The sequence below is a fragment of the Vipera berus genome (genome assembly GCF_964194415.1).
Source record: "Vipera berus genome assembly, chromosome: Z".
In the NCBI taxonomy this organism is placed as follows: Eukaryota; Metazoa; Chordata; class Lepidosauria; order Squamata; family Viperidae; genus Vipera; species Vipera berus.
In genome coordinates this window covers 24,015,067-24,087,155 of record NC_138205.1, presented here as the reverse complement: position 1 = coordinate 24,087,155, position 72,089 = coordinate 24,015,067, and the positions used below count along the sequence as shown (strand labels likewise).

General features: G+C 38.5%; 3 protein-coding genes across 4 annotated transcripts in view; all 3 read right to left on the bottom strand.

Moving 5' to 3' along the window:
* The window catches only part of LOC308677204 (putative serine/threonine-protein kinase SBK3), a gene marked incomplete at both ends in the record, with an annotated part of 17,196 nt that extends 6,156 nt beyond the window's left edge, over positions 1-11,040 (bottom strand). Inside the window, one exon of the mRNA XM_081343413.1 lies at positions 10,914-11,040. Within this exon, the coding sequence (XP_081199539.1) occupies positions 10,914-11,040 (127 nt within the window). The remainder of the gene's footprint in view (positions 1-10,913) is intronic.
* A 28,032-nt stretch (positions 11,041-39,072) lies between these two features.
* Positions 39,073-54,653, bottom strand: LOC308677791 (uncharacterized protein; the record flags this gene model as incomplete). The annotated part of the gene is made up of 9 exons (XM_081344487.1): positions 39,073-39,752; positions 40,098-40,199; positions 43,998-45,032; positions 45,174-45,488; positions 48,491-48,679; positions 49,094-49,408; positions 49,833-49,940; positions 51,595-52,010; positions 54,646-54,653. 9 exons carry the CDS (start codon positions 54,651-54,653, stop codon positions 39,373-39,375), a joined length of 2,868 nt encoding a protein of 955 aa, XP_081200613.1. The 3' UTR covers positions 39,073-39,372.
* A 7,703-nt stretch (positions 54,654-62,356) lies between these two features.
* NAT14 (N-acetyltransferase 14 (putative)) overlaps positions 62,357-72,089 on the bottom strand; it is a 19,518-nt gene continuing 9,785 nt past the window's right edge. Inside the window, exons 1-3 of one of the 2 annotated variants that reach the window (XM_081343452.1) lie at positions 66,088-66,168; positions 64,827-64,925; positions 62,357-64,248 (exon numbers count right to left, since the gene is read on the bottom strand). In XM_081343452.1, the coding sequence (XP_081199578.1) occupies positions 63,706-64,248; positions 64,827-64,907 (624 nt within the window). In that variant the 5' untranslated portion in view covers positions 64,908-64,925; positions 66,088-66,168 and the 3' untranslated portion in view covers positions 62,357-63,705. Of the gene's footprint in view, positions 64,249-64,826; positions 64,926-66,087; positions 66,169-72,089 lie in introns of those variants that run through there. The other variant, XM_081343453.1, reaches the window with a different exon arrangement.

Sequence of the window (72,089 nt, the reverse complement as noted above, 5' to 3'; positions counted from 1 at the left end):
CTTGGCGTTTACAAGTTTTCCAAATGGCTCAATGTCCGTGCCTTCCAAAGACCGCCGCTATCTTTCTCCGCGAATTCCTTTCTTGGGGGTTGGAGAGTGTGTGTGTGTGTGTGTGTGTGTGTGTGTGTGTGTGTGTGTGTGTGTGTGTGTGTGTGTGTTTGTAAGCCTGGTAGGTAGGCGTGCGCTTAGCACAAGAGGACACAAGCCGCCAGCGGGAGCAAACAGCCAGCCGCCGGGAAGATGAACCTGAGCCAGCCGAATGGCACCTTTCCACCGTCCCGCACCCGGCGGGGGGTGGGGGGTGGGGAAAAATTCCCTTCGTGCCGCTTGCGTGTGTCTGAGCGACTGACTCTGCAGTTTCGGGTCCCAGGAAGATATTTAGAGAACTCAGTTCAAATAGCGCCGGAAAAGCATTCTGGCATGTAGCGAAAAAACGGAAACCAGCAGCATAGACAAATCCTAGTAGGAGTTCCTTGTCTCTTTCTGCTGGAAAATCAACCTGCTGTTATTTCATGAAATCGTAGAATGACAGATTTGGAAGGTACCCAAAAGGTCATCAAGTCCAACCCCTGCACACTGCAGTATTCACTGAACCATCCCCAATATGACTGTTAATGACTATCCAAGCTTCTGTTTGAAAACCTCAGTGAAGGGCATGATAAACTGCATGTGAGTAACTTATTCCACTGATTGACAGCTCTTACTCTCCAGAAGTTTTTAATATCGAACTTCAATCTACATATTTGAAATTTCATCCAATTAGTTCCAGTGTTAAGCTCTAGAAAAAGTAAAAATAAGTTCAAACCCTGTACTGTGTGACAGTCTTTCAGGAATTTGAAGACAGCTATCAGGTCCTCTCTCAACCTTGTCTTCTGTAAACCATTAAAAAGAAATCAGTTTACGAGAATATAATTTCCTCCCTCCCTCCCTCATTACAGATACTGTTGGAACTATAATATTACCACAATATTAATAAGATATTTTAAACTAGGTTCTTTGAAAAAAAATCCAAATTTTTAAAATTCAGTGTAGAAGACTTTAGCATTTGATTTCAGAAATGAATATGAGTCTTTTCATATATGTGATGCAGCACTTGGAAAAGTTACCTTACTCATATGCCAAAAAAATAATCCTCCGTACTCTTTTCAAGGTTTAGTCATTTGGGAGCTAGAATGAGTCACTTTTTAAATTTGGCATTGTAAAACACAATGGCAAAAACAGGCATCACCGAGGGATTTGATGCTAACCCCACAACAGCCAAAAATCTAAACACGATACAATGTACGGAATTTCACTGAAGTCTACCTTATCTTTTGTAACCAAACTCTCTTGTTTGCGTTCCAATATATAATTCCTTGTTTTAAGCTGAGAAGAAAACTTTCCAGAAATGATTTTGTATAAATGTTGAATAGTCTGAAAGATTCTATTGGAGTCTATTGGAGAAGTATATAAACTGCTTAATCTTGGAGACGGCTGTGTTAATTACAAAAATATGCCTCTATTATGATTCATTTAGTAGATGATTCATAGAAGACATCAGGCATGATTCATAACAGAATTAAAATGCACCACATGTGTGCTATTTTCTTTTACATTTCGTAGGCAAACATCACATTGTAACAGCAAATACCCACAGCAACAATGATCGTCTTTCACTGCACCCTTCCCCTCTTTATTATGATATAGTAACCAAAGAAATGTAAGTTTAAATGTGTGAAACTGATTCAAAGGACTGTGTGGGCTTGAAAAAAATAAAACTTTGTCCCAATTTGACATCTTTTATAGGAATATTTGCTTATTTAAAATATTGTATTGCTTTTAGTCCACTAGAAACAAATAGTATAAAATGCAAATGTAATATATTTTAGAACTTTAAGGTTGACATTATATGGAACAAAGCTGTAAAATCAACCTTGATTTTGTGGAAGAAATATGAGATTCAGAGGTAATCATTAATATCAAAAGAAAAAGTTTGCATCAGCCCATCTTGGTAGCCCAATCAGAAATACAGCGAAGAGTCTCCTGTTTTTGCTATTCACCTGCAATTACAAAAAACTAACAGGAAAGGGAGGGGGCAAGGTAGACCCTTGTTTCATAATACTTTTATGAGCACTCACCACAGGTGCCAAATTTCGGCAGTTTTGGCTTTCCAATGCACGGTAGATGTCTCAATCTTACTTTTTTTAAAGTTTCCAAATTAAACAAAAAATAAAAGTTGTCAGAAGCCTAGGATAGGAATGTATAAAAATAAAAATAAAGAGGAAATTCAACATAAAGTTTAATATATTTAATGCTTGGCAGACATAATTTATTTGCTTGTTTGTATTCCATCTTTATTATACATGTTGATCTCTCACAAAATTGAACCTAAACAGAATATGTCATTTTTCTTCTTTATATCTTTATTTATTCACTTTGTCCTTCCTTCTCTCCTTTTGTTGTCTTCAATATTTTAAGGAGAGAATGACTTATCTCTTTTCCCACCTTTCCAAAATAATGGATTTTAAAATTAGAAACATAACTACTTTCATATTCAATTTCTGTTCAAATTATCTTCCATTGCTGTATGAAGAGCCTTGGTGGAGCAGTGGGCTAATGCCTCCCTAAGTAACACCAGCTGCCTGCAATTAGTGCAGGTTCGAGTCCCACCAGGCTCAAGGTTGACTCAGCCTTCCATCCTTCCGAGGTAGGTAAAATGAGGACCCAGATTGTTGGGGGCAATAAGCTGACTTTGTAATAATGCCGCTTGGGGGGGGGGCGAAAGCCCTAATAAGCAGGCATATACATAGAATGAAGGCTATTGCTAAGCACATTGATTTGTGCTTTAAAATTGTAAGCCGCCCTGAGTCTTCGGAGAAGGGCGGGATATAAATGGGATTAAAAAAAAGAGGGACAGTTCATTACTGTGGACTTTCTAACTATATTATTTCATTTATCCTATTATTCATTCAGTGGCCCTGAATTGAATGTCAAGAATTATGGTATTTTTTCAAAAATATTTCATAGATAATAGTCATACACAAGATACTTCTGTATAGAAACCGATGGGTTATTATCCCAAAGATGCTTTTTTATGAGGCAACTGGACTTCCTTGTTTTTCTTTGAAGACATTTCACGTCTCATCCAAGAAGCTTCTTGGATGAGAAGCGAAATGTCTTCAAAGAAAAACAAGAAAGTCCAGTTGCCTCGTAAAAAAGCATATTTGTGTTAACTATGACCTGGATGACTGAGAACCTCCATAGATGGGTTGCTATGTAAGTGTATCTTCCATTCATTTTTCAGGCTTCCTTCCTTCCTTCCTTCCTTCCTTCCTTCCTTCCTTCCTTCCTTCCTTCCTTCCATCCTCCTAGCCATTTTTTTTCTCTCTCTCTCTTGATTGCAGGAAAATATCTGGAAGAGATGTAGATGTAATTAAGCAGTACAAGTATAATTTTTCTTCAGATTGGAACTACTTTTTTTCTGAAATTAGTCTAAAGGAGAAAAGTCAGTGTCCAGAATTAAAATGAATATATCATTTTAATTAGGCTCATCTTAAAATAATATTACCTCTCAATATGTCACCAAACGTCTGCACTGAAAATTTCAAGCAAAACCCTTGTCACAGAAATATAAAGTTGCATCAAATGTTGCACTGTAAACAATTATATTGAACCTATATGGTTCAATGTAGCTCATATAGTTATGAGCTACAGACATTCAATGTTTATTTATCTCACAGAATTGCTACTAATCTGATCAGTGTCTTTCACTTAAACCTAGCTCTCATAGTTGTTGTGATTATATAAAAACATAGATATTAACTTAAACTCTGTGAAATCAGAGTTTAAATCTATGTATCAGATTAAAATTGAAGAGAGAGAGTCTGAGAAAGGGAAGTTTGAGCATTTGCTGATTGGTTATCTTTTTTCTCCTCTAAGTAACCTTAACTGGTCCATTTACATCTGTGAAAGTAAGAAGACTTTTCAGAGTGCAGAGTTTGGTTTCCAGGCCAGCTTACTTACATAGCACCTCTAGTTTTAGAATGTAACTTGGCTTGGCATTTTTTCTGCCAGAAACCTATGCCTAGGTAAGAATCTGTGGACCATTGATTTCAGTGTTTTGCAGACACCAAGGGATGTGGGAAAAGGTTGTTTGCACTCCAAACTGAGAGTTAAGTTCAGTTTTTCTTTGTGGAAAAAAATGCTGATGTGGCATTGGATGCCACTGTTTGCTCCTGAGCAGCGATACTAGAGCTCCTGCTGAGACAAAATCTCACACTTAGGGGGCCCAGCTCTCAAAAATATAGAAACAGTGTTTAGACCACTTGGAGTCTAAATCACTTGCCCAGTTAATTTGTAAACAACTGTGTAGGATAGCAATGCCCTCATTACGGTGTCCACCAGGTACATCAAGAAAACTGCATGATGTTCCAATCATTAGAACTGATTATTATTATTTTATTAAATTTATTTGCCACCCATATCACCACAAATTGATCATAGATTAATCTTTATCACAATTCATTTGGGCTTAGTCTGGAGTTTGCAAGCTCTCTCCAGCATGAGGAACAATTTAAATTCAGGGGATTAGGAAACTTGGTTTCCCTAGATCTGGACTGAAAACATCTAGCTGACTACTAGATGACAGCAAAGAGATACCTAAAGCTTTCTGATGTCATCCAGACTTTTGCAGCCCAGATCTGGTTACTTAATATAGTTACAATTTCTTCAACTGCTGTATTTATTACTGTGACTCAATGGTGTGTCCTGCTTAAACTACAATATCATGTTAATATTTCCTAAAACATTTTTACATCACAAAAAGCATTATAATTCTAATCTTAAAGTTTGTGAAACAAATCTTATTGATCAGTGAAAGTTAAACTGAATAAAGTGGTATAAAACAACCATACAGACACAGGCATACATGACAGCCTCAAATTGGACAGATACCCTAATATAAGAGGAATAGGTTTAGCTCTTTCTTACAATATGTACAGAAAAGTAGACAGAAGTTTGTATGCTAATTTCCCTTCCTCAAATAATAGCTTTACAACTAGCTAGAATTGGTGTTGTGGTTAAGGACCCAGCCTAGAAATGAGTTCAAGTTGATTTTTGAACTCTAATCCTATCTTAGGCCTGAATTTGGGGCAATCCCTTTCTCTCAACCCAACCCATCTTACAGGATTGTTGTTGTGAGGAAAATAGAAGAAGGAGTATTGGGTATGTCCATTGCCTTATTTATAAAAAATAATAAAGACAGAATATAAATACATTTTTCCTTTGAACAATTTCAGTGCAAAAAAAAGAAAATCAAGAGGGGCTGCAATATATTTAATAGTGGCCATGTTACTGTAATTAAGGTAATGAATAAGTCTTATTTTTCACTTCACTAAATATAATAATTGTCCTAAACAGTGCTTTTTTTGGGGGGGGGGGAAAGGTGCCAGAACTCATACACATCATACAACCTGCCTTGCCTAAACCTACAATGTTTACCTTTGTAGTTGGGGGAAAAAAACCTTCAATTTTTAGTATATCTAAAAGACTAGGATTTTGTTCAAGGTAAGTTAATACTATTAATGTTACCGTGTACTGTGTGGCTTTAAATTACAAGAAGGCATTTTATTAATTTTTTGGGACATTTGCCACTGGCATACCCATTTAGTTTAATGAGTGGAAATGTCAGCTTTCTATGTGGAATAAAATTAGCCCAATAAAACAAAACTTGGTCGCTTGTAAAACATTGAATTATTTTTAAGAAGTTGTCAAACAAGGTGGAAAAAATTACATTTGGAGTTTAATATGGATATTGACTTGAAACAAATTAAAATTGAAACTTTGTCAGTGAACAGATTACTTTTACTTTACTTTTAAGTTAAACCCAATTTAATAAATAGACCTGATTAAACCTCATACTGTAGGTCTACCTTTACATCTGACCAATACATAATTAATATATATTATTATTAATAACAATATCTCCAAATCACAAGACGTTGGCTTTATTCTTACTCTTCCCCTCTGCAGTTTGAATATAAAGTATAACAGACTAAAACAAGATTTTTGTAGACATCCCAGCCTTTGAAATACCCAAGGAACCAAAACAGCAAAGTTTTGCTGTCAGGCAAGCTTCCACGCCAGCCGCCTTCTTTCCTCTCGCTTCACCTCTTTTTAACCTCACATCCCACCTTTTATAAGGGAAGGCAAAAGGCTCACTCACCCTCTCATGAAAGATGGCCTCCATGTTTATGGGTTTCCCACAGCCACCATCGACTTCCACACCACATGGTCTGATCCAGCCAATCCAGCCACACTCTGGCTGTGGTGTTCTGGCGCCTCATGGCTCCTCCTAGAGGTGGCAGACAGTACCGGAGGGGACCCCACTCACACCGTACTGCCAACAGGGTATTTTCAAAAGCAAACGAGGATAGGAAGGGCAACAATAGGAAGAGAATGCAACTCTGGAAAATCCGACAAAAAAAGGTGCTGGAACTCCATTCCAGTGCATTCTATTACAAAAAATGCCCTGGTCCTAAATATATAAATAAATGAAGAGGCAATTCAGGGAAATAAAATTGCAAAAGCAATAGAAATTTTTAAGAGGGAGATTTGTAATTGCCTTTCTCATACATGTTTTTTGATTTGCATAGCCTTTTCTTCCAGAAATTTTGTTCAACATAGGAAAATTCTTACGATTGGGCAAACATAAAATTAAATCTTTATAGACTAGGAGTAATTTAACTAGGTACATCTTGCCTAGAACAAAACCTTCTTTTCCCCTCCTTAGTTAAATATGATGCAAAAGCAGAGCCTACTTAACTTGCTTTTGGCTCAGGTAACAGAAAAAGGCTTATTTGAATCTGCTATCAGAAATTCACTTAGCGTAAATCCTGCGCATTTGTATTAAGAGACATAAGTCAACCAAACAACTATCAGCTTTTACATGTGTTCTTTTCCACTCACTTAAGCTGGAACAAGATATCTTTGTGACGTGAAAGATGGCTTAAGCATTTTTTCTCACGTACCAATTCCAAGATAAACATATCACCTTTTCCTTTATAGTTTCTCATTTTACTATTGTTCCCTCTCAGTTCTCAGCTGTTGCAGGCTAAAGTACCATTTTAATCTCTGTATTACACTGTCTCTAGGAGGTGTTGATAGATAGATCTTCTGTGAATATATCTAATCCATTTCTGGTCCCAATTATCTTTTTAGCTTGGTCAGCATTTCGTAACAACAAGAATTTCCTTTCCCCTCCCCCCCCCCTCTTTTTTGCTCTTAATGATGGACAGTGATGTTCAGGTTTGATTCTTGTTTCTTTTGATTTCCCATATGAGGTTTTTGTTAAAAATGAAACAAAATGATCTTTCCCTGCCCCTGCTTTTGTCTCCTGTAGCTGAACTCCTGTGGAGAGAGGAAAATTACAATCCTAACACAGACCATGGGCTTTGCTCATGCCTCAAAATAAGTCTGACTATGATCAGAAAGTCATAGTTAATTCTCAGGTAGGATTAGATGTGTTCAATAATAAGAGATCTGGGTATTAATCTATGCACAACTGTGAAGTTTACTGAATACCTTGTGTACCATCACTCTTTTTCAGTCTAATCTACCTTATAATATGCTTTATAAAGTTAAAGAAAGGAACTATTAATGCAGCCTTTAATTCTTAAGGAAGAAGCTCATGCTATAAATATATAAATAAGAATATTTAATAATTGTATACAGTAAGATCGGATGATGCAAGGAATTTTTTAGGCAAGACCCTAACTTCACTTAGTGAAGTGATAAAAATATAAAATCTTCTTTTTTCAAACAAAGATATTACAACTGATATTTTGGGGAAGTATTTATGTGATAAAAATGAGGGTCTTGCCTAGAATTTTTTTTCTGATAATTCATTTGGCAATTTATGTACCATTTAAAAAGTGGCAGAGGTTATATTTAAATGTATGTACAAGTGAAAAATCATGAGTTAAATATAAGGTGTTACAAGATGCAAAGAGTAGTACTGAGTTTACCTGATTTAAAACTGTATTTTGAAGTTTGCTGTTTAGGTTTAGATGAAAGAGTGGATGCTTCTGAGAAACAGAACACTTTGGAATTAGAAAGACATGACCTGAGATTTGGGTAGTAAATAACAACAACAACAACAACAACAACAACAACAACAACAACAATAATAATAATAATAATAATAATAATAATAATAATAATAATAATAATAATAATAATAATAATAAATTGGAAGGGATCTTGGGGGTCATCTAGTCCAAACCCTGCTCAGGCAGGAACCCTTATACCATTTCAGACAAATGGCTGTCCAATCTCTTCTTAAAGACTTCCAGTGTTGGAGCATTCACAGCTTCTGGAGGCAGGTTGTTCCACTGATTAATTGTTCCACAAATTGTTCTGACAAAGTCAGAATTAATTTAGATCTTAAAAAAGTATTATTTAAGGCATGCCAAATTGAGAATAGGGAATAGGTATAAACACAAGTTGTGCCCCAAAACACATTTTGGCTGCCAGTATAAGAAGCATACAGTATTATACACCAGAAATAATAGGCACACATAAATGGCTGGTTTTTTTATGAGATATTAGAGTTTTGTTATGGAGAATGTAAAATAAAATCAAGAGAAGAATTGGTGGCTGATGAATATAGTTGCCAATGGCCAATTATTAAATTATTATTAAAAAGACAAAGTAGACAAAAGAATTAATAATTTTGAACATCGTAAGACTGAGTTTGAAACTGAATTGTGTCAAATGATGACTATGTAACTGCTAAAATGTAAACACTTTTACTGAAATTTGAAACAGAAGAAGAACAAATGAATGAATGATATGATAAACCGGGCTAAAAACTTTGGTTGTAATATACAAATCAAACAATGGGAAATTGTGTGGCTGAAAGGATTGAAATTTACATTATGTCTAAACTTAAAGAAGTTTTATAAAATAACCTACAATTATTATATAGCACCATATTGTCTAGGATGTATAAAGGCACTTCAAATTTAACTTGCAAAGTGAACAAGAAGGAACATTTTTTCATGTTTGATGTTAAATAGCTAGAAAGGTTAGATTAAAATGCATACATTGATTGAGAAGATTGAAACCCATGCTTTTTCTTTTGGGATTGTTGGACAAACACTTTTTTTAAGTTATGGAACTTTGTTTTTGTACATGACAACTACAGCAAGAGTGTTGAATGCCCAAAGATAGAAAAGTTCAGCACTACCAACAATGGACTAATGATTGGTAAAATTGCTAAACTTCTTTGATCAGAGAAAACACAGTTATCTACATTTATTGCTGACTGGAACTCTCTTATAGACTTTTTTTTGCAAAACAGAAAAACAGGAAATGATTTACAGTTTTGAGATTAGACAGGATAAATTATAGAAAGATGAGAGTTATGATGTAACTATAAAGTAAGAGGTAAATTTATAGTTGTTGCTATAATTGCTATAAAGAATGGAAGCTACTTTGTACTGTATGTTTTTTTCTCTTTTCTCTTTTCTTTTTTTCTTTTTATTGTTTTTGCATTTTAGCATTCTCTTTTGTTTCTTTATTTTTGGTTTTTTTCTTACATATATACTAGAAAAAGTAAAAAAAATAAGCATTGTGTTGCATCTTGGGCTGCTGTAGGGATTTCTTTACAAAGAAATAATGAATCACAAGAAATTGTAATCTTCATTTTGTACTAAGGTATTCATAAAATAAAATACAGTTTAACAAGAATTTTGCATATTTTCTCTGTTATTTTATGAAAAGTTACAGATAATACTGGCCTTTATATTTTCCCAGTATTTATTTGTTTATTCATTTGTTTCAGGAAAAGTCCATTCAGGAAAAAAGAAAAGAAGTACAATAGATTAGAAGAAATAAATGTGTTTGATTCTTGGCTCAAGTATCAGTAAAAATAATTTTACACTCTCTAATTATTGAATTCTGAAGAATTTTGGTATTCATGGGTACATTTCAGGGACTGGGAATATGTAAATTATGAATAATCACAGTCATTGTGCAATGTAATTTTCATAACATTTTATAAAGCTTTGTTGATGGGAGTTGAGTTTTTAAATTTTCATAGACCATAATATTCACCTAACCACATAATGTTATTATGCACTGATTTTTTTAAAAAAAATTCTAGCATAACATTATGAACTTCAGTGAATTGACAATTCAATGCTTAATGATAGAAAGATGTGCAATTGGTGCATCTAAGATTTAAATCTTATATACTTTTAACTGAAAGTAAATTCCATCAAATGCAGCAGAAGCAAGCAATTCTGATGTGACAATTATCTACATGATGGAGAAATCAGTGGCTCAATGAAATTGGTTATATAGATGGGTTAATCTTACTTTAGGGATGCCCCAAAGTATTATCTCCCAAATTTATTGGCTATCCCTGTTCTGAACAAAATGCATATATATAAGATTTGTGTAGTAATTGCTGAATGAGTTGTAGAATCCATCTATGTTCATGTGTATAAATTTTTTAACAGTTTGCATATAATTTATTACTCTGGTGAAATGCATTATAGAATAAAATAGATCAGTCACAACAAATACAGAATCTTTTTGCAAAATGGGTCCTTCTCACAGAGATAATGGGAAGCAGTTGCATTTACCTCCAACATTTTAACATAAATGGCAAACATTCTTGAAATGTTTTAAGTACCCAAACCTTTCATTTGAAATAAATTATTCAAATAGGTATTAATTTAAGAATATGCAGTTGGCTCAGGTTCATAAAGTAAATTTGTGCTGAATGCAAAATACTACATACTTAAAGCATTTGTATGCTTGCATTGGTTTTAGCTAATAAAATTAAAAAAGCATCCTACGTGTCCTGCAGAAAGACTGAGAAAAACGCGGGAGACTGGCTTCTTTATGCCTGATCTCCCAGATCTTACCTTGATCTGGGAGGCACTTCTGGGCCGGTGCTGGAGTGGAAGGCTCATGTGGAAACATAGCGGCAGACCATTCTCCTGTTGCTGTTTGCTTCTCGTGTACTATGGCATTCATCTGTCCAGGTGTCATTGTTCCTGGTTCAGACTTGGAACTTTTGCTGAGAGCCAAGCTGTGTTTCTAGGATGTGTAAACAATTGTAAAATAAGTTTTCTCTCTCAGGTTTTTCTCTGTGCTCAGTCTGCTGGTTGCTCCTATAAAAGCTGAGGCTGCCCTGGCTGGTTATAATCTCTCCACTGTGAGGAGAAGGGAACATGTGTCACAGCCTCAGACACAAGCCGGGCAAGCATCCAAAGATAGGCTGGGAAGGCTAGAGGAGGGTGGTGAGATAACAGCAACAATGCACAGTGCCAGAGCTGAGTCTAAGCCTTACACCTCTGCCCAGTTGGAGGTCAAGCATTGCATACCTTTAAAGCCTTCAGCCCATTAAGGATGGAAACTCAGATGGAGGGATGAAATCTGGATGCCTCGATATGGAGAAACAGATCCATGCAGTAATAAAAGAAAATACAAACTTTCAGGGATAGCAATATTAATTCTATTTCAGAGACTGGAGTAGTACATATTAACCTCTGAGTTAATTACCACTACAGTTCAGAGTACACAAACAGTTTGGAAGTTCATATGACTTCTTCTACTAAGCAGTTATTTTCAGGTGAAGAAAAATTCATATCTAAAACTATGAATAACACCCAAGTAAAGTGAATCTGCAGATGAACCCACTGAATTAACGTTAGGTGTTTCTGAGAGAATTTGATATAAAAAATAAGGACTTTCTTTAGTAAAGTTAGACTTCTAACTAATTACACATATGCATCCACCTAGTTTTCTTGGCCATGGCATGAAAGTGGTCTGACATTGCCTTTTTCCAGGCTATCTTTTCAATTTGGCAGAATAATCTGCAGCTTAGGATTTCCTGCTCTCTCATCTAACTATTAACCATGTCCAACTCTCCTTAACATTTTAAAGATAAATCAAGGATGGCTATGAGATGCTACTGTTATAGATGATATTTCTGTTACTAAGTCATAATCTTGTTTCTGTGTGTAAATATAATAATTACTGCTTAGGACTGATTCTCAAGATTCTCCCTTTTCTTTTAAAATTAGACTAATCCTGGCTCATCACCACTTCTTTATCAAGATTATGATATGTGACAAGGATATACAGCTAGTCCTTGTTTAGTGACTGCCTTGCACAGTGACATTTCACAATTGTGATAGTGATGAGAAAGTAGTTATGTAACCAATCCTTGCATTTACAGCTTTGCACGTTGGTAAAGCAAAGGACAGCTGAAGCAAGATTGTAAGCACAATTTCAGTTTCACTAAAGTTTTCTTAATTATGAAATTGCCACTCCCAGTTACTGTTGTTAGATGAGGATTACCTGTAATATTTTATCATAATACCTGCCTCAATTCATTATTTAAAAATTATGGATCATAAAAATAATTATTTGTGTAGCAACTATTTTATTTATTTTGCCATTGTTCTTTCATCTTGTGATGTTTTTGTCTATTTTTTCTATTTTTCTTGGTTTTAAAATATTTAACAATTGTAAACTGCCCAAGGCCATTGGTGGGATTCAGCCAGTTTGCATCATTTTGGCAAAACCAGTAGTTAATTTTTTGTTGCCCACGCCCAGAATGGACTTCCAGAAGCAGCATCCACACAGAGAACTGTTTGTTCACATATTTGAATCCCACCATTGCCAAAGTCACTAAGTGTTAGGCTGCATATAAATTTAATAAATTATTCTGGTTGATCACAGTCAGACAGACATTTAAACTGGGTCTGGCATTTTATCTACCTATTGAGTCCTTCCCAAGGAATTAGGATATGCATATTAGTTTAATAGTAAGTTAAAGGTACTGTTGCAGGATATAAGCTATTCCAAGTAAAGCTGCCTTTATCAGCAAGTTTTGTCTATGTAACATTTAAATGTTAGAATTTTTAAAGGAAGCAATAGTAGTTGTCACTATTGTGTAGTGGGTCCGATGCAAGGAAGAGACGCCAGCCAGTGTGTGAGTTCAGCTCTTTATTGAAGGGGGGTAGTGAACTGGGGAATGAGGGCTACCTGGCCTCCTTAAATACCTAGCCAGGTAAGTGGACAGCCAATGGGGTTGGCCCTAGGTTTCCCGCAGAAACTGGGTTTCCCGCCGAAACTGTCCAGGCCAACGCCCCCTGGTGGCTGTTGCTATGCAGGTGCCTGCATACATAACACCCCTCCCCCCTTAGGGAAGAACCACATAACAATGAAACAACTTGCAACTAACTACAACTATGTACACTGATTCAACACTAGTATAAAAAAAAACCACAACGATGCCACTGTGTGGGGGTCACTTGCACAAATAGTCCGATAGGTAGGCAGGTGTCCTGTGTGGCCGGGTGGACCGTCTGGGTGTGGTTTGGCCCTGGACTTGGACCGCGGGTTCTTAAGGCCTCTGTGCAGGGTTGCAAAGAGCTGGGATCAGGAGGCCCTCCTCCTCTGGTTCCTGCTCTGTGCAGTTCCCAGCTGGGTTGACCTCTCCTGGAGTGTGGCTCTCCTGTTGGGCATGTGTGGTGCGCTCAGGGACCCTTCCTCTGTGCTGGTCAATGTGTCGCCTTATGCGTCTGTCCCCCTCCACCCCCACGATGTAAGAGAGGGATCCTGTTTTCTCAACCACTGTCCCCGGAACCCATGGATGTCCAGCCCCGTAGTTCCTTGCCCAGACCAGGTCCCCTATGTTGAGAACCCTGCGTGCAGGTGATGATGGCAGTGGTGATGATGGTGATGATGGTGATGGTGGCCTTACGGTCTCGGGTGCTACCCGGTCTGGGTGTAAACGGTCCAGCTTGGTGATGAGGCGCCACCCCCATCGCAGTTCTGCTGGGCTCTTCCCGGTAGCCACACATGGTGTAGTGTGTTGGGCGAGCAGGAATTTTGCCAGCCTGTGGTGACAGTCCCCACTGATGATGCGCCAGAGTGCGTCTTTGGTCGTCCTTACCATCCGTTTGGCTTGCCCGTTGGTTGATGGATGGAAAGGCGTGGAGGTGGCGTGCCTAATCCAGTTCGCCTTCAAGAATGCCTAGAAATCATTAGCGGTAAACTGAGGCCCGTTATCAGACACAATTACGTCAGGGAGGCCGTGTGTGGCAAAGAGCGCTCTGAGCACCTGGATTGTCCTCCCCGAGGTCATGTTGGGAACAGGGACTACTTCTAACCACTTGGAGTGACTGTCCACCACTACCAAAAACAGTTGGCCCTGGAATGGCCCCACATAGTCAATGTGGATGCGGGACCAGGGGGTGTGTGTGGCCTCCCACCAGTGCACTGGTGCGTGTGGCATTCCTGGCCTGGATCTCTGGCACGTGTAACAGGCCTTGACCCGCTCCTCAATGTCCTTGTCCAACCCTGGCCACCAGAGGTAGCTTCTATCCAGAGCCTTCATCCTGACCACCCCTGGGTGTCCCTCGTGTAAAGAGTCCAATGCCCTGGCCCATAGTACGGTGGGAATGATGACCCTGCTACCCCAAAGGAGGCAACCCTTGTGCGTGGAGATCTCGTCATGTCTGGTGAAATAGGCCTGGAACTCCGGCCCCGGGGATTTGCCCTGCCACCCCATGCAAACCCATGAGTGCACCCTACCCATGATGTTGTCTGTGGCTGTGTGGCTGGCAATGTCCTTGGCATGAACGGGACACTCCGGTAGTTCCTGCAGGGCTAGGATCTGTGTGGCTGGGTCTGGGTCTGGATCCGGGGTGTCTAAAGGAAGCCTACTTAGACCATCTGCATGGCCCATCTCCTTCCCTGGCTTGTGCACCAGCTTGCAATTGTAGGCTGCAAGGAAGATGGACCACTGGAGCATTCTGGGGGACAGAATTTGGGGGGTCTGCCTGTCCGTTGTGAACAGGCCCAGGAGTGGTTTGTGGTCCGTGTAGACAGTGAACTCCCTGCCATATAAGTAATCGTGGAATTTCTTGATTCCTGCCACGATTGCCAGGGCTTCTTTGTCAATTTGGGCGTAGTTTCTTTCTGCTCCAGACAGCGTCCTGGAATAGTAGGCTATGGGGATTTGTGCCCCGTTGGGCTCAAGGTGACTGAGAACTGCGCCCACACCGTAAGGGGATGCATCGCATGCAATGCAAATGGGCTTGGACTCAATGAAATGGGTTACTGTGGATTTATCCGACAGCAATGCTTTCAAGGCCCTGAAACTCTGGTCGTGGGTGGCAGTCGAGACCCATGTTGCCTGCATGTCTAGTAGCCTGTGGAGTGGTTCAGCGATGGCTGCCTTGTGTGGGAGGAATGTATGATAGAAATTCAACAGACCCAGGAATGCCTGAAGCTCTGCCTTGTTCTTGGGTGTGGGTGCTAGTTTGATGGCCCTCACCTTGGATTCTGTGGGGTGGATTCCCCTGGCATCTATTCTAAACCCCAAGAATTCTGTGGAAGGAACACCTATGCTGCATTTCTCCCTTTTGAGTTTGAGGCTCGCTGTGCGCAGTCTGGACAGCACCTCCCTGACCCTACCTGCCAGTTCCTCTGCTGATGCTCCTGCTATCAGGATGTCATCAAAGTAAGGGCAGACTCCAGGGATGCCCTTGAGAGTCTTCTCCATAACTTCTTGGAAGATGCCAGGAGCAACACTGACTCCAAACTGCAGCCTGTTCACCCGGAACGCCCCCTTGTGTGTTACTATGGTTTGAATGTCAGCTGTTGCCCTGGTAACCATGAGTTGCTGGTATGCCTGCGCAAGATCGAGCCTTGCAAAGATGGCGCCGCCTTGGAGGGAAGCGAGAACGTGGCTGACCGTGGGGACCGGGTAAGTGTGTGGGTTCAGGGCGCGGTTCACCGAACACTTGTAGCTGGCGCAGATCCTTATTTCCCCGTTGGATTTGAGGGGGGTTACGATAGGGGTTTCCCACTCCCCCGTCGATGGGCTCTAAGATTCCCTGTGCCACCAGCTTATCTAATTCACACTCGATTTTTTGTTTGAGCGTGAAGGGGACTCGCCGCGGCGGGACCCTAATGGGGGCAACGTTCGAGTTCAGATTGAACGCTGTGGGGGGCCCTGTGTACTTGCCCAACGACCTGTCGAAAACGTCTGCGAACTCCCGGCAGATGGCCTCGACGGAGTCCCCCTGGATCCGATGGATCCCGGAGACGGTGATTCCCAGGGCCTCAAACCAGTCTAGCCCGACCAGACTGGCTCTGCGGCCCTCTACCACTACAACGTCCAGGTGCCCTTCGCGACCCTTGAACCCCACTGAAACGGTGGCCTCCCCCTTTACCTTGACCAGCGAATTCTGAAAATCGGTCAGGGTTAATTTTGTAGGCCGTAATTTAATCCACTGCTTGCTCCGGCTGGTTATGAAGTTAAGGGTCTCGTCTGAAATGATTGAGACCGCTGATCCGGAGTCAAGCTCCATGTTGCAAGGGATGCCTTGCAAGCGGATTGCTAATCTAATTTTGGGTTTGAGCAGCCGGCGGCTACCCGTGTGGTTAATGGCCAGCCGGCTCTCAACATAGCCAATTCGCATTTTGGTCGGGGGCCCAGTACCTTCGAACGGCGGTTCCTCTGGTTGCAGCTCATGGATCTCCTCTCAGGGGCGGCGGCTACAACAGACCGCGGCTATGTGGCCTGTTTTCTTGCAGGCCCGACACGTGGCAGACCAGAGCTTGCAGAGGCTGCGCACGTGGTTCCCACCACACCCTGCGCACCTCTGAGGGTTGGTGGCGTTGCTGGGAGGCCTTGGCTTGTCTGGGCGCCTGGCTCGCTGGTCAGGGGTCGACCTCCACTGGAGGAGGTCGATGCTCTGGTCGTCCACCTCTGTGGCGCTTTGCCGGTGGATGTTGGTGGACCTGGTTTCCTGGCATGCTTGGACGGCCCTGAAGGCCGCTTCATGGACTAGGATGGCATCCTCGACTTCCTGGAGCGAAACCTCCTCTCTCTCGAACAGGTGCTCTTGCAGCCACCTGTCTCGTAGGCCGCAGATCAGCCGGTCCCGTCGCCGCTCCTCCAAATTTGAGAACCTGCAGGTGACGGCGGCTTCTCATAGGGCGGCGAGGAAGTCGGCACCAGTCTCGTCGGGGTGCTGGTCCCTTTTTTCAAACTGCAACCGCGCGGCCACCTTGGAGCATCGGGGCTTGAAGTGTGCGTTGAGTCTGGCCACAAGGTCCCGGTACGCGACGGTGTTGATGGCCTCCTGGGGGAACAGGTTCGCGGCAATCTCCAACAGCGCTGGTCCCCCAAGGCAAAGCAGTGCTGCCGCCTTCGCACCGTCCTCGGATATCTGGTTGAACCACATGTACAGTTCAACGTGAGCCAGGTAGTGGGCCCAGGTCTCGGGATGGCGGGTGTCGAAATCATGGGGTTGTCTGGCTCTTGCCATGGCGATGCGGCTTGCGGTCTCTGTCGAGGTGCGGTGTGTGGTCTCGGTTGTGGATGCGGTGACCAGCGTGGTCCAGTCGGCTGACCCGGTCGGCTGGCGGTTGTGGGGGAGAAGGAAGGAAAATGCTTTTCCCTTCAGCTCGCGGAGCGTTTCCCCAGTGACTTCAGCTCTTGGTCAGCAGCAATCCCACCTTCATCGCCACTATTGTGTAGTGGGTCTGACGCAAGGAAGAGACGCCAGCCGGTGTGTGAGTTCAGCTCTTTATTGAAGGGGGGTAGTGAACTGGGGAATGAGGGCTACCTGGCCTCCTTAAATACCTAGCCAGGTAAGCGGACAGCCAATGGGGTTGGCCCTAGGTTTCCCGCCGAAACTGGGTTTCCCGCCGAAACCGTCCAGGCCAACGCCCCCTGGTGGCTGTTGCTATGCAGGTGCCTGCATACATAATAGTCACAACAATGATTCAGGCCTGAAGGTATCTGCATGTTGCATTATTTCTTCTTGAAAGCCTTTTCAAATTTATATTATGTGAAAATGCTGATTCTTTTTTTGCCAGAATAGCCACTCAAATACTCCTATTCACTGAGAAGTATTGAATCTGTACCTGTCAAACTCAGTTATTCCATGTAACTGAGTAAGATAATTTTAAATCATTTTAAAGTGAAAAGTTTATATTATATTATGGACACTTGGCATTCATAAGAATAATTTGGAAGAATTTACTATAACCTTTGGGAACTCACTGATTCTTCAGATTGCAGTCTGTTTCTTTTTTTATATTGTGATTGTAAATTTGTTTCTTGTATGTTTGGTGCCACCCAGCCTCCATCTTGGCTCATGTATAGCGCCGAGGCTTCTGCTAGTCATTAATCCTAGGACATTGTTCCGTGTTTTCATTTATTTATTTCCCTTTAAACGGAAATCTAAGAAAAAGGTTTGCTTGAAATGGTCTATGTAAATTTGTCATTCTCGTTTGGGAAAGAATGTTGGATTAGGATATTTGGACCATGGCCAAACACCAATGATTGCTCCTTTTATTATCAAGGGAAATTTCTAAATGAAATAACTGAATGTTGGGGTATTTCTGAATCTTATGCTGGAATGCAGGGTTTTTTATAATCTGTCATTTATATGTGAGTAAAATAGGTAAATGGAAAAGCATTATGTCAGTATGGAAATGAATATCTCATATATGATAATATTTTTAGTAAACATCATGGGACAGATCAATAAACAAAGCAGCTAGCCACAATATTGACCTGCGTGTATCTATTCTTCTGATCTGCAATGCCCCCACTGTACTAAATGCCCCCAAATGCCCCACTGCACTAAGAATTTTCCCACAGAAAAATATAATTTCAACAATAATGTATGCATTATACCTGCAGTTTATAAAGGAAAGAGTCAGAACTTTACACGTTTCAAAAGTTCTTGAGCTGGATCCAGGTTTAATCATGGATAAAGAAAGTCTTTTGATTTCATTGGTCAGCTCTAATGTGACTTGACCCCAATCCATTGAATCTAAGTAATCACGATCCCTTCTATGTTTTGAGTTGAAGGAAAATGTAAATATGCATAGATATGGAGCCATATTGCTTGATTTACCAAATTGTCTTTTTCTGTGTCAATTCACAAGTCTTTCAGGGTTAAAAAAAGGGGGGACATTCTTCTTTAAAAGAAAGTCATTTCTTCCTAAAATAAAATGTTGCATTTATAAAGTAATTCAGATCTGCAATAATGTAAAATGTAATTTTGACTATAAACCATCTTTCAAATTGCCTGATCTTGTCTGTAATCTATAAATATTCTATATGCAGTTTGTCATTATTTTTTTTAAAAAATAGTTGATTTTATCCTGTTTAATTTTTTATAAAATATTTCAGATAAAGGCTTTGTACTCAAGCCTGTACTTAGCATGCAATGATGATTTTGTTAATGCCAATGGTGGTAATAATAATAATAATAATAATAATAATAATAATAATAATAATAATAATAATAATAATAATAATAATAATAATAATAATAGAGTTGGAAGGGACTTGGAGGTCTTCTAGTTCAACCCACTGCTTAGGCAGGAAACCCTATACCATTTCAGACAAATGACTGTACAGTCTCTTCTTTAAAACATCCAGTGTTGGACTATTCACAACTTCTTGAGGCAGATTGTTCCACTGATTAATTGTTCTAAGAGTCAGGAAATTTCTCCTTAGTTGTAGGTTTCTTCTCTACCTGATTAGTTTCCAACCATTGCTTCTTGTCCTGCCTTCAAGTGCTTTGGAGAATAGCTTGACTGTCTCTTCTTTATGGCAACCCCTGAGATATTGAAACACTGCTATCATATCAAGTGTTCAAGTGGTGCTCCAGTTATTCTGAAATTGCACTAAACGTGCCTTTTATTACTGATACTATCTTTGTTTTCTTTTGCCATGGTCCATGTACTTCTATTTGCAAATCTTTTTATTTTGTGATTTTCTCTTCTCTTCTCTTCTCTTCTCTTCTCTTCTCTTCTCTTCTCTTCTCTTCTCTTCTCTCCCTCTTCCTCTTCTCTTTTCTCTTCTCTTCTCTTCCTCTTCCTCTTCTCTTCTCCTGTCTCCAGATACTGCCACATGCAACATCCAGATGTTTGTGTCTTGCTTATCAACAATTATTAAGCTTGAGGTATTATGTGGCAGCTTTTTCATTTTCTATTACTTTGTAATTTTGTGATCCAATGTTGGGATTGCCTAGGTGTTAATTAGCTTAGTGACATTTCCTCCACTGAGTTTGGACTTTAAGATCTTCACTCTCATGATGTATTCACTTCTAAACTTCATGACTTCAGTGTGTTTGATGTTGTCAGCTTGAAAGATGCCTAGGTATTTGTAATAATCACCTTCATCCAGATTTTTGATGTTATTTTCATAGGGCATCTTGATTATTGTTCATTGCATAGTCAGCCAGATGTTTGGACTGGATTTGCCTTTTTTTACCTATCAAATCCTTTCCAAAGTTCTGGGATATGTAGAGTTGCTATTTGATGTTGTTGTTATTATTATCTAAAAAGAATAGGAACTAGGGTTATTGAACTAGCATTGTTTAATTATATTAAAAATAATTTTAGGTAGTCTTTCACAACAGTTAACAAGATGCTATGATATGACACCATAAATGTACAGCTAGTTTGGCCCTTTCTTGAGTAACTTTCTTTAAATCAAAAATCATTCATCTAATTTAACTGTATAGTTCAAAAAGCAAAACATTATTAGGCTTTCAAAAAACTCTTAAGTTTCTATATATCTATAGAAATAACTACATATCTATATATCTAAGTAGAAAAGGAGTGCAAATACCACATTATTACAAATTAATTATTTCAAAATTGACAAGTGTGTTAATGAAAAAGGAAACATACACAAACTATTTTGTCTAGTTTCATGAGGAGCTGCTAAGGAACTCAGATAATATCAGAAAATAGTAATGAGAAACAATGTACAAGAAGTGAGGAATTGATGAACTTTTAAGTTCAAGCAACCCTAAGTAGACCCTGCCATAGCACAGGAATAACACTAGAAAGAAGAAGTTCAAGCAACCCTAGTAAGCATGGCTGATAGCAAGGAATGCTAGAAGTTGTACTCCAACAACTACTACAATATAGGTCTGGTGAGAAAGAGTGTAAGCAAGGAGTTATATAGTTCAAATAGTAACATAACTACTGGCTTGCTAAATTATAATGATAACTTTGGGTGATAGAGCTATTCTAAAAGCATACTATCATGCTTTGGTTTAAACAGGCTTTTTTTTCTTTCAGGTTAAAACTGGTGGAAAAACTTTCTATGGAATAGTAATAGAATTTAACAGTGTAGTGAAAATAACTGACTTATTTCTGTCTGTCAATTCACAAGCATTTTTCCTAACACCATTTTTGCAGTTTAACTTGAATTAAATGTAAGTTTTACAAAATGAAAAACCCAGTTTTGAAATGAAATCATGTGCAAATGGCAAAGAAAATGAGGTGCTATAAACAGACTACTAAAGAAACTTGATTTATTAATATATTCCACTGACAAGATTGTAAAATTTTTTGAAGAATATTGAACAAATATTTAAAAATTAGGGAAATATTTGAGTTCAGAATTCACAAATGAGAACTTTGGAAAACAAGTTGCCATGATTATCAAGTAAATAAAAAAGAATTTAATATTATATCATAATAATGCTTCAGAACTGATAGTTTGACTTCAATGAAAATAGTGATTACAGGGCAAGTAAATCCAAGTGTTCTCCAAATATCAAATGAGTTCTTTGTGGGACAGCATGGCTTTATCTGGAAAAAACTGAGAAAGAACTTCAAGACATATTATACGAGTTTACTATGCATAAAAATATGGGACCAACAGCCAAGCTTTTATGCAAGCTAATCCTAGTGATGTTTGAAGTGAGGAGATAAACCCAATTTCTGGGCCTATTGGTTTGCAGTTTTAAGGCAAGTCTCACTTTAAAAAGAACCATTTTATAAATAAGGGTAAGAGTATTTGCACTGTGAACTCGAAGCCTGATAACCTTAATATTCAACTTTATAAAAGTTCTCAGCAACCTGACGTTTGTAGAAAAGTATGCCGACGTTTTTTGTATTGCAGGGTGCAGCTGTATTAAGTTACTACTTTACTATTCTTTAGAGGCAAGTGTAATTAGCTAAACATTTCTGCTAATTATATTTTTATCGTAGGACTAAAAGTCTGGCAATTTTTTTAAAAAATCTACTATGATTCAGAACTTTATAGAATGCATAGTTGCCTATTATATGGGGATGAAATAAAATTATTAAAATGTAATAAAGGAAAGAGCTGTCCTGTGTGCCAGTCATGTTATTAAAATATATTGTTCCCCACATATTGATCATTGTTAAAGGCATGAAAATAGGTTATCAATAGCAGCCAGTCATATTGGTTACTAATTCCATGATAAGAGAGATGCCTTGAATATTTGTATTTGCAACTATCACTATTGTGTTGGCTAACTTCCCATAGGTACTTATTTGGTTATTGTAGGAAACAAAATGGCAACTGGAAATATTTGATCAGATAAAATACAAATTTCAGATGCCTATGGATACCCTCACTAAATGAGATACAAGGAATAGAATTGACTAGGTCAGAACATTAAATTAAGCCAAATCTATTGAATAACCAGTGATATATTTCATAAACACCGAGGTATAAATCACTATCCATAAACTGCAGTTGTAGAATTCATATATCATGCTAAGGCAAAATCAAATAAATCACATTATAGCTTAGCACAAAATGTAAATCCAAAGAAAATTAAAGGAATGTGTGTGTGTGTGTGTGTGTGTGTGTGTGTGTGCGTGTGTGTGTGTGTGTGTGTACTCTCTCTCTCTCTCTCTCTCTCTCTCTCTCTCACACACACACACACACACACGTCTCTCTGAAAGTAAGACCTACCCTGAAAATAAGCCCTTGCTTGATTTTTGGAAATAGGCTTAATATAAGCCCTACCTCAAAAATAAACCCTAGCTTTGGGGCAGACGCACATCTAAAAATCAAACTAGTACAGGGATGGGGGGTGGAGCTGACTCATGTGTCCCGCACCTGCTTATCTTTGCAGCCAGGCCTCCCATGAATCATCACCTGCCTTGCCTTGCTGGCCCACTTCTGCAATGCCTCCCCACCCCCACCCTGGCCTGCATTTCATCATCAGAGGCCTCCAGGAAAGGCCTCTGCAGCCAAGAACTGAGCTACAGATTCAATCCATTGCTAAGTTCTTGGCTGCAGAGGCCTTTCTGGAAGGCCTGTGATGGTGAAATAAAGGCTGGGGTATGCCGCCCGCGTCAATCTGGAGCTCCATGCTCACCTGCAGAGACATTTCCTTTAGCAGCAGAAGAAGTGGGCCAGCTGGGTGGGGTTGTCAGTATCACCGCCGTGAGCTGAGACTGTGGAAAAGACACTTCCCGAAAATAAAACCTGATGCTTTTTTTGAAGGCAAAAAAAATATATGACCCAGTTTTATTTTCAGGGAAACACGGTATATATAAATTTAAGGCATTATTTTTTACTTAGTGGATTTACTCTTCTTTAAATTATTCAATATTCTCTATTTTAAGTAAAGTTTTTTATTATTGTACTGTAGTTGTTATATATTTGTTATAATTCTGATTTTAAATCTTCCTCTACATTATTTAAATTCCAAAAGTCTTTTGTTAATTGCTGACCTCAAAAAGTATAAAAGATTTAAGTTAAATAAGGAATACTTGCAACACTTAAAATTAATATTTTTTTAGTTGAAGAAGACTTTAAAAAATAAGGAAGCCCTTAAGTTGAGCTAATTTCCTGATCCCTACGTTGAAATGGTCTGCCATTGTTTATTGTGGGGATTTGGGTTTTTTTCCAATTAAACCCTGGAATTCTCTGGTCATCTTTCATTTATGTACAAGCAGATCCAACCCTGAGTAACTTTGGAACACTAAGAAGGAGGACCAGAAGTAGAAGGGAATGTCCATATTTCTCTGTTGTTTTAATTTTGTATTTTGAACACCCTAAACTAAATATTTGCAGATTACAGAAATCTAAGGAAACCCAACATACTGTATGAAACCTGAGCATGATTACAGATAAAGGTGAAATAAATTATTACATGCAGGGCTTTTTTTCTCATAGAACGCTCAGAACGGAGTTCCGGCACCTTTTTTGGATGGAACCTTGTAGGGTAGGGCAAGGCGGGTTGTATGGCATGTGTGAGTTCCGGCACCTTTTTCTTTTACAAAAAAAGCACTGATTACATGTGATAATGTAACATAGTTCTCAGTATTTGAAATAAGCTTATTTCATGTCCTAGTATAATTCTGGAATTAGTTTTTCATGAAAGAATGAGGTTAATATTTAGAAAATACTTGAAAGAGTGAAAAGTTTGAAAATTTTGAGGCATTAAACATTAGATTACTAAATAGATGGTGATCATTATTTCAGCCCAATAACTAGCACTTTTCTCACACTTTTGCTGCAATAAGCAAAATTGAGGCAATATTTTTAATGCAGCACTTGGTGAAATGAAGCGTTTAGTGTAAGGAAGGCTATGGTGATATTTTCAGTATCAAACTCTTACTTTCTAAATTATTGCTTCTCATTTCTTCTTGGTGATCATGCACATTGAGACTTTTCTGTTCTGTTAAAACTTGCCTACCATTAATTATTTTGTTCTTTTAAAACATTAAATCAATTCTTTTTTTGCTTATGGCAATACCTAAAAAGCTAACTTAGTTTTGTTAGTTACTTTCACCCTGTTAAATACATTGTCTACATGGTTACATTGATAAAATAAAGATTCAAGATCAGTCTGTTTGAGAAATGTCCACTTTGCATCACTGTATTTTTGACTACTGTCAGTACCAACTTCCTTAAATGATATAAATGGGAAGGATTTTTTTTCTCCATTTCTTACTGATTTCATTGTTGATTCCTGTTGAACTTTCTTTCCCCATTGCTGCCCTACCGGGGATTTGAAAAATAGATTTATTTCTGTTTTCCACCTTATATGTAGTTTTCCATGCCTTTGATACTTTAAAAAAATGTGATGCCTTTTCTCTTTACTCTTATGTATGAAAATTCTTGTTGCTGTTAATACTGCAACTAAATAACTCTACTTTATAAAAAAAATAACAATTATTTCTACATGCATAAATGTATTCACACATATCTGTGCCAAATAACTGAAGTAGGTGCATTTTTCCCCCTTGTTCTTGAGTTTACAAGAAAGAAAATAGGTGTGTGAAGGGATTTCCTTGCTGCTTATCCTATTATTGCTAAGATTATACCAATATAATTCTAATTTGAACTCTTGATAATCTAACTCTTCTAAATGTTATTTTCTTTTTCTATAAATATGAAATCTCTTCCTTTACCCATCTAAATTATTTGCTTATTGATTTCTTGCATAACCATAAAGTTTTAACAGAATTTCTAGAAATTTGATTATTTTTAGATGGCAGTTAATCAGCTATCAGATCCAATTTTTGTTCTATTCAGTTCTTTTAAAACTCTTTTTTAAAAACCAATCAAGTAATGATACCTCACCCTGCCCTCATTGTTCTACTGAAAGTAAAATTACCCCGTTTATCATCACAATTATATCATTTAATGATTAAATCATGCCGGCCACATGACCACGAAGACGTCCTCAGACAAGCGCTGGTTCTTCAGCTTCAAAACAGAGATGAGCACCGGCCCCTAAAGTTGGAAACAACTAGCACGCATGTGCGGGGGAACCTTTACCTTTACCTTTAAAAACTTTAAAAGAAGCAGATACGCATGATCACCCTACTTTGTTTATTTGTAGCAATTAGCAATTTTACAATCTGCATTTTAGAATTCAGGTCTCTTCTATGTTGTGTAAATAAGAAATTGGGATATAGCTGATCTGAGCTAACACATTTTGTGAACATACATTTACATTAAATTATTTGAAGTATGTTTACACACAGCCCTCAGCCTCTACTTTTTAAGGTGATCCTTAAAAACCCGAGATATCATATTTCCAAAACCTATCAGAATCAAATATCAGAATCTCTATGGTGATAAATACTTGATAGGAAACAAACTTTAAAAAAAAAGCCAAGCCCACTGTGCCCCTTTTCCTCTGCTTTACATGACAGGGGTTCATTTTTGACAAAAGAAGGGAAAAAAGAATACCAGGGTTCATTTCTTTCTTTAGATTCCATTTTATCACCATTTGATTCCCAAACCAAAGCAAGAGCAAGATATGAAATATCTGACATTATTTCCTAGTGAAGCTACATTTATGAGGTAATGATAAATTAGTTATCTCACTGATTTCATTTCAGGCTTGTAAAATTCATTGAACAGTTCCATTTATGCTTTTTAAAATTCCACAGCTGCTAGAAGATTTTCTTGCTACGCAATTGTTTGGCTTTTGCATCTGGAACAGCACTTAGGTCTCTCTTGATATGGTTACTTAAGCATTGCAACAACTGGCATAAAACCCTAGTTTGAGCTTTATTGTAGAGCATGAAGTAAGCTTTTAAACAGAGTAACAAAAGCCATTAGCATAATTTGATACAGTGATTTTAGAATATATTTTTAAAGAAATGGCAAAAATGCACCTTTTTCTATGCTATATTGACAATCATTATATTAGAATGTAATATTTAAATATTAATATTTTAAAATTAAATCTGTTTAGATCATTACCCTCAGATTACACTTGATTTTTCACATTAATTGCACATTGGTATTTCAATTATTAGGCCAATAAACAAAAAAGATCAAGAAAAATAAAATAGACATGTTCAACAGGTAGTTATAAATGCCCTTCATCAAATCTCTCTTTTGTTGTTTTGATTGGGGAAGATGGAAGTTATAGTCCAACAAGTTTAGTACATTTGGGAAAGTTCCATTAGTGAAATAATAAAGATGACCATTTTTTATGTGTATGTATGATAGGGAATACGTCCAGAACTCAGACAATATGACTAATAATTTGGTGGAATCACTGTAAATTTCAACTTATTGGGGGGGAAATTTGGTATAAATTTTACTCTGATTGCAGACACATCTAATAAAAAGTTAGCCACTTTCTTTTTAACCTAACTTCTTTCTACCCACTTTTGGGATTAACTTGACAGAGGAAGAAATAGTATTTATAAAGTTTATATTCTATATCAGGTTGGCGCCTCACCAGCACATCGAGGAAAGCCAGGGTGTTGTTGGTTTCCTCTTCTGACGTGAATTGGATGTCCAGGTAGACCAAGTTCAGTTTCTCCATGAACCTAATATTGTCACGGTGTTTGATGATGGCAAATGTGTCATTGACATACCTAACCCAAAATTTGGGTCGGTAGTCAAGCATCGCTTGGCATTCTAGTTCTTGCAGGACAGCTTCAGCAATGACCCCAGAAATGGGAGACCCCATGGGCATATCCTTTATTTGTTCATATATGATGTCATGAAATACAAAATACATTTTGAGGCAAAAATTTAGCAATTGGATGAAATCCTCTGTGCTAAGTGAATTGGGGTGTCATGGCTCCTTGTTCTGCAATGTTCCTTATCATGGGGACGGCCAAATCTTGGGGGATAGAGGTGAATAAGGACATCACATCAAAAGATATCATGATTTCATCATCCTCTACCTTTACTGATTATATTCTTTCGAAGAACTCCTCAGAGGATTTTATTATGGTCGTGGTGCCATCAACCAGATGTTGGAGCCATCTGCTCAGCCATTTGGCCAGACCAAAAGTTGGGGTACCCCTGAATGACACAATGGGTCATAGTGGGACCCCTGCTGTTATGAATCTTGGGTAATCCATAGATCCATGCCATGGCGGAGTCTCTAGGTCAAATTGTTTTGAGTTCTTCTTCAGGAATTTTATTTTGCCTCCTAAGTCTATCTGTTGTTTTGCTAAGACAGTTTCTGAGTGACATCATCGGGTCTTTACTAATGACCTGATACGCACTCTCATCATCTAACAAGGCATAGATCTTACAGTCATACTCAGGCTTGTCCATAACCACGGTCATCCTGCCTTTATCGGCTGGCAAGATGGTAATTGAGCTGTCCTTTTGTAGCTCTTCAAGGGCTGTCCTTTCTGATACCAACAGGACATTGTTTTACCTGTGATTAATGAGAAGTCCTGTTACATGCTGCCTGATGGAATCTTTGGTCTCATCGTTAGCCTCAATGCGGTGGATTGTTGATTCTAAGGCTGCAGCGAAGTCAATGGGTTTTGCATCCATTAGGTTAAAGCCAATGTCCCGTTGCAGGACTGAGGTCTGATCAATGGTGATTATCTTAGATGATAAATTGTATACAAGTTTGTCACCATTCCTTCGATTGCCCAATGTTCTTAAGATCCCTGTTTTTCATTAAGAGTGCCTCGGCCTTTCTCTGGCATGCCCTTTGTGTTGTGAGGTATATTTGGAGATTGAGGGCATTAAAACATTTGTGTTAGTGTAACATGGAAATACTCACGGTGCCCCTGAATTTTTGTAGTCTGGGCCTTAATCTGTCTATGGTGGTCATTGATCATTGCATACATCATCCAGTGTTGGAATTGCCAGACCGCCATTTGGCCCTCTATCGAGTTCACTAATGATTTTCTACATAGTGATTTTGGCGGTAAGTTGTTCTGGATGAAATTATATAAGAAAGCCAACTTTTCATACTTCGTCTTTTGTTTTGCGAGGTTTTCACACCACCTGGCTCGTAATAGCGCTGCCTACCCATACTCTCCTTAATCATTTAATCCTTTAATACATTTATATATAAATGGACAAGGAAAATTATTTTAAAGCCAAGATAAAAAAAAATTTGATAAATTGCTCACTTGGCTAACATAAAATATATATAATAAGATGAAGAAGGATGGGATTAGCTATACATGTGGCATGAGAATTGGCTTGTCTGCTTGTGATTTTTGGCCTTGCATACAGTATGATTTATGCTAGTGATAATACTATGATTCAGATTTTGTAGCTATGACTAGTTTGCGCTTCTGCTCTTCAAGCTCCAATGTTATTATAGCCATGAAATCTATTTCCTTCTTTAAAAGAATGCATGATTTTCATGCAACAAGTTTTCAGTGCTTGCACTGTGCTGTCCTTTCAGTATAGGAAACAATAGTGACTTGGATTAAGACCAACGTTTTGTATTTAAACTCACGTATGAGACATAGGCAACACTCATTGACCCCCAAGAATGTAAGTCCCCAGCTATGCCACCTGCAGTAGAAAAGACTGAAGGAGAAAATGAACTTTTGTTCATCTGCATGTAACTAGAACACTTTATGAGATTGGAGATTGATTTGTAAAATACAAGTAGAATTTTGATGAAGCTGAGGCTATGTCTAGGAATTATGGTTTTTTGAGCCTTAGGAAGAGCACCTCCTGGAGGGGACAGAGTGCTGTGCCTGGAACAGTTAATCTGCTCTGAGAACAGGGCTATGTTGAGATGCTGACAGTTATGTTTATGTAACTGTTTCCTCCAGCACTAGGGTAAGTTGGCAAAGGGACTGAATTTTCAGACATAGATTCCAGCCACACACCCATGCTTAGGCTGTGATGAGACAACGCAGGTGAACTGTGCAGAATCAGTGTACAGACACACTTAAATACACTCACATACCTTCACCTCTTTCAGTGTAGTAGCTCTTGAACTCAATCAACGATCTAGCTTTGGTCATTGTTTTTATCATGTCCAAATACAATATGGAATCAAAATTTTCTGGACTAATTGCATTCTCAATATATAGTATTTTAAACAATTAAATAAGAGTGAGGATATACTAAGTTTCAAGTTATGAAATAATTATAATGTATTATTATCCAGATTTTACCATTTTTGATTGGCAGGTTCAGCAATGAAAAAAATATCTTGATCAGAACCTAGGACTCTAACCATGTTTTGTCTCCATCATCATATCTATTGTTCTATTAATGCTCAATTTTCTTGTGGACATCCTATTACCCAATGCAATCCAGATGTCATGTTGCATATCTAATATATAGAAGATGGATGAAAATTGTAGGTTTCCAGTGCAGTTTTTCTTCTTCCTATATGCCCCTTCAAATCCTCACTTACAATCCATGCAAGAATCCTCTCTGACCAGTGCTGTAAAATAAATAAATAAATTCCTCATATTGTACCCCAATTTCTGTTCACATCTGGGCTTGTGAGGAATGGAGATTTTCTGGGCTCTATTTCTGGAGATTGTGCCCTGTCAAAGGTTCTTTGGCAGCACACAAAGAGTATGTCCTGTCAGAAGAATATTATTGAATGGAATCTAATGTTAAATTCAATACAAATTCAAATTGTTTATTACAGCCATAAGGCCAAATATAGTAAAATATCCAATAATAAATGTTATATAGATCTCTCTCTCTCTCTCTCTCTCTCTCGATCTCTCTCTCTCTCTCTCTCTCTCTCTCTCTCTCTCTATATATATATATATATATATATATATATATATATATATATATATATGCAAATTATTCAAAAAGCCTTGACAAATACTTAAACATATATATATATATATATATATATATATATATATATATATATATATATATATATATATATATATATATATATATATATATATATATAGGAAAACCAATGAGTGTAATAAGAGCTAAATAAGAAAAGAGTGTGTAGAGAATGTGCCTTATCAGGGAGATAGGCAGCATATAAATTTATACAAAATTATATTAAAAAGTCTAATGTTAAAAAAGAAGGGATAGCTGCTTGCTATAGAGCAAATACCCCCTTACTGCATAGCAAGAACCCTAAAGATGCCTGCACGGATAGTTAGAAAAGGTGATAAAACTTTGGGTGGCATCCAGTGCAAGAATAACATATCCCTATTTTTTTCATAGAGAAATGTTGTTAGAAAAGCTGCAGTTTGTTCAGTATACATCTTGCATATATGAATACTTTAGTTAGGAATAAACAGGTTAAACAAATGTATGGACAGTAGGTCCAGGATACTTTCAAGACTAGCTATGCCTGTATAGTGAGAGACCCATATTCTGAGACCATTGCAGAGTTCATGTTGAAGATCCCATTGCAGTCCATTTGATATCAGCAGTTACTTCTCCTTTTTCATTGGCAGTCCTAACACATTGAACAAATTGCCACTAATGCTAAGGCAAGCCTCCTCTTCAGTATAATTTAATGTCACAAAGTCATTAAAGAAGCAAGCAATGAATAAGTATCTAAATAATCAACAATATATTAACTAATTGACCAACCATATATAAGAACATATCTATTTTCAAAATGGTAGTGGACTACTGAGATTTGCCCAATGTCAAATATAAAATTCCATCAGATTCTTGGTTCTATCTATTAATTTTAATTCGGTATTTTCAACCACTTTTTCATTTGGATTCTTCCCCTCTTGCAACACATAAAATCAGTTAAAAGCAAAGGTATGATTAGCAATAGCACTTAGACTTATATACTGCTTCACAGTGCTTACAGCCCTCTCTAAGCAGTTTATAGAGTCAGCATATTGCCCCCAACAATCTGGGTCCTCTTTTTACTGACCTTGGAAGGATGGAAGGCTGAGTCAACTTTAAACCAGTTAAGAATCAAACTGCTGAACTGCAAGCAGCCAGCAGACAGCAGAAGTACCCTGCAGTACTGCATTCTAACCACTGCACCACCATGGCTCAATGATTGAGAATGATGCCATATAATATAATACATTATTTTATGTTATTCATATAAATAAATAACAAACATGGAGCAGTTTTCCCCTGGTGTGCAAATTATTGTGAAATAACTGGTTAGCCGTACATGATGTAATCTTACAGAGAAGCAACTTCAAAAATGCCAGGCTGTATAAGAGCTTTCTATCAAATGAGGATAAAGATTTCCTTATATCAATATGCCAGATCTTTTAAAATGTGGACTTTGTGTCTTTTATATTTAAATATTCTACTATGAATTTAGAATGGCAGTATTCTGTAAAATGTAATTACATATAGCGCCAACCTGACTAATATAAAGGAGAGCTGGCTAAAAGGGTTCTTATGCCAAAGATATGTATTATTTTGCTGCCACTGAGGTGGAACTGCACTAAAGGAATTTTTAGCTTCAGATGCCAAATGACATACTGTGAGGAATCAGTTGCAACAGAAAAATAGTCTGATCTTGTTGGCTTCATACAGAAAGTAATTAATACATGACACAACATTAGCAGTACCTGGATTTGGCAGAAGGAAAGGTCAGGCATGAAGCCATTCACCCTCAAAGACCTCCAGGCAGCTGCTTGCCACTGGTCGCCTGATAAATTTGTTTACTCTTTATGAGATTGATAGTTGGAGAACGGGAGGAAAATGACTCTGTAACAGATCAGGCATGGAGCCAAAGCATTCTGCATACTTACTTCTATGATTGCACCATAGGTCAAAAGCTTGCATTCCTAAGAAGATGTATCTAAGTGTCAGTGCTCAGATGGGAAAGTTATGATAGAAGAGAACAGTGGCTTTAATCTTGGCCTCACCTACTGGTTTACTCATCTTTAGAATACTTTGGCAAGTTATTAATGTATGACTTACTGATAGGCTTGAGACCTCTAAAAGGGAAAGGGCTGGTTTTAAGTATTGCTTTGAAATGCTACAGGCCATACTACAAGAAGCTGAAGAAAATGAAGTCTAATGGCAAAGATTTCAGCATATTTGAAAGATCAATCGCAACAGAGATACATCGTGGAATGGAGAAGATGGATTGAATATATTCAGAATAAATATGGGACTAAAAAGTATCATTTAGCATTTGAATAAGTAGTGGATTTTTATGACGTATAATTAGTTAGTAGTTATTTTATTAATATTTTGACTATGGAGAGTTAAAGTGTGATAGAATTTAATGTTTTATTATTGTTGTTAGCATATTTTAGATTATGCTTGTTTTAATTATTATACCCTGTATTCAGCTCTGGGAAGTCGGGGAGGGGGGAGGGGAGGGGAGAGGGGGTTGGGGAGAGGGGAGGGGGAGAAGGGGTTTTTTTGTATTCAAAAATGTATTGTAAAATTTTTCAATAAAAAAAAAGAAAATGAAGTCTGATCTACTCCAAAATTCACCACTTAGATGTCATAATCCATTCCAGAATGTGAACTGAGATAACCATATTGGATTCAAAACTCTTAATGACCTGCTCTTTCCACTTATTCTAATGACATAAAATGATAAAAATAAGTAATTTATCCAACTTTACAGGACACTTTATAATTCTTACATATTACTATAGTGTTACTATAATAATTGTAGGCTTTTCTTTCACTTGCAGAGAAAATACTGCCATTGACAAATCAAGAGCTATATAAAATAGGTCACTATTCCCTCCTTTTTGCAAATATTGGTCTAAGATTGAAAAAAAGTAGCATATGGATTCTCATATCTGGATGATGCCCAAAGCAAGGATTTCTTGAAAATTAAACTAGTTAAAACAGGGGTAAATAACTCTGAAACCTGCAGTTTTTGAAATACAACCCCCAAAACCTGCCTAAATACAGGTTTGAGAAAGTGGGACATGGTGTCAACCCATTTGAGCAGATATTCAGGATTTATGTCTTTGATTATTTTCCAAAAAAGAGTGCTGTTGAAGAGATTATGAAAAGCTCAGTTCCTTTTAATTTAATTAACAGAGTTAATTCATGAAATGTTTTAATGTTATATAGGTATCCATCCTTTCCTTAGTATGAGAATAGCCACACTCCCATCTTGATTGGGTTCTAAAATGCTCAGGTTAGCTATTCATTTCTTTTTATTCTAGAAGTATTGATGACTGGTTGATAAGTGGTATGCTGCCAACTCACCCAGCTCTCTATTCTCAGTAGGACCTGCATAATGACACTTTCCCTTCTATGGCCATAGTTGCCTTGTTGAAGACAGAGTTGATGTCCCATTCTCACTGGACGCTTATCTCTGGACAAGATAGAAATATTCTCAAGAACTGCGAGAAGGAATGTAGCAGCCAAGGGGCAGCATGGAGCAGTGGTGTGTGTGTGTGTGTGTGTGTGTGTGTATGAGTTGCTATATAAATAGATGTGTTATGCTGTAAATAGCCCCTGTGTGGCCATAGTCTGATGACAGAAGGACATTCCATATTATCCCAGAAGTAGGCCCAAGCAGCTGTTGCTTGGGGACTACTCCTGGGAATACAAAGGGCAAGCCAATCATACTTTCCAACTGTACTTGTTTTATTGGATTAGCATCTTCTTTCTTACTCTTTGTACCAACTGCTGCTTTGAACTCATGTCATATAAGAATTGGAACATAGTCTTTAAGTGCTTTTATCATGGCTGGTACAATTCGCCCTAAAAATGGCCTGCGGGATGGAATATGTAGGGGACTGCATGTGTCTTTTCTGAAATCATGCCATTGCTGACGTGTTACTGGCTCCTGATATGTGTTTTGCTCTTGCAGGGCAAGAAGCACGATAACTGCTTAGTAACTTCCCAATACACTCCTCAACAGGACCTAATATCTAAAATGAGAAGTGTTAAGAGTTTAATGCCAAGTAGATCATGAGCATCAGCAGCATCATTGTGTATATATCTAACAATTGGTATATTGTTCTTAAAGTATTTCAGTAAAAATTGAATATACTTCTTTCAGAGATGCTCTAATTTTTTTCTGCATGCTGACTGAGCAGTGAAATGCACTAGATGATCAACTACTCTTACAATGTGTCTATAGGACAAAAATGAGTTGTTCCCTGCCCTCAAAGAACTGATCATCTAAATCAGCTCTTAAATAGGTGGGAGTTTTCCAAGCATGTTAAATTACAAAGCTTAGTATCTTGAACCAAATCTAAACCATGAATGCAAAATGTTGGATACGTGGTCCTTGACTTACAACCATTCATTTAGTGACCATTTGAAGTTACAATGGCACTGAAAAAAGCAACTTATAACCAGTTTTCACACTTACACTGTTGCAGCAAGCTCATGGTCATGTGATCAAAATTTAAGGGCTTGGCAACTGGTGTGTATTTATGACAGTTGCACTGTTCCGGAGTCATGTGATCACTATCTGTAACCTTCCCACCTGACTTCAAGCAAGGTCAATTGGGGAAGATAGATTCACTTAGCGACCACATGATTCACTTAACAGTTGCCATGACTGTGACAAAAAAGTTCATAAAAATGGGGAAAACTCACTTAACCACTGCTTTACATAGCAATGAAAATTTTCAGCTCAATTATAATTGTAAATTGTAAATCATATCAATGCTAACTGTATTCTGTCTTGGATGCCATTTTACCTAATTTGTGTATGAGAAAAGAACATTATAATTTCTTATTTTTTTCATATGCTCAAATTTTTGCTTTGAAAACAATATTTATTCTCTTTTGCAGATCATTAGACAAGGAAGGATAGATGAATATACAGCAGAGCTTCCCAAACCTGTTCCTCATTATCTAAAACTGATTTTCAGAAAGTCAGATAGAACTTCAAAGCTTGGTTGTTTTCCCCCTACCTTAAACACCATTGTAATTTCAAATGGTCACTAAATGAATGGTAACTGTATTATAAAAACAATATCACTGAATTATCTTTATTTCATTTCAACAAATTACCATTGGTAGTTTTATCAATTTTAGGTCTTAATAGAAATACTTTGGGAAATTTTCAAACACATTTTAGTACACACGGCAATCTTTAAGTAAATTTAAATGTCCCTAATTGTGATGGGTAATGAGTTCATTTGTTATTTCCCAAAGGACATCCACTTTTACCCAACTTTGGATAATTTACTCAGGTTTGGGAACCTCTTATATACCAGTAAAAATCAAGTAAGACAAAACAGAAGTCCAGGGCTAGAGATGTTAGTTACAAAAGAGGGGGAAGAAATATCCAGTGTAAAAAACTTGTGTAACAACAAAAGAAATGATGTGATGTGGGCCTTAAAAATTGACTTAGTAGAAAGGTTGGGTAAAAAGAGAGGAGGAGAAACAAGGCAAACTAAGAAACAGTAAAAGACAGCCAAGTCACTAAAGAAAAAAAATAGATATATAAATGTGGTTGCCATGGAGGGTATTTTAAAAATAAGGGCCAAGTAAAGCTTGATATCAATGCCCAGAGCAACGAGGAGCGAGCATCAACTCTGAGTATCTGTTGTTGTTTTCAAAACTCCAGGTATGATTACCGTATAAACATTTATTCTTTCCAATCTCTTAATCTAGTTACAGTATTCCGACATATTGTTTTAGGAAATATAAATACAATCTTTATACTTTCTAAAAAAAGTAGCAGTGACATTTCACTGGAATTGGAGGGCCAGCAGGAATCACACTGGGAAGTGAGATGCGATAAGTGATATTAAATCTCTAAACCACAAATTCCCTTGCGGTGTACGCCATAGAACCTTGTGCCACAAAATGCGCCTTGGTCTTCTGGAGGCTGAGACAGGTGGTGGGATTAGTTATTAATGAGCCCTTATATAATAAGGTCAGGTGCAAGGCCCCAGTAGGATCCTGAGCCTGTTGAATGGCAGGTCTGTTCTTAGCAGAGCCTGTCACAGCCCCAGGCAGCCACTCCCAACTCATGTTGGGGTGTATTAGCGCCTCCTCTCCCAACATCTCTTAGTAGCAGCTGCACCTGACAAGCTTCCCATTCTCTAATCACCATGCTAAATATAATGCAGCTGGCTGAGTCCTTAGTGTGGGGTCAGTGAGGTGGGCTTGGAGGGTATATGCTGGCCCATGGCTGTTTCTCCATCCCCAAACAAGATGAAAAATAGAAGTCATATGGAGTTACATTTAAAAAGAAATAGAACCACCATAGCACAGGAGGTTATTTTTCAGTTTTCATAGAATAGTGTGCATAGTTATATTGATCAGTAGGAAACATGACAATATAAATAGGTGAAAATCAAGGTGGCATCTTTATTAGTGCTTTTTAAAGTGTCACAAAAAGAAGGAACAAAGAGTCTTTGGAGAATAATGGCTATTAGACTAGATGGCAGTTTGACTACTCCTAATGGCCATATCTACCTGTCACTTTCTTTTAAATTGTAAGCAAGTTGGTAAAAACTAATTTTTTTACTGATATTACGTAACAGTCCATCACTTTAAATCAGGGGTCTTCAAACTCGGCCCTTTTATGACTCATGGACTTCAACTCCCAGAATTCCTCAGCCAGTGTGCCTGACTGAGGAATTCTGGGAGTTGAAGTCCATGAGTCATAAAAGGGCCGAGTTTGAAGACCCATGCTTTAAATAAATAAAGCTCCACTTTGTATAAGGAAGAAAAAAGATTAATAATTCATTTTAAGAAAAGTAACTTTTCTTGTTTGGGAACATATTTACTAGTTAAAGCAAATTAGAAAACCATTGTTGTCAGATACTCTGTAGAAACATTGACACATATGCATAATACATAGCTTGCAATGACTAAAATGTTTGGCTTCTCATTCTGTTTTTGTAGTTGGAGGATAAATTAATGCAAAGTTTATGAAAGATTAGAAATAAAATGTTCAAAAAATATCCTTGATTTCTTTTAATTTTTTCTTTGTCCCTTCTCACAAAATTCTAGCAAGCTTTAACAAGTCTCCTTTGTAAATTCAATATACCAGTAGGAAAATTATCCAGGTCATTCTCTTAATAATTAAAAGGAATATACAAGTAACAAATAAAGACATTAGCTGAGTTCTTTTGTATGTTCAGTGTAACATCTTTTTCTATATCATTCTTGTAGCCGCTCATTTTTAAATCCACTTTCAAAACAGTCTCATTCATGTCAGGTAACACTTGTTCCTCTTCCATCCTTTTCTTTTTCATTTTTTAAAATTGAAGTGAAGTAACATCTTTTAAACACAGTCTATTTTTAGAGAAAGTCACTCTTAAAATAAACCTCTGGGTCCATTGTTCAAAAATATCCTTCAGTATTTCCAATGTTAAAATATTTTGCATCATTCTGCTTTAGTAATTTAAGTTTGAGGGTTGTTCTCCTTTAATTGCAATCTTTAGTTCTTTCTAGTTTTTTCTTATGTCCTATTTTTTTAAGTCTTATTTTATATAGTTTTAAAAGAATTCAAAACAAAAGGATGGATTTTTATAATTAATTCCAAAGTCTTATTTCAAATTTATCTGGATGCTTAGTTCATTTGTAATTTTCTAAAATCCAGTCAGCCTTTTGCTGTTTATTTCAGGGGAAAAATTATGTTCTTAAACTTGTATTTAATGACTGAAGGAAATTCATCCAGTATTATAAACCATGTTAATCCAAAGATTTCTAATAGCTGAAAAGCAGTTAACAGTCAATTTCTGAAAATGATTAGAATGACAATCACAGTTTGAGCAAGATGATTGTTCTCTTATCTCCCAGAGCTTTAAATCCAGAAGTCTCTTCAGGTCTCCTCACTGGGAGAAGCTATTTGTTGCCCATATGTAAGTGATCCCAAGTCCTGTCCTTGTCCAGAGAGCAATTATGAAACCAATATTTCACAGTTATTTTTACTTTGCCATTTCTTCCCTAAAAGTCTAAGTTAAGATTGTTAGTAGTTAAAGGAAGGAGTATAAAATTGGTTTATTTGATTAAGTCTAAAATAGATATGTCGTTATCTCTGGTAACCTTTAATGAACTTTTACTGACGCAATGAGTGAAATGATAGTTTCATGAATTTGTTTATAGATAAGAAATAGGAATATGGGAAGAAATCATTTGTATTTTAAGAGAAAATGATAAGCTACTAAAGTTGTTTATATTTGTTGTGATGAAAGGTAACTTTATATATTTTTCTTTTTCTTTATTATATTTTCCTTCTTTCGTACTTTTAATTCTCTTTTTTTCTTCTCTGCACCTTTTTTATTCATTTATTTTTTTAGTTTGTAGTAGTTTCTATGATTGTATATATTAATCTTTAATAAAATTGCTACTTTAAAAAGCAAAGCTTTTCAACTGTGTTACAAATAGAATTGAAATAAAATATTAGAAATAAAATAAATGGTTTAGTCAGGCCATTTGGAACTGTCTATTACCCAAGAATTACTGATAGATTATTGTTGAACCAAAAAAGCAGATATATTACTACAGGGAATTATTCTTTTCTTGGCTCTTGACTTTTCTCATTCTACCCCATTATGGATGTTTACAAAAAGCACAGAAATAAATTACACAAAGTGCAGCTATTTTATGCAGATAATAATTGCCAATCTACATAGAAGATGAATGGGGAGCATCCAGGTTCAAATTATCTATGACTCTGCCATTTAAAATCCAGTTTTAATCAGTGAATCATATAATAAATGGATCATTCAGTACAATTACTTAAAAATTCATCTGACAATTTCTTAGTGCACTCTAATATTCAGTTCCATTTGATTTTGTATTTCTGACATAGGAATTATGAGTTTCTGATTATGACGTGCTTAGTACTGTAAAATTTGCACATGTTGATCTTAGCCATCTTATGGCACAGTTTCACTATGTAGATTTTTTGCCTCTCTGTATCTTGGTGGCATGAAGATCAATATCTTGCATTACAACAAAAAATCATACATTTTTCACTTCAGGGGAAGTTGATTTTGCAATTGATTTTTATCTTGCCCAGATGGAGATAAGAAGGACTGGGATGAGACAGGCTGTACCAGAGATGGCAATATTCCAACTAGAAGACGTATAGAAACTGACAACTCAGCCAGATTATGAGCTACAGCCTCCAATTGGGAACCTTGATTCTTAATGGCAACAGAGACAGAAGCTAGTTCTCCATGGAGACCTTTCATTGTATGGACCAAGTTCCTCAGGACTTGTGATGAACAGCATCTTTGATCTGGTTTACTTTGTTCTTGCTTTACAAGACAGTTTGGGAATGATTCAGTGTGTTCATAATAGGTGACAGGTTTGGCAGATGAGACATATGGACCTGATGTTTCAGTCAGGCCTAGTATGATAGAGAAAAGAAACAACAACTTTCCAATATCCCAACATATGCCATTAGTAGCTAAGAGAACAATCCTTCCCAGCATGGTACTTTCTATATACATTGCATACATTGACTCAAAATTATGGAAACTAAATATCCCAAAATGTATGTTCTACAAAAGCATGTATGGGTTTGCAACTCCCAGTGTTGGTAGGGATTTCTATGATCTCCCAATACATGTTGAAGGCATCAAGATAAGGGAGTCTGCTATGCAAAAATAGAGATGATCTTTTAAAAAAGAGCCTTTCCCTAGCCTAAGAATGAAGATTTATCTTCAGTACTTACATGTTTTTCATAATTTACCTTCAGAGTTGAATAAATTGTCCTCCAATTGCCCACTCATAGTTCCTGGACTTGGGTGCAGTTGACGTAAATTGAAAACATCATTGGAAATAAAGGTAGATTCTGGTGCAGTTGGAACATTTTATAGGAATATGAAATGAGAAAAAAAGATTTCAGAATCTTGCAAAAAGCACATAGACAAAAATTCCAATATGTTTTGCTGGAGTTTTTTACAGATTTCTTTGCAATCATTAGATCAACTCTTTCTCTAAAGAGAACAAGAAATGCTAGCAGTAGCTGCAACAGCAGTTTTGTACTTTTTACTCTGAAAGAGGAAAAACAGGATAAGTTCATAAGTGGTTCTAAGTCATGTATTTACCCATGGTTTACCTATGATTTCTTAATAAGCTACAAGTTTCTGGGTTTATGACAGCCAGTGTGATGTAATGGTTAAAGGAATTGGGTTAAGACTGAGAAGTCATTAATTCTAACCCTGCCTTAGGCACAAAGTCAGCTGAATGACTTTGGGATACCTACCAGAAAGATGGCAATGGTAAACCACTTTTAAAAATATTGCCAATAAAACTGAAGGGTCTTGTCCAGGTAATTGCCAGGAGACAAAACTGACTCAAAAGCATATCTTTCTTACTGTCTCACTATGTCTGTTTGTCTTTCTGTCTCTCTGTCTATCTATCTATCATCTATCTATGTTATTTCTTCTAAATTCTTCCTTATTCATTTGATGACCTTTTTATGACCTTTGTACATTCCTAAATAAATAACATTTACTCTCATGTTTACAGATTCTCTTGTGATGGTTTCCTTTCAATTGTCTATAATTCTATGAGCCTTGAGGTTTGGTACTACATGTATATATGGATTCATGAGCACATATCTATATGTAGGGAGGGGAGATTATAAATGTGCTACACCATTTAAATAACAATAAATCAAAATCAAACAAATCATATTACAATTCATTGTGAATTGTGACCTCAACCACTGAGTTGTTGAGGTAATAGTAACTGAGACAAGATTAGTTACTGCTATTACGTTTTGGGTTCTTTTTTTTCTTAGTCTTTCCTTAGCCATACTGAATCACTGGTCAGTGAGATGGTGGCATATTAATTTAATTTAATTTAATTTAATAATTTGATTTCTATACCGCCCTTCTCCCGAAGGACTCAGGGCGGTGAACAGGGCAATACACAATAAAAGTCGAATACAAAAATTAAAAAGCCATTAAACATCATGCCCATAAAATCAATACATATTAAAATTAAAACTAGTTTTAAAAACCCAACCCCATCCCGTCAGACCAGGCCAGCTTGTTTAAAAAAGAATGTTTTGAGATCGTGCTGGAAGGAGCGAAGGTCGGGGGCCATCCGGAGCTCAACCGGTAAGCGGTTCCAAAGGTCTGGCGCGCCCACAGAGAACGCTCTCCCCCTGGGGGTCACCAATCGGCATTCTTTGATCAGCGGCACCCTGAGGAGGCCCTCTCTGTGGGAGCGCACTGGACGGAGGGAAGTTGACGCCGGCCGCAGGTGTTGCCGTAGGTAATCCGGACCCATGCCATGAAGGGCTTTGTAAGTCATAACTAACACCTTGAACCTCACCCGGAGAGCAACCGGTAGCCAATGCAGCTCGCGGAGCAAAGGTGTAACATGGGAGTATCGGGAAACTCCCAAGACAACTCGCGCGGCTGCATTCTGCACAAGTTGGAGTCTCCGGGTGGACCTCAAGGGCAGCCCCATGTAGAGAGCATTACAGTAGTCTAGACGAGAGGTCACGAGCGCATGAGTGACTGTGCGCAAGGCATCCCGGTCTAGATAGAGCCGCAACTGGCGCACCAGTCGAACCTGGGCAAAGGCCCCCCTAGTCACAGCTCCAATATGCTCTTCCAAAGAGAGCTGTGAGTCTAGAAGGACCCCCAAGTTGCGGGCCCTATCTACGGGGGGTAATAGCTCACCCCCCATGGCCAATGATGGAATAATCGGAATTTCCCGGGATGCCGGCACGAACAGCCACTCAGTCTTGTCAGGGTTGAGTCGAAGCCTGTTCCTCCCCATCCAGACCCGGACCACCTCCAGGCAACGGGACATCATGTCGAGGGCATCGCTGGGGTGGTTTGGGGTAGAAATAAAAAGTTGGGTATCATCAGCATATTGGTGATACCCAACTCCAAAACCACGAATGATCTCACCCAGCGGCTTCATATAGATGTTGAACAGGAGAGGCGAGAGAACCAATCCCTGAGGGACTCCACAAATGAGAGGTCTCAAGGTCGATCTCTGCCCCCCTGCCAACACCGACTGCGAACGTCCCAGAAGGTAAGAGGAGAACCACTGGAGAACTGTGCCTCCCACTCCTAACCCTCTGAGACATCGCAGCAGGATACCATGGTCGATGGTATCAAAAGCCGCTGAGAGGTCTAAAAGGACTAGGACAGAGGAGCAACCTCTGTCCCGAGCCCGCCAGAGATCATTCACCAGCATGACCAATGCCGTCTCTGTGCTGTACCCGGGCCTGAAACCCGATTGGTACGGGTCTAGGTAATCAGCTTCATTCAAGAACAAAGGGAGCTGCTGCGCCACCACGCTCTCAACAACCTTCGCCAAAAAGCGAAGGTTGGAGACCGGACGATAGTTGTTTAAAATTGCTGGGTCCAAGGCAGGCTTCTTGAGGAGGGGTCTCACCACCGCCTCCTTCAAGGCAGCGGGAAAGCTACCCTGACTCAAAGAGGCCGTAATCACTGCCTGGAGCCAGCCTCGTGTCCCATCCCGGGCTGCATAAGTCAGCCAGGAGGGGCACGGGTCCAACAAACACGTGGCGGAGCTCAGCTTCCCCATGATCTTGTCCACTTCTTCAGGAGTCACAGGATTGAACTCTTCCCAGATTAAATCGACAAGGCCGCCCGTATCCTCTTCGTCAGACTCTGCCCAGTCGGAGTCCAAACCGGTCCAGATCCGAGCGATTTTGTTCGACAGAAATCGACTAAACTCCTCGGCTTGACCCTGCAAGGGTTCCTCCCTCACCTCCTGATTAAGAAGGGAGCGAGTTACCCTAAACAGGGTGGCCGGACGATTATCTGCGGACGCGATGAGGGTGGCAAAGTGGTTAGACCTAGCCACCCTCAACGCTGCGAGATCAAGTTCTCGTAAACGACCTTAGTCGTAACCGGTCGGATTCGGATCGGCTGGACCTCCAACAGCTCTCTAGGCCCCATCTCCGACGCTTCATCTCGCGGAGCTCCATGGAGAACCATGGGGCCCGTTGAGATCTGCGTGGGGTCAAGGGCCGCATGGGTATAACTTGGTCGAGTGCCTCTGTGGCTGCCCTTTCCCAGGCTTCCACTAGGGCATCGACCGAGCTGTGAGCAAAGGAGGCAGGTGGGGGCCCAAGCGCCGTTTGGAACCGCTCAGGGTCCATAAGGCGTCTAGGGCGGAACCATCTTGTTGGCTCAGCAACCCCACGACAGGGAGTGGCAAAACGGAAGACCATCCGCAGGAGATGATGATCGGTCCATGACAGGGGTGAATTAATTGGAGAAACCCCCCCCAAGATCATCTAACCACCGTCCGGATAGAAAAACCAGATCGAGCATGTGACCCCCCCGTGAGATAGATAGATAGATAGATAGATAGATAGATAGATAGATAGATAGATAGATAGATAGATAGATAGATAGATAGATAGACAGACAGACAGACAGACAGACAGATCGAGCGTGTGACCCCCCCGTGAGATAGATAGATAGATAGATAGATAGATAGATAGATAGATAGATAGATAGATAGATAGATAGACAGACAGACAGACAGACAGACAGACAGACAGACAGACAGACAGACAGACAGACAGATATAGACAGACAGACAGACAGACTTTTCCTTCAGGCCTTACTTTGGGACTGTTATTCACCTGTGGGCTCTACTGGATGGGGAACTGTACTTGATTCTTCCTGTTTTTCTTTATTTGATTTCTCTTCAGAATCTATTATTTTGGGGGTGGTTGTTTCCATGTGCTTTTCAGGTTGCAAAGTCTTTGTGGTTATTGGCAGATCCATCTCTTTTGTGACTTCCAATCTCTTTGAGAATTCAAACAATTCATTTCTGCCATAATCAGATGCACTTATGACTTTCTCAGGTGCCTGAATCCATGTGGCAGTGGTGCTATCCTGATTTTCAGGGAAGACATCATTGAATTCTGTGTTCTTTGTGGCTGGAGAAACTTCAGCATTGTAGATGGGAGGCACTCTCTCAGGAGCAGAGTTAAAGGATAGTGCAAATGGAGGTGGTTCTGCTCCTGATGGCCTTTCTAATTCAGTTTCTCTTTCTGATTTAATATCCCACATGGATAAGGATTTAAATTCTATGGATGGTGAAATGGGCATTTCCCTCAATTTTTGAAATGACAACATGATCTTTGAAGAACTGGCTGATTCCATCTCCTGCTGTGGATTCTCTGAATTATACATTATTTTATCTATGAATCCAGGAGTTGTTGACTTCATTTCTCTTTTAGATTCTCTATACCATGTGATGGAGGATGGCTGAACTTTTTCTGAGGAAGAAATAGATACTTTTTTCCATTTGTGTGTGGATAATCTTGTTTTAGGAAAGTTGTATGAATTTTTTTCCTCCAACTGCTGCAATATTTTTGGACTAAGTGTTGCTTTAACAATACCTGAAGGATTTATTGGTTTTGTCTCCTTTTCCAGTTCAATTTTCACACTTGGCATTTTTAAAAAAGGATCCTCAGTGTACCATTGATTGAGAGACTTTATATTTGATTCATCTGGAAATTCCTGAATGTTTGTGGTAATCTCTGCTACATCCATCACATTTTGAAGCTCTAAATTGTTTGGAGATACTGGCTTGGACGTGATAGAAATTGGTAGTTCAGTTGCCTTTGAACTACCAGTTGGTTTTTGAAACAACAGATGTTTCCACTTCCCTAAAATCAGAAAATGTTTACTAGTTATCATAGATTTACCACTGTTCTTTCCCCATAACACTAATTATTTATGGCCATTCTCAGAAGCGAGGCAGATGGTCTCATTAAACATGCCTGAATAGAAATAGGAAAGTTCCTCACCTGTGCAGATGACAGAAGCATCTTCATGATGGTTGCAATTATGCTTCCCCCAAGGCTTAGAATGACAGTGCTTTATAATAAACTCTCTCCCAGTGCAGTTGACATCATCCAACCAGATAGGTCCAGATCCTGGTCCATACCGAGCATTGCCTGGACTGAGGAGTGGAGCTCCACAGCCCAACTCACGGCACACAACAGCTGCATCCACCAAATCCCAGCCATCATCACACACTGTGCCCCACTGGCCTTTGTACAATACCTCAACTCGTCCAGCACAGGATTCAGGGCCATCTGCAAGTCGCAGCTGCTGCTGGCCTGAGATACAAATAGTAGAGAATGGTTAAACAGAATTAAACAACTTCCATTACAACTGTTGTCTTGAGGAATAGGATTTCCCACTGGTGTGTTTACTTACAACAGAAAAAATATGTAGTATTTCAAGCAGTAGGAAAAAGATCCTGCCTTGATTGGGGAAGGGAGGATAGGTAGACATTTGGAGAAAATGAAATATATGCAGTGCTTTATTTATCATGCTTTGGATATACAGGCGAAACTCGAAAAATTAGAATATCGTGCAAAAGTTCATTTATTTCAGTAATGCAACTTAAAGGGGGAAACTAATATATGAGATAGACTCATTACATGCAAAGCAAGATAGTTCAAGCCATGATTTGTCATAATTGTGATGATTATGGCATACAGCTCATGAAAACCCCAAATCCACAATCTCAGAAAATTAGAATATTACATGCAATCAATAAAACAAGGAGTGTACATAGAACAATATCGAACCTCTGAAAAGTATAAGCATGCATATGTACTCAGTACTTGGTTTGGGCCCCTTTTGCAGCAATTACTGCCTCAGTGCAGCATGGCATGGAAGCTATCATCCTGTGGCACTGCTGAGGTGTTATGGAAGACCAGGATGCTTCAATAGCGGCCTTCAGTTCTTCTGCATTGTTCAGTCTCATGTCTCTCATCTTTCTCTTGGCAATGCCCCATAGATTCTCTATGGGGTTCAGGTCAGGTGAGTTTGCTGGCCAATCAAGCACAGTAATCCCACAATCATTGAACCAGGTTTTGGTGCTTTTGGCAGTGTGGGCAGGTGCCAGGTCCTGCTGGAAAATGAAGTCAGCATCCCCATAAAGCTCATCTGTGGAAGGAAGCATGAAGTGCTCCAAAATCTCCTGGTAGACGGCTGTGTTGACCCTGGACTTAATGAAGCACAGTGGACCAACACCAGCAGATGACATGGCTCACCAGATCAACACAGACTGTGGAAACTTCACACTGGACTTCAAGCATCTTGCAGTGTGTGCCTCTCCGTTCTTCCTCCAGACTCTGGGTCCTTGGCTTCCAAATGAGATGCAAAAGTTGTTCTCATCAGAAAAGAGGACTTTGAACCATTGAGCAACAGACCCGGTCCGTTTTTCTTTAGCCCAGGTAAGATGCTTCTGACGTTGTTTGTTGTTTAGAAGCGGCTTGACAAGAGGAATACGACATTTGAAGCCCATGTCCAGGATCCGTCTGTGTGTGGTGGCTCTTGATGCACTGACTCCAGCCTCAGTCCACTCCTTGTGAAAGTCCCCAACACTTTTGAATGGCCTTTTCCTGACAATCCTCTCCAGGCTGAGGTCATCCCTGCTGCTTGTGCACCTTTTTCTTCCACACTTTTCCCTTCTACATAACTTTCTATTCATGTGCTTTGACACAGCACTTGGGGAACATCCAACTTCTTTTGCAATTAACTTTTGAGGCTTTCCCTCCTTATGGAGGGTGTCAATGATGGTTTTCTGCACAACTGTCAGGCCAGCAGTCTTCCCCATGATTGTGATTCCTACTGAACAAGACTGAGAGACCATTTAAAGGCTCAGGAACCCTTTGCAGGTGTTATGGCTTAATTAGCTGATTAGAGTGGGACACTTTGAGCCTAGAATATTGCACCTTTTCACAATATTCTAATTTTCTGAGATTGTGGATTTGGGGTTTTCATGAGCTGTACACCATAATCATCACAATTATGACAAATCACGGCTTGAACTATCTTGCTTTGCATGTAATGAGTCTATCTCATATATTAGTTTCCCCTTTTAAGTTGCATTACTGAAATAAATGAACTTTTGCACAATATTCTATTTTTTTGAGTTTCACCTGTAGGTTATTTCCACTTCCCCTGTTCTGACTCCTAGTGGATTAAACATAATTAGGAAACATATCCACATCTTTACTTCATATCTCTAACTAGTGGTCTTTGTTCTTTAGACATACAAGCATATTTGGTTGGTGCCATTCTATGAAAATTGAGTACCAATCTATTTTAATCCATGTTTTCTGGAGTAGTTGAGGTAAATACTTTGTGAGTATTTAAGGACCAAACTAAATATGACATGATAGGGCCATCACTGGTTTTCCCATACAGATATACAGGCTCTTCCATAAATGATCTGTTTCCTGTTTCCAATGGGATAATTAAAAAAATTAAAATTTCCAAAGAGAATTGATAGCCTCTTTTCACCAAACAGAGACAGATCTAGACAGGGATGCAAACAAAATTGGAAAGACAGTGCAAACTTTATGGTATCCATGAGGACCTGGCTTGAATTATTGGAGCAACAGAGAGGGCACATTCTGTTCTCTTTTTATCTAATTTTCCTTAATTATAAGGAATTACCTAGAACATCAACAGCATAGGAAGACTGGCCAATATGTTTCAACAGTATAGTTCTGGTGGAATTTCATTTTAAATGTGAATAGTAATTCATTGCTTTTCCAGATAAGCCAATAGTTCACTAAACGGACTACAAAATTTCCCCATGTTACAAAGCTATTGTCACTGAGCACTACTTATTTCTTCAATGTACTATTTTGGGCAAATGGGGCACCTCTTACCCTAAATTGGCTGGCTAAAGCAAGTGATTACCTGATTGCACAAATTGTGTGTTAATGTTGTGGAAATATGTGGTGAGGAGGAAGGGATGAATGGGTTTATCCCTGTTTGATGTCTCTACCGCCCCATATGACAGAGTTTAAAAATACTTTTTCTTTCTCTTGAGATGTAAAGAAGGATGCAAAATGCATTATATTATAATATTTAAGCCACTTTCTCTCCCCTTTTGCTTTCAGTTACTAACATGTATATAACAAAAATTGGTCCTGGATATTTACTGCATCCTTTCCTAACCTAGTATTTTCCAATAGGCTGAGGCTTTAACTTTGAAGAGTTTCCAAATAGTGTAAACAAAGCCAATATGTTTCTACATATCATTAGGTTGGAGAAGGCTGAAGGCAGTGGTCATTTATTTCTCCTTCCTACTCACCATTTTCAGAAAGACCTCCTTTGGGAATATCCTCTGTGGGTTCTTCATTAGTCAAAGTTTCTTCCTCGTTTTTTGTAAGCTGACTAGGATGTGGAATTTGATTTGGTGTCACAGACCAGGATTTCTGAGGAGCTACAGTCTTTGTAAGCATGGCCGTATGCTCTTCTATCATGGCAAGGGACATCGCACCTGTTGGAAAAAAACGTCAATAAGTGACAGCGCGTTTGCCATAGTAGTAATTCCACAATTCATATAGTCTTATATAAATGTATTACCTTTGTAAGGGCTAAATATACATGTAGCAACTTGAACTAGAAAATTTTATTAGCTTGATATAATGGATTTTCCCCAAAATAATACTGGGAAAAATTTGCTGAAGTGCTAAGCAATCTTCCTCCATTTCCTTCACATGTATTAGAACACACCTCTCTGAATTAAACACCATCATAGTCTCTTTAACTATGCCTGTGCAATGATTTGGGAGTTGCTGTCCCAACATCTCTAGAAATTCCTAGTTCTTTGTCTTATGGTGCTGCCCTCCAAGACCTAGTTTGCAATATGCCCTGGGAAGTGTAATTGTTATACATGCCTTGTCATTCTCACCTGAACACACAGCCCCAGCATCTTCACTGTGTCGGCAGTTGTTTGTCCCCCAGGGACTGGTGTAGCAGTCTGCCAACTTTGACTCTTCTCCTTGACATTGCACATCATCCAGCCAGATGATACTGTTCCCCTCACCAAAGAAAGCACCTCCTGGTGCGGCCAGAGCCTCCCCACAGTCCAGCTCTCGACATATGACGGTAACATCCAGAAGGTCCCACATATCATCACACACTGTCCCCCACTGCCCTTCATGAAATACCTCTAGCCGGCCAGAACATGGATTTTTGCCACCCACAAGTCTTAGGGCATGGTTTTCTGGACAAAAAAAGGGAATTTAAGGCAGACACTGGAAGAGTCCAAAGCATATATGAAGATAGTTTGCCACATATGAAGTTCTAAAAGTAAAGATAATGTCTCCCTTTCATCAAGCTTGAATCTTTCTTACTTCAAACTTGAAGTCTACATATAAATTGTGAGTAATTTTTCTCCAACTTCTGCTTTTTTGATTGTTTTCTGTACAAAATTCTTTTAAAACATGAGATTTGGTACTATCACTCCTCCTTACCTGTCCCAAAATGTTAAATTTACAGATTATTTTAAGTTAAATGACTCAGATCAAAATCAGTTGTATAAAAAGGATGCAGGATTTTCCTACCTCCCCGGTGACCTTTTACCCTATTTTGTCGGTTGACAATTTCTATGCAAACAATGGAAGTGTGAATTTTATAAATGTACTCACCCTCATTAGGTGTAGGCACAAGTGGACTTTTGGTTGCTACTGCCTCCATTTTAACTTTCTTGAAATGTGTATGGGTAGGAATGGCAGTAAAAAGAGAGAACCGTTGTTCTGTGTAGAGACAAGTGGGAAGGAACATAGGTTCCATTGCTCCAGAAGGCACATAAAGCTATAAAACTCAGATCTGCATATATTGATTTATTTAAAACATTTGGAGAGCTTCCACATCTTAAAACCAGAGGTTTTTTTTCTCCTTCTGTTCAATCATATCTGATTCTGAGAGTCTGCCTGGACAAATCCCTGGAGTTTTCTTGGCAAGATTTTCAGATATGATTTGCCATTGCCTATGGCTGAGAAAAAGTAACTGGCTCTGGTGATTTTTACCTAAGGTGGGGCTAGAATTCATGGTTTCTAGCCTGATGCCTTAATCACTATGGCTTAGGTGGCTTATACCCAACAATAAAAGCTATATATACACAACTAAAACAAAAATCATACCGCCACCCCCACCCCCAGAAGAAAAGACAGTAATGGCCACTTTGATCTCTACTCATTCCAGCACATGGGGGAAGAGCCAGGTCTTAAAGTGAAAATTAAAAAGATCTCCAGGGGGAGGCATTTCATAGGGCAAGGGCTGCAATGGAAAGGCATGCTTTTGAGGACCCACAAGGTGACTGTACTTAAGGGAAGGAACTTGCAGCAAGCCTTCGAACATCTGGTGAGATGGGTCGATACCTCAAGGAGGGGCAGTTCTGCAGATTTTTCTTGGAAACAGGAATGGGTGCTTGAGGGGATAAGCTTGCATTCAACTCTTTACATTAAGCCACACTTAGTAGAAAGCTCAGCTTTGAAGGAGGATTTAATCAGTTATTTATTAGTTAAGTTTCAAGGTGAGGACAGAGGAAGAGGTGAACTTCTCCATTAAATTAGATACCAGGAAAGTCCCTATATGAAAGCTAATAGTGGAAAGACTCCTTTTGTCCCCAACAAGCATTTGTTGTAACTTAAACATTTGTCTTTGTTTTTCAAATACTGATGTATACTTGAAACTTATTGAAACAGCAATTGAAACAGCTGCTCTAAATAAGACTGCATAGATGAATCTCTGTGTGATAATCAATTCATCTTTTATAGCTAGCTATGTGAAGAAGCAAACATTTGAAATTTTGTAAAGAAAGTGTAAAAATATCTGTAGTGTCAAGAACAGTTGTTACTTATGTAGGATATGGAAAAAGTTTCCTGTGTCTAAACAGTTGGAACAGAAGTTGGTTTTAAAGAAATGTGATGAAAGATCTTATTGCTTCATGCAATACTTCAGTTTTTCAGGGTGGGATTCAGGTAATGGTGAGAATTGTGTTGAGTTATTGTTAGTTGGGCAATCTTCTAGATCAAAAATATAAATAAATGTGCTTGGTACTCGCTCACTGTTTTATGGATAGGTTTCGATCATGATATTGATTTTCAAAGTTAATAATTATTTAATACAATAAAGCTGAAAACGTTTTCAAGCTGAAAACAATACCTAAATAAGGGAGTTACTAAGGAGAAAACCACAATCCTACCTAAAATGGCAGGGCAATTACTTTATACAAGCAGAAAGTAAAGTTCACACTTACTCACACCAATGATGTTACCTAGCTGGGTAATGAAACATCTGCCAGCAGACAATCAAGCTCAGAGAACACCAAGAACTCCACAATAAATTACTTCTAATCTTCTTAAACAAGCATCTCGTGAAAACAGTTGGGAGTAACAAGAGCCCTACCTGAGCAGATGGCACTGGCATCTTCCTCATGGGTGCAGATATGCTTGCGAAAGCCACGGTGATGGCAGGAAAGCAGGTGCCTCTCAGTACCCACACAGTGTACTTCACTGAGCCAGATAGAACCAACTCCTTCACCAAACCAGGCTCCATGAGGTGCTGAAAGGGCTTCCCCACAATTTAGTTCTCGGCACACAACAGCAGCATCACGCAGGTCCCAATCATCATCACACACTGTCCCCCATTCACCTTTGTGGAGAACGTCCACCCGTCCCACACAAAGGTTAGGACCTCCAGATAAACGTATCTGTAAAGCGCCTAGAGAGAAGGGGGGAGGGAGGGAGGGAGGAAGAGAGAGAGAGAGAGAGAGAGAGAGAGAGAGAGAGAGATCCACAGGGACACACGAAGCTGTTTTCTCTCTTCAATTTAAACAAGATACCCTGAATACACTACTTTTCCACAATCTTGAAATCTTTTCTCTTGAACTTATATCAACCGGGTTTTATCATTCAGTTAGTTGCTTTACATGATTTCAAAACCAGAATTAATAGATAAAAGCAATTATTTCTATAAAGAATGTAAAGACATACTACAAGCTGGTAATAATAATAATAATAATAATAAAATGATAATTTGTGATGTTGTTATTCTTATACAACCTCACGGAGAACATGGTATAAAAATATAGGAGCCGTGGCCAGGGAGGCTTTTGCCCAGGTTTGCCTGGTGCACCAGTTACAGCCCTATCTGGACCGAGATGCCCTACGCACAGTCACCCATGCGCTCGTGACCTCCCGGCTAGACTACTGCAATGCTCTCTACATGGGGCTGCCCCTGAGGACCACTCGGAGGCTTCAGCTGGTGCAGAATGCAGCCGCGCGAGTTGTGATGGGAGTCTCCCGATACTCCCATGTAACACCTCTTCTCCGCGAGCTGCATTGGCTTCCAGTTGCCCTCCGGGTGAGATTCAAGGTGCTGGTGATGACCTATAAAGCCCTAAATGGCATGGGCCCGGATTATCTGAGGGAGCACCTGCTGCCAGCATCAATTTCCCATCGTCCTGTGCACTCCCACAGGGAGGGCCTCCTCAGGGTACCGCCGGTCAAGGATGGCCGACGGGCGATCCCCAGGGGGAGGGCGTTCTCTGTGGGCGCGCCTGCCCTATGGAATCAACTGCCAACGGAACTCCAGACTGCCCCCGACCTTCGTTCATTTCGCCGGGACCTAAAAACCTGGCTCTTTGAGCTATCTGGTCTGGACTGAGGGGTTTAATGTTTTTAAATTGTGATTTTGATTTTTTTGTGGCTAGACTTAATTTTTTTTTATTTTAATTTTATATTGTATTGTTTTTAAATTTTGCCTTGTAAACTGCCCTGAGTTCTTTGGGAGTAGGGCAGTATATAAACAGAATTAATAAATAAATAAATAATAAATACAAAACATGCCCTATACAAGTCAACTCATTATTTGATTGCTCATCCTGGAAGCATGCTGACAAAGTACAACATGAACTAGTCTGGTCCACTCTGGTTTATATGTAAAATATAAGTCAAGGAAATGCAACAAAAGTGGATCTTGTTCCATTACTACAAACAAATTTGGTGATTTTTCTGTGGCTTTCCCAAGTAATATGCTGTATTACTGAAAATTCTGAGGCTCCTTTGAATTTGCTGATATTGCCCTCTTGTGGATGGCACCAATGTAATACCATAAATATATTTGGAAAAATAGCTTGAATAAAAATATGGTGGTGAATATAGATTATAGATCATCAATCTCAATTTGATCAGGGCAAATAGAGAGGTAGATAAGTTTTAATTGGTTTTACCTGTGACATGAAGTTTCAAGAAGACAACTGCAAAAACAAAGCAAGACAGGAATGAAAGCCAGTACTCCTTACATTCTGGGTTTTACTTAGATGAATGAAATATTTTCAAGCCCTAGACATTCAGAAAGAATTTCTATTTTAGAAATATAGAAAGAGTTGCAAATAACATTAGAGGAAATCAGGTTCTTTCAAGTCAAGCTCACGTAGTGACTTTACTGATACGCTTATACAATATTTTTGGCAAGAGCACGGAAGTTGTATGCCATTGTTACTGTTTTCAGCTTGCGACCCTAGTTTATAGCTTTAGTATAAATAAATATATTAATAACTTTTGTAATTTCCAAGACAGCATATTCTAAGACAATTTATACTTATCTGGTTTTAATTTCTATATCTTAAGGCACAGCTTGCTTAATAATTGCTTATTGAATAAATCTTAGTGTTTGTCTATAAGACACAATGGCTGAGTTTACAACTCTAAGCCATAATACTGAATTTGCTTGATCTTGTATCAAATATGAATCCAGACAATATTTCTTTTTTCTGTCTTAGCTTGTTGTTAATATTTTTTTCCTTACAGACTGCCATCATCAATATTTAAGTATTTGGCACTTTATACTAAAGAAATCTGATTTCCAGGAAACTATTCTACATAAAAACATACAATATATTAGGACACATTGGAAACTTCATGGCATTGCGTTCTGATAATTTCTTCAGTTCATGAAATAACTAGGGCTGATGCAGATAAAGAATTTAGCTTAGATAATTGTAATATGGTTGACATTGGATCAGGCCATTTGCTATTTTTCTGTTCACTGCATAAATTGAGTTGCCAGTACCGAGATTAAAATATAACTAATATTCTATGAAGCTTCTATATGTGGAAACAGAAAATATGTCCCCTTTGTTTCAGGGAGAATTATCCTAGGACAGTCCTGGATCTAGTTTAGTTCCCAGAGTTTGTTTTTTTTCCTGGGACATCTCGAAGTCTGGCTTACAATCTTTCATTTAATGACTGACAATCACATAGTCCAGTTCAACACGTACTTCATATTCTCTTCCTCATCATTCCAAATATAAATTCACAATACAATGGTTTTATTAGTTATGCTGGTACTCTTTGTTAAACCAATTTCAATTCTAGCCACTGTTAATCACAGTTCTATCACATCAATCCTGCAAAGTAAGCTGACTTAGAACCCGAAGCAGTGAACTTCACATACCCAGCCATGATAATGAAGAACACTTTCTGAAATATCAGCACAAAATGGAACCAGAAAAAATAACATAAGTGGTCCTTACAACTTACAACTGGTCGTTTAGTGACCATTTCATGTTACAATGGACTCCCCAAAAGGTACTTACAAACCAGATCTCAAGTTCTGATGGCTGCCCACCCACGATGGACACAGGACCACACTTGGTGTGCTCTGTGACAGGCCTACATTTACAGCCATTTGCAATGTCCCATGGTCATATGGGTATAATTTACGTTTTTACAAAGAATTGGTGTTTACTTCCAGTTTTTTGCAAAAACACCCATTAGGGGAAAAATGGGATTCATTTGACAAACACATATTCATTTAATGATCAAGATATTTCATTTAACTGCTGCAAAAATGGTAATAAAGTCAGATGGTCATGTAAAAATCCAGTTTATGACCATCATGGCTTATGACCATAACCGGCAGGCTCCATTATGTCTGTAAGTTGAAAACTTCCTGTAAAGCTTTATTGTCTCAACAGCTAAGACAGATCTGCAAAAACCAATTGTTCTCCTTTCCCAAATAGATGATTTAAGATGAACAGACATTTTAAAAAGAAAAAGCAGCACAACTGTCTACATGTGTATGTTCTTCTTTATGTACAGGTAATCCTCGACTTACAACCATTCATTTAGTGACCATTTAAAGTTACAATGGCAATAAAAAAATGACTTATGGCTGTTTTCACACTTATATCCATTGCAGCATCTCTGTGATCCCCTAATCAAAATTCGGATGCTTGGCAACTGGCGTGTATTTATAATGGTTACAGTGTCCCAGAGTCACCTTTGCAACCTTTTCACATGCAAAGTCAATGGAGAAGCCAGATTCACTTGACAGATATGCTACTAATTTAATAACTGCAGTGATTTAATTACCAACTCTTCCAATAAAAAATGTAAAATGGGACAAAATTCACTTAACAATATTCTTACTTAGTAACAGAAATTTTGGACTCAATTGGGATTTTAAAGCAAGGACTACCTGTAATTTTTGGAACAAATACATAATGGATTTCTGCCCATGTTTTGCTATCTGAGGAGATGGCAGGCATGTTTTTATTAAAAATTACTTAGGTGCCTGTGAGTTCTTAACATTTTAATCCTATTCTCTGGATTTCTAGAAAAAAAATTGCAGGGAAGGGATATATATACAGGAGGATCTGGACAGACTTGAACACTGGGCGCTATCTAACAAAATGAAATTCAATGGTGAAAAAAGTAAGGTTCTACACTTAGGCAGGAAGAATCAAATGCACAGGTATAGTATAAGTGGTACCTTGCTCAATAGTAGTAACTGTGAGAGGGATCTTGGAGTCCTACTAGACAATCACTTCAATATGAGCCAGCAGTGTGCTGCAGCTGCCAAAAAAGCCAATACAGTGCTAGGCTGCATTAACAGAGGGATAGAATCAAGATCACGTGAAGTACTAATACCACTTTACAATGCCTTGGTAAGGCCACACCTGGAATACTGCATCCAGTTTTGGTCACCACGATGTAAAAAGATGTCGAGACTCTAGAAAGGGTACAGAGAAGAGCAACAAAGATGATTGGGGGACTGGAGGCTAAAACATATAGGGAACGGTTGCTGGAATTGGGTATGTGTAGTTTAACAAAGAGAAGGGTGAGGGGTGACATGATAGCAGTGTTTCAATATCTCAGGGGCTGCCACAAAGAAGAGGGAGTCAAGCTATTCTCCAAAGCACCTGAAAGCAGGACAAGAAGCAACAGATGGAAACTAGTCAAGGAGAGAAGCAACCTAGAACTAAGGAGAAACTTCCTGATAATTAGAACAATTAACCAGTGAACAACCTGCCTCCAGAAGTGGTGAATGCTCCAACACTGGAAGTTTTTAAGAGGAGACTGGACAGCCATTTGCCTGAAATGGTATAGGGTTTCCTGCCTGAGCAGGGGGTTGGACTAGATGACCTCCAAGGTCCCTTCCAACTTATGATGATGATGATGATGATGATGCATTAATAACTAGATGGAGCAAAAAATGTTATTTTACTTCCACCCTCTCGTCATATAACCTGCTTTCCAAACTGTTGCAAAACAGCTTTAAACTACATTAAGTACAGCCAAGCCTATTAAGAGTGCTGATCTCTGGTGATCTGTGTTTAAAATAAATCAATCAATTTATTATAACTCATTAAGCTCACAAACCTGAAGCAGCTATTGCAGACTAAATTAACCCAAAAAATAGGGTAGCAGCCATAAAGCAAGCACTACTCACCCAGAAAGGACAAGGAGGACTGCATGATGTCAATGGCAGGATCAGCGAGTTGCCTGATTGCAAAGGCAAATCAGAAGCAATAAAGACAGAAGACCCAGGCTGTGAGTCAGCCAGGCAGAAAAGAAAGTAGGAAACACCCCTGCTTTGCCCTGGGTCATATAACTTCCAATCTGCAGCCTGGGAAGAAAAGAACTAGGCGAAGGAAGAGAAATTCCCACAAGACTAAGCCTGGTATGAGAGTCATATCTGAGACATTTCTCTAAAACTTTTCAAGACAGCCACTTAGGAGAGACCTAAGCTTGATTGTTGTATCTGTCGAAGAAAAACTTTAAAACTCATATTGATTTTGCAGCAATTATACTAATGTGTCTAGTTTGCTCCTTTCAAACTTCTTAAAACCATCATTTTTCCTGAAACACAGCTTCTAATTCACTTATATATGTGAATCCTGGCCAGAAATAGACACAATCTTTCCAAGATGTCCTCTCATTATTTCTCACATCATTTGTGTTTTTAGCTGTGGAACATAATGCTTTTTCCATGCAGTGTTCCAGAGTCATGTAATTTCCATTTGCATCCTTCCCAGCCAGCTTCTGACAAGTAAAGTCAATGGGGAAGCCAGCAGGGAAAGTTGTAAATTGCAATTATGCAATGTCTCATTTAATTGTCACATTATTTAATGAATTTTTCCAGCCTCAATTGTAGTTATAAGTCTAGGATTATCTGTACATTTTCTATACCATTTTTTAATTTTTAACTCAAGTTTTTTTATTTAATGATTGGTTTCATAATGCTTGCCTCTTATAAGGAGCCCTAGTGGTGCAATGGTTAGAATGCCATATTGCAGGCTAATTGCCCAGTCTAGATTTCGATCTTGATGGGCTCAAAGTTGACTCAGCCTTCTATCCTTCTGAGGTCGGTAAAATGGAGACCCAGATTGTTGGGAGCAATATGCTGACATTGTAAACTGTTCAGGAGAGTGTAAAACACTATGGAACGGTATATAAGTCTAAAGGCTATTGCTATTTAATAAAGTTGTCCTTCTTTTAAACTGTATTTTTTATTATGGCATATACAATACACCATCAAGGGCTTCTTTATGAAGGGAAGGTTATTTAATACATAGATCAGGAGACTCACAAGGTGGTGTACCAAGATCAAACTGTATATGACACAAATGACCCATGATAAGTACCTAATAACTAATGATAAACTAATTATTTTTACCTCTTCTTAAACAAGTAGGAAGTACAGACTGAGTTCAATTAAGAATTAAAATTAACTTTTCTCCTTTTTTCATACAGATTGGTGGAAGGGAAAGTTGGACAGTTGTCCAATCTACTATGTCCATGTAAAATGGCTTTCATAATATAATTTTATAACTATTACCATTGAGCATCTAGGAATTTCCTTAGCTTGCCCCCCTTTAAAATAAATACATACAGATGTTGAAAATTAAATAATCTCTTTGCACTTTTTACCTCCTTGGCAAATGGGAAGGTTCCTCAAACAATTCCTATCTCTGTCCATCACCTGGCCTATTATTATTATTATCATCTATAGTTAAGAAACAAAGGAACTCTCTCTCTCTCTCCCCAACACATACTTTAAAAGTGAGATCTGCACATTTCTTAGTAAATCTACATTTTACTTCAAACATAACAAATGCCTGTTAATTGGGTTAAGTATATCCTCTGTATACAAGATAAATATATTAGCATCATTTTTCTTTTTGAATGGGACCTACTTGATTTAATTACTTGTTATTCTTTAGCAGTGTGCATATGCTCAGGAGCACATTCTCTTACAAAATTTCTACTGAATTCAAATCTCCAACAATAGCGAATTGATGACTTTCTCATTCAGCTGAACTAAAACTATCTTGAGACCAAGATATTTTCCCAAAGGGTAGAATATGATCAAGTGTATGGAAGTTTTTAAAGCACTCAATGGATATTGGGGCCCTTGGTGATGCCCTTGCCTAATAATGTTTTGGATCCGGACTCTTAACTCTGCTGCACTACATGAAGGCTGATGCATCACCCTGGCCAGCAAAGCTTAAGCCAAAACTACTCAAAGAGAAGGGAAATAAGACATCCTGAGAATAATAAAGCAGCTTTTATGTATATACACACACATACACACACACACACACACACACACACACACTTTGATGGAGACAGGGAACCTCTCTCTCTCTCTCTCACACACACACACATGCACGCACGCACACACACACATTCTCCTCTCTAAAATCTATATTTTCTCCAATTTGCAGCATACAGATGAAATGTCCAGAAATCAAAACAATTGCAGAGTTCTAGCACAATAGTTGGTAGCCATGGTAATAGAGAATTATATACTGTTGCTAGGCTCTTTCAGCATTGTATTGGTGAACACAGACATGGGTTCTCCAAAAAAAATTATTAATTTAAACTTGCCCCCTTTAGCCTTGTTTTTAAAGATCAAGTTTCAACTGCAGGACATATGAGGTAAGTGTTTTTGGATAAAATAGAAAGCTTTTGCAGTACTAGGCAATCAGAGCCAAAATTGTACATCATTCACCATTAGGAATAGCTGCCAAGCCAGAGAGAATGTCTTCTTAATAATCAAAATTGCCTTGGCTTAATCTTTTCAATTTCTAAGAGAATATCCTTGATGATTTCTCAGATTATATTGCATATAACCCTGAAATGGCTTAATGTCTCTCAATGAGTTATATTTTTGAAATCTAGTTTCTATTCCATGTCAACCTACAAGGATCTAAAAAGAAGCTAACTGAATTAAAACAATCATCCTTACCATCATTATCAGGATTTCTCCCTCTAGTTGATCATGACACAAAGATGGAAAACCTGTGTTCTCCAAATGGACGTGGCTGAAGGAAATTCATATTCTTCCAATTCCCATTCTTCCATTAGCAGAATATTTATTTCTCACCCACCTAATTTGGGAACTTGAGCCTAATCACATTAACATAGTCCATATTTTGTGTAGTAATAACCCACACATTAAATAGCTCTGCCCTATATACAATTTTATTTGGACAACCATTTTATACATCTTTTCAGTTTACTTTTCTTTCTTTGGAAAAAAAACAAAAACAAAACCTCTTTCCCACAAGCATACCTATGATGGGCATGGTCATTTCTGTTCTGTCAAACAGTGAACCATCCTTTTCAACCAGAATCCTTATTCATTACCAGTAGTTCGCAAATTACAGCAGCAATGGAGACTATAAAATTCATTGTTAAGTGATGCAATCATTAAGCAAAACATCATGTAACCAAACCTGATTTTATTAACTTTTTTTGCTGCAGTCTTTAATCAAATCACAATGGTTAAGCAAGACATGTAACTGTGATTTATTACCTTTCCTGCTGGCTTCCCCATTGACTCTTTTGGAAGCTGTGAAGGTCGCCAATAATGATCATGTGACCATGAAATGAATGCTGTAACCATTATAAATGTTGTGATGATTGCCAAGTGCCCAACTCATGATCATATGAACCCAGGGATGCTGCAGTGGTTGTAAGTGCAAGGACTGGTTGTCAGTTTTTTCTGCCCTGACATAAACTTGAATAGTTGCTAAATGAATAGTCATGTCAAGGAATACCTTGTACTAGAAAACAGCAAAACACGGGGGAGGGAGGGTGTTCTATGACAATTCCAAAATGCTTGATGACTCTATGGTGTGTATAAAAGCAAAATTTGGCATGGGATATTCACAAACTACATTTACTGCTAAGGCTTGAAGAGAAATATGTTAACTCTTTAGACTCTCATAGCTTAATCAGCTTTGCTCTGAACCCAATCTCTATCATTTAAGATTTTTGTTTATGCTTGATCTTGAATCAGTATATCAGCAAGTAATGTGTCTCAATTTGTAAGAAGTAACTCTCAATAATTCATAATCAGTTCTGCAACATTAAACCTGATTTTTATTCACATCTATCAAAAATAGACAAGTCTTTTCAAAAATAGTTAGGCTAGCATTGCAAAGATAGTGGATCATATTAAAACAAACTAGATAGAATGAGAAATAATGAAAATAGAAAATTTCAGTTGTTCCTAACTCCCATTTGGATTTATGGGGTGAGAGTTGGGGACTGGTGAGTGTTATTAATATTTTTAAAAGGCAAAATTCCCATCTGAACAAAGTTGATTCCAAAGAGAACAGAGCATCTAGTCAGAGTGTAAAGGGAAAACCACAGAGCTACATATATAGAAATACTGGGGGCCTTATACCTAGAATATTTATACCTGACCTTTGCCTGTTGGTCTCTGTAGTGTTTCCTAACATGATGAATAGGTTTGATGTTTTAATCCTATTACAAAAAATAAATTGCCATCCCTGAAGTCATTACTGTAATAAAGGCAGAACATATCAGTTCCAACAATTCTAACTCAGCTTCCAATAACTTGGCTGTCACACAGATATAACACATCTCTGTACATTGTGTTCCTAATGACTGGGTACTTCTAATTAAAAGACATTACCTCCACTCTCAGTCACAATATTTCAGAGAACACAAAAAATCACAATAATCACAGTCACAATAAATCACAGAACCAGTTTGAGCCAGTGGTTAAAGCTACACGTTAGAAACCAGGAGACTGTGAATTCTAGTTTGCCTTAGGCATGAAAGCTGGCCTAGCGACTTTAAACCAGTCACTCTCTCTTAGCCCATGATGTTAGTCTCAGGCGGTAAGCCTGTTAGTCAAGTCTTGTTGAAACCAACAGATCAATATTTGGTTGATCAGAAAAACACAGATTTTACACCTGCAGGAAAAAATCTAGCAAGTAAAAAGAAAACAAATATACAAAGCATTTTTGTTGATTATACAAAGTTTCCATTCCATTGAATTCTTTTGCAATGTGCATCTAATGAGTTTGGAAATCTAGTTAAGCATGATGGAAGTTGGATATAGAAAAATGATTCACTCATATTTTTGAATTTTTTTGGCTAAGACATCTGGAGGATGATACATTTGTGAACTAGACTATAACCAAGAATTTCTAAAATCAACTTCCTGCCTGGACTAAGAGCCCTAAATAGGTTGCTAGTCAGCTCAGCTTGTTAGAAAAATGACACCACAGAAACCAGATGAGTCTCCGTTGTTTGCTAATTTGGACACTGAACTATGTTATATGCACATGAATGCCAGAAGATTTAATAGCCAGAAGATTTAATAGCTCATCCTAAGAAAAATCAGCTTTTAAAGATTCAAATGTGTGTTCTCTTAATCCTTTTTGTGTCTGATACTGTGTTCCTTGTCCATCTACATTTCTACCCATAAAATTCCACTCACCTGATTATCTTCAAGACACTAGATGAAGTAGGGATATGAAACATGAATTAAATACATATACTTAACAAATATCATTTTAAAAAATGACCAAGCCAGTTTTTATTGTCTCCAAATTCTGTGAAAACTCAATTATATGAACAGCATATATGATTTAAACTAGTTTCCATGACAGGAGCACACGTCTATGCACTTGGGCCTCTACGCACATGATTTCCAATGATGCTATCCACATCCTCATCCTATAGTAGTTCTTTTGGTTTTATGTGTACAGTTTAAACTAATCTGAATTAAAAGGCTCATTTTTCCCAATATAGCTGACATATATTTTATTAGAATGTATACTGTAAAAGAACTTCTGAAATCTCATCTTAAAAAGGTGTTTTCTCCTTTCTTAAACCAATTTTACTGAATTTATAAAATAAAAGTGAACTGAATTTCTCTGCCCCTAAGAACAAGGGTCAGAGAATATACCCAACCTAGGCATGCAAATACAGATTTAGAAAATTTGTCAATAAACCCTTGACCAGCTGACAGGCTCTATGGCATCAAGGGACTACAAAATGCTGAACATATTTATTTAACTCATTAAAGAAATCAGTTAGCTGCTAGGAATTCACTATCCTGATCATTAATTTGCAAAGAAAATATAATCAGATAAAAGCTAGACATGCTTTATGCATTCAGACTGGTTTGTGGGTAAAATATGAATTTGGCATTCTCAGTAAATTCCTCATCTGTACATTCTGAATAATAATAATAATTTTCAAATTACCTTCAAATTATTAACAATAATAATTTTCAAATTACCTTCTGTTATATGAAGTTCATGCATGGAAAAGTACATATATATAAAGGTTATTCCAAGTATCAGGCCCTATAAGCCAATCTCCATGTACGTTTCAGTCTCCTCCCCCCCCCCCTTGGGGCTGGGGAGAAAATGTTACTATATTTAGGAGTGTTCAAAGAAGAAAGGGTTTAGAAAAAAGGGCAACCAAGTTGAAAACTTAATGTAATTTATTTAATAGTCTACGAGGCCTGATTTTTTGTATATCCTCTGGGTTTGTGTATGTGTGTGTATACACACACACACACACACACACACACATTTTCTCAGTTAATAGAATTTGCTGTTCCTTTTGTATAAAAGGTGAAGTTACTCTGACCCCAAAAGAGGACACAGGAAATGAGCCTCAGTGAATAATGTGGAACAGAAATCCCAAATGACTTGAGTTTGATTGCTATACCAGACTGTGAAAAAGACACAAATAATCCTTTATCCTGATTTGCTTTGCAATCATACTTTGTTTTCTAAGCAGAAACTATGTTAATAGTAACTACTGCTTAGGACCTAGAGATGCCTCATTAACTACAGTGTTTCTGAAACTCCGTGTTTTCTTTGTTCAAGAACATTATTCAAAAACATGCTCCTTTGCCTAACAGGTTAGTGTCAAACTAGTAGATACAGTTCTAAAGCTCTTTGCTGAACTCTTGTTGTACAGTGTAACCCAACCATGGGCGCCCACCACTCACACTATAGCCAGTATTCTCAAAGAGACCAAGAGCAGCCTTAGCCACCACGGAGACCTGGGCCACCAGGAATCTGAAGCCCTGTGCACGAGCTTGTGTCTCTAGAAAATGAAGGAGGCACCGACCCACCCCAGAGCGCCGGTACCATCGGCTGACAGCCAACCGCTTGAGCTCAGCAGTGTGTGGTTCTCTATCAAGAGGCTCCAAAGCAACACAACCACAAACATCATCATCATCATAAACAGCCACCCACAGCCCACGATGGCTTGCACTGTAATAGGCATGCAAATGTTTAAGGTCTGGTGAGCGCCACAGTAGAAGTTTCAGAGCCACTACAGTGAGAAGTACTGGCAGCACAAGGGCCACCACAAAGGAGTTCAGGAAGAAGCGTAGTCCACTGCTCACAACTGCCATCAGTAACAAGGCTAGTGGCCGTGTCAGCACATAAAGTATCAAGCGGTTTTCTGTATCTTTGAATCCATCCTGGTAGGAGAGAAATAGAAGAACATTAAAAAGTCCTCAGGGTTTAGAGGAACCCAAATGTCAGATAAGTTATCAGGCATACATAACTGTCTCTAACATGTCTCAGAAGGCCATTGTACTCTTACCTGGCCCTATTCAAAATCAGCCAGTGAGCTTTACCGTGGAGTAACAATATTGTTGGTTCTATCCTAGCATTCAAAGTGACTTGATCATAGTCACAAATCATACTGCACTAATTAAAATCATACTTATTACTTCCATGTTACAAGAACAAGTCAAAAACAACAGGCATATCTTTTAGGAAAACTTTTATGCTGTTAAACTTTGTAACTGAAAAATTCCAGAAAATATTCAGGACAGATTTGGGACTCTCCTAGACCCAAAAATACAATTAGACTTCTCCTATGTTCTTTGATAACAGCTGAATCCATGAAACGTCCAGGGCACAAATACAAGTATTATCAATTTGTTGAAGATATCTTCTGAAAAAATGTTTAATATGGATCAACATACAAAAACTTCTCAACAGAATTCAGGAATACTGATATAGCTGGATCCCTGTTTCTCCTCCATCTCACCTTCAGAAGTTCCAAAACAATGGGGGCTTCATCCTCTCTCATTTCCCTGATTAATAGCTGTTCCGGGTCCAAGGTAGGCATATTGTTAGCAACTGATACCTAAAAGGAAGAAAAGCTCAAATGTTGACTGAAAAATAATTTCAGACTACAGTGGGAGACAACCTTTTGCTTAAATGGGGAAATAAATGCTCCACAAAACTCCAAGAGAAAGCAAACTCTGACTCTTCCATAAAAGGTGCTCAGCCACCACCCCATCACCTCCACCAAATAAAGTAAGAGTTTGGTAAATATACATAAGCAGAGAATGTCTCTTCACATCTTTGTAATCATTCCTACTTTACATTCTCCTCCCCATATTCTTCACATATGTTTAAACTACAGTGCAGAGCCTTTAAATTATGAGCAAAATTGTGATAAGTATCACCCTGAAACAGGGTATTATCTGACAGGAAAAAAAGAAAAATTATTGCAAACTATTTCATTATAAAATCACAGGTAGAGACTGATATCACATAGGGCTAAACCACAGATTATTGATTACAGCACACTAGATGGATGCCCAACTGCACTTTAAGCTAAAACACATCATGGTTTAGTATGATACACGAATCCCTAAAAAAACACTGGTTAGCTCTGGGCCATCTGCTCTTTTCTGGCTGGCTGGCTGGCTGGCTGGCTGGCTGGCTGGCTATCTATCTATCTATCTATCTATCTATCTATCTATCTATCTATCTATCTATCTATTTATTTTTATTTATTTATTTATTTATTTATTTATTTATTTATTTATTTTTAATTCAATTTATATACCGCCCTTTCCCCAAAGGACTCAGGGCGGTTTACAGGGCAAAATTAAAACAATACAATATAAAAATTAAAATAAAATTAAATCAATAGCCCCAAAATTTAAAATTAGAATTTAAAAACCTTTCCTTTTTCTCTTTTGTTATACAGGGTCCCTAACTTCAAAGGATTATTCTGAAAGGGATTATTGAGAAAATGATGAGTTTTAGTGCTTTATATCTACTGCAAATATGATTTTTCCTTAAAGTGAATTCACAAGCAGCTTTATCAGATCCAAAGTTTTCCTCAAAATTACAAGAAAATCGCAACACCTGTATTTTGACTAGCCCTTCCCTTTCATAAGAGGGCCAAAGCAGCCACGCCCCCTCCGCAATAATAAAAGCACCTTTTCTTTTAGCATACATACTCATTATAGTTGAACCTTTCACGATCTCCCCTCCGTTCCCAATGGACTCACCCAGTTTGCAGGCTACGGCTGGGTTATCCCCCTGCAGGGAGGCGCATGGGATATCCCAGTAACAGTTACATTCTCCACTCCTCCTTCCAGAAGCACGGGAGGGGTGGGTGGGAAACAGAACTGACCGAAAGGCCGCTAATTTAATCGTTCTCTTTCCAGACTCGGGGCTTCGCTGAATATGCGCATGCGCTATGTTCTTTCTTCTGCGACCTCTATCCCTTCCTACGCAGCCCTTGGTTACTGTTACTAGGCGGGACCAATGTGGCCTCTTGGGTATGCCAAGACCGTCGAACCGTAGTTGTAAAGATGTCCGAGCCCTTTCCTTTCTTGATCTTTTTCAGGAGAAAAGGGAAACCTAGGAAATAGGGGATGACTAATCACCTCCTTTTTCTATATTGTATAACAAAGAACTATCGAATGCATAAATCCTGGCAGGCAGAAATTTAACAGATAAAACTATGTACAAATATTGGCAGACAAATTCAACAGGTAAATCTATGCATAGAAAAGTATGCATTAAGCCTTTGCCTACCTGGATGTTATGGCAGTATTAAAAAAACGTTATCCTGGCCTTACTCATCTAAGCCACCTTAAATTCTAGGATAAATAAATACAAACAAAATATATATATTTTTAATTTATTTTTAATTTTAATTTATTGCACAGATGACTTTAATTTTAATTTTATCTTAATTTCTGTACTTATTATATGTTATTGTTGTTAGCCGCCCTGAGTCCTTCGGGAGATAGGGCGGGATATAAGTCCCATTAATAAATAAATAAATAAATACCAATTTGGACTACTGGTGAAGGCATATTTGATCTGTAAGCTTCTTTGCATCCAGCTGGTTAATGTTAAATGGGGTCCTGAAAAAGAAAATCAGCGCTGTTCTAAAAATATTGTATGGTTTAAAAGCTGTTGCTGAAATTAAAAGACAGGTTACAGTATCAAACCAGTGTATAGTTAATTAATTTGTGCTTCATTATACAATATGCATATTACTTGTTGAAAATATTGAGTAATTTATTTTCAGTATCCATTGTATGTGGTACATAGGTGGGCTGATGCACCCTCCTGTGGTGAGATGAAATATTGAATACATGAATACGTGATGTATTAAATTTATGTACAGCTATTCATTGTGCCAAAATGGTAACATAAGTAGCAACTATGGCAGCAAGGCTGTGATAAATAAGTCCTCTGATAAATAAGTTACTAAGTTACTAAACCATACATGTACCTTTGGAACCTTATCACATTAATCTATACTGCAGGGACATTTAAATGCATGCTTAATGCCCCAAACCTCATTAGGCAGAAATTTTGTCTTACATTGATTTCTGAGATTAAGTACAGGAGGACAGAGGGCTGGTTCTATACATTGTCAAAGTTTGGGCTATTGTTCTTAGAACAGTACATTTTCTAGTTGTCTTCTGTTTAACATATTTTTTTTAAAATTCCATTTATATCCCGCCCTTCTCCGAAGACTCAGGGCGGCTTACAAGCTTAGCTTTATTATAATAATAATAAAGTTGGAAGGGGACCTTGGAGGTCATCTAGTCCAACCCCCTGCTCAGGCAGGAAACCCTATACCATTTCAGACAAATGGCTGTTCAGTCTCTTCTTAAAAACCTCCAGTGTTGGAGCATTCACAGCTTCTGGAGGCAGGTTGTTCCACTGGTTAATTGTTCTAATTGTCAGGAAATTTCTCCTTAGTTGTAGATTGCTTCTCTCTTTGGTTAGTTTCCATCCATTGCTTCTTGTCCTGTCTTCAGGTGCTTTGGAGAATAGCTTTTCTCCCTCTTCTTTGTGGCAGTCCCTGAAATATTGGAACACTGCTATCATGTCACACCTCATCCTTCTCTTCATTAAACTAGACATACCCAATTCCAGCAACTGTTCCTTATATGTTTTAGCCTCCAGTCCCCTAATCATCTTTGTTGCTTTTCTCTGTACTCTTTCTAGAGCAGGGATGTCAAACTGCCAGCCCATGGGCTGGTTACGTCATGCAGAAGCCACGCCAACCCCATTGCTGGCAATGGCAAAACCATCCCGATACGTTGTGTGACATCACATCACGTCACGAGTTTGACATGTCTGTTCTAGAGTGTCTCAACATCTTTTTTACATTTTTAAAAATGTAAAATGCAGTATTCCAAGTGTGGCCTTACCAAAGCTTTGTAAAGTGGTATTAATGCTTCATGTAATCTTGATTCTATCCCTGTGTTAATGCAGCCTAGCACTGTGTTGGTGTTTTTGACCACTGCAGCACACTGCTGGTTCATATTTAAGTGATTGTCCACTAGGAATCCGAGATCCCTGTCACAGTTATTACTATAAAACAAGGTACCACTTATACTATACCTTTGCATTTGTTTTTTCTTGCCTAAATGTGGAACCTTACTTTTTTCACCACTGAATTTCATTTTGTTAGATAGCGCCCAATGTTCACGTCTGTCAAGATCCTTCTATATCTTAAGCCTATCTTCTGGAGTGTTGGCTATTCCTGCCAGCTTGATGTGGTCTACAAATTTGATGAGTTCCCTATCTATCCTCTCATCCAAATCATTCATGAAAATGTTGAAGAGCACTGGGCCCAGAACAGAGCCCTGGGGCACCCCGCTACACACTTCCCTCCATGTAAATGCAGTTCCATTGAGGACCACATGCTGAGTATGACTGGTCAGCCAGCTACAAATCCATCTGGTGGTAATGCTATCTAACCCACATTTTTCTATCTTTTCAAGTAGTAGGTTGTGTTCTACTTGATCAAATGCCTTACTGAAGTCCAAGTAAATTATATCCACAGCATTCCTCTGGTCCACTAATTTTGTCACCTGGTCAAAGAATGCAATTAGATTTGTCTGGCATGATCTGTTTTTGACAAACCCATATTGGCTTTTGGTAATTACTTTGCCTCTAGGTGTTCACTGATTTGTTGTTTGATTATCTTTTCCATGATCTTCCCAGGTATTGAAGTCAGGGTGATAAGTCCATAGTTTCCTGGATTCATTTTTTTCCCTTTTTTGAAGATGGAACTACATCAGCTCTTTTCCAGTCCTCTGATAGTTCCCCAGGATCTTTGAAAGATATAGTTCAGTGGTTCTGAGATCACATCTGTCAGTTCCTTCAGAACCTTGGGGTGTAGTCCATCTGGTCCTGGTGATTTAAAGTCATCTAGGGTAGACAGGTGGCTCAGTGGGTTAGGACGCTGAGCTTGTCGATCAGAAGGTCGGCGGTTTGGCGGGTCGAATCCCGAGTGCCGCGTAGCAGAGTGAGCACCTGTTACTCGTCCCAGCTTCTGCCAACCTAGCAGTTCAAAAGCACGTAAAATGCAAGTAGAAAAATAGGGACCACTACGGTGGGAAGGTAACAGCGTTCCGTGCGCCTTTGGCGTCTAGTCATGCCGGCCACATGACCACGGAGACATCCTCGGACAAGCGCTGGCTCTTCGGCTTTGAAACGGAGATGAGCACCGGCCCCTAGAGTCGGAAACGACTAGCACACATGTGCGGGGGAACCTTTACCTTTACCTTTAGGGTAGACAGGTGCTCACTTACCATTTTCTTGCCTATCTTAACTTGTGTTTCTAATTTGTTTTTACGTTACTGTTTTTGATAGGTTGGACTTTTTCCCACCTTTGTATAAATATGGATGCAAAAAACGAGTATTTCTGCTGTCTCCCTATTGCTTGTCACCTTCTTGCCACTTTCTCCCACTAGCGGACCAATCATTTCCTTTACTTTTTTCTGGGTTCTTACTTGTTGAAAGAAGCTTTTTTTGTTACTTTTTTACTTTTGTTCCAAGCCTTAGTTCATTTTGAAACTTAGCTTTCCTCACTTCACCTTTGCAAGCTCAGGCTATTTGCTGGTATTTTGCCTTAGTTATGTGCCCCTCTTTCCACTTTTTATACTTGTCCTTTTCGTCTTTCAATTTATCAGAGAGTTCTTTATGCAGCCATGCTGGTTTCTTTTGAGACCTGTTATTTTTCTTCTTCATTGGTATTGTGCTAGACTGGGTTTTTATAATCTCACTTTTTAAAATTTCCCAAGCTTCTTGAGTTGTTTTCCCCTTGAGGATTCTCATCCATAGAATCCTTCCCAAGCTCTCTCTAAATTTATTGAAATTAGTCTCTTAAAATCCAAGACTCTGACTGTGTTCTATTGCTTGTGCTTGCATAATATTGAATTCTAATATTGCATGATCACTCCCCCCCCTCTCACACACAAGGTTCCTGTGGTTTCAACACTTTCTATCATTTCATCTCTGTAAGTGAGAATTAGATCCAATACAGCTAATCCCCTAGTTTCCTTCTCTACTTTTTGGGAGACAAAGTTGTCTGCTAGGTTTGTCTGGAATCTGTTTGATCTTCCACTTGGTGCAGTTTGTCTCCCAGTTGATGTCAGGGTAATTAAAGTCCCCCATTACTATTGTGATGTGCTTCCTACATACCTACATACGAGCAAAAAGTTCATCTATTACCTCTGTTTGGGTGGGTGGCCTATGTATACAGCTATGGCAATGTAATCCCCCCTTATATTGACCCAAATGCATTCAAGACAGTTTTCATCATTGTTGTGTTCTATTTCTGTAGAGATGTAGTTATTTTTTTATAGAGAGAGCAACTCAAACTTTTCTTTTATTTGGTCTGTTTCTTTTAAATAGTTTAAATCCCTCTAGCTGCGTGTTCCATTTGTGGGTTTCATCCCACCATGTTTCCGTAATGGCAACAATATCATATCTGCCCTCATTTACCTGAATTTCTAATTCACTCTGTTTGTTGTTCATGCTTTGTGCATTGGTGTATAAACATTTGAGTCCTTTATGACTGACTCTATGTTTACTTTCTACATAACCTGTGTGGTGTCAGACTTCCCCTATTTTCTTACCATCTATTTGATTAGTGCACTTTGTGTGGCACTCGTTATTAAAAGCTTCATTTTGCTTGACAGCAAGATTGATATTCTTGTCCACACACACATCTATGTTACATGTACTGATAACCCTATAATTTTTAGATTGCCAGGGACAGGGATGCTCTGTATCACTTAAACTAAACAACGGGGACAGTGAGTTAAATATTTCTCCAGAAAATCTGTGACTCAGTTCCTTTCTTTGATGGATGCAAACCATCTCTTTTGTACACTTTTTCATTGGACCAACTGCAAACATTGTGACTAATATAATCAAAACCTTCCCCTTTACACCACTCCATTAGCCATATATTGAATTCTGCTATATGCTGGCCTTTTCTATTTTGCTCCTTATACGTTGGTAAAACCTCTGAAAAGGTAAGCCTACAGCCTATCCCGCTAAATTCTTGCCCCAAGCTCTGAAAATCATTCTGCACAGAGTACATCTTTTTGGGATAGATTGTTAGTGCCAAGATATACAGTAGCATCCACAGCACACTCCATGTGAGATCTCATCTCATGGAGTTTCAATGATCATGAGAACGGTGAGGAATCAGAACTACACGGAGGACTTTGTCAATGATATCAAGGCAGCTGGGACCATAGTCACCAAGAAAACAATTGGTAACACACTATGCCGTGAAGGACTGAAATCCTGCAGCTCCGGCAAGGTCCCCCTGCTCAAGAAAGCACATGTACAGGCCCATCTAAATTTGCCAATGAACATCTGAATGATTCAGAGAACTGGGTGAAAGTGTTGTGGTCAGATGAGACCAAAATAGAGCTCTTTGGCATCAACTCAACTCACCATGTTTGGAGCAGAAGGAATGCTGCTTATGATTCCAAGAACACCATCCCCACCATCAAACATGGAGGTGGAAAAATTATGCTTTGGGGATGTTTTTCTGTTAAGGGAACAGGATAACTTCACTGCATCAAAGGGACGATGGGGCCATGTACCATCAAATCTTGGGTGAGAATCTCCTTCCCTCAGCCAGGGCATTGAAAATGGGTCATGGATGGTATTCCAGCATGGCAATGACCCAAACACACGGCCAAGGCAACAAAGGAGTGGCTCAAGAAGAAGC